Source organism: Cryptomeria japonica, chromosome 9 (assembly GCF_030272615.1).
Source record: "Cryptomeria japonica chromosome 9, Sugi_1.0, whole genome shotgun sequence".
NCBI lineage: Eukaryota > Viridiplantae > Streptophyta > Pinopsida > Cupressales > Cupressaceae > Cryptomeria > Cryptomeria japonica.
This window is the reverse complement of record NC_081413.1, coordinates 219,923,589-219,995,677: the sequence shown is the minus strand read 5'-3', so window position 1 is coordinate 219,995,677 and position 72,089 is coordinate 219,923,589. Positions and strand designations below refer to the sequence as shown.

Sequence of the window (72,089 nt, the reverse complement as noted above, 5' to 3'; positions counted from 1 at the left end):
ACACCATCGACGTGCATGCCTGGAATCACTCAGACGTGGGTATTAGATCACCTCCGCTATTCGCTAGCAATAGTAAAATGACCACATACCCAGGACCTAATTCGCCAATGGTAAATTAAATGTTCATTGCACACGTCGGCCAAATTCGCCAATATCAATTAAAACATTATAAGCATTCGACGACCCATTTCGCCCCACTTAAATTAAATGTTCATTGCATGCCCGCGCAATTCGCCAAAAATGCAATTAAATTAAATGTTTATTGGCAATTGCGACGCCCGGGCCCCATGCAATTTGACAAAAATGCAATCATAGATTGCTATAAATACACTATTTCTTACACTCTTTCTTACAATTTGTTCGTGTCTGATTAGTAAATTGGGAGCTCTCAGAGTCTCGAGTCTCGATTCGCATTCTACAAATTGAGTTGGAAAGTCAAATTTCATTGTAGGGCGAAGGGCCAGAGTTACAATCCTGCAACACAGGCCTAGGCATTCATTCCTAATTCTTGATTTAGAGAATTGAGAACGCATAAAGGTGAGTAATCATTTCTTCATACTTGATAGTATTAGTTTTAACTTTTAATTCGTAGTGAGAGGTCAAGACTCAAGATGTCACAGTCAGACATGGGTGAGACTCCTCAGGGTGGTGAAGGGATTGAGATGTCACACAAGGGTGAGACTGAGACTCCTCAGGGTGGTGAAGGGATTGGGATGTCAGACAAGGGTAAGACTCCTCAGGGCGGTGAAACTGAAGGGATTGAGAGGCCATCGAAATGTCCAAAACCTAAACTTAAAGATACTACCATAAAGTCTTTCTTTATAATTGGCAAAGTTTCTGGTCCATCAACTTCTGCAGTTGCAAAATCCATTCACAATAGCTCACAACCACCACAAGGTGGGATTGTCATTGAGTTAAATGCATCAAATGAGGATGGCAATACCAACATGGCAGAAGATGTTGTAAGGGATACACACAATGAGATAATTCACTCAGATGCAAATGCTAGTATTGAAGATGATGTTGGTAGGAAGAAAAGAAAAAGGAAAGTAAAACTGGGGCGAGAGTGGGAGATGACAAGGAGTTTTAATATTGATTGGGTAGAAAAGTACCCATTCATTGAACTGGTCCCAAACAATGATGAACAACCAATAGAATGAAGGTGTAAGATTTGTAGCTAGAAAACTAAAAGAGAGAAGAAGATGCAGCTAAATCTTGACACCATAGAAAAGCATATTGGTAAGGTTTATGAAAAACAGATCATAGACGGAAAGGAAACACGAGTAGTAAGATGGAAATCAAAGGAAGAATGTCTTCATGTTAAGTATGTCGCGAAATATGAAGAGCATAACCACAAAATGACATTGATTGGTAATAGTGGATTTGGAAATACAATCAAGGCTGGGCTTGAACATGCAGCGAAAGATGCAAACCTGGCAAAGACTATTCAGATGAGTGTTGTTTTTCATATTATGTCAAGAGGGTGTCCTATGAAAGATTTCCCAGAATTTAGTAATTTATTATCTTTTTTGAATGTTCCTCACTATCCTATGTCACATTGGTAAATAAATGCTGGATGGGAAATGGAAAACTGTCTTGCTGAGGTGGAAAAGTAAAATTTACAAGAGAGTGTAAAAGAGTCAAATTTCATTTCATTATCCATAGATGAAGTTACTGCGGTAGATAACACTGATGGGGTTCGTATGCATGTGTATACTGTAAAAGAACACATTTGCCAAGCTCATCTACTCTGTGTTTGTAAAATGAGGGACAATTCAACATCAGAAAATTTATACTTTGGAAGTTAAGAAAGCTTTGAATGAAATTGCTGGTATGGATGACTTGACAATTGCCAGGAAGTTGGTGTGTGTTGGAGTCGATGAAGCTACAGTAATGCAAGGTCAAAGGACCAGTCTTTGTGCAAGATTACAAACTAGTATTGCACCATACATGGTTGGCATTCACTGCATGGCCCATCAAATGAATTTAGCATATAGAATTGTAAGCAACTTCCCTACAGTGTCAAAAGTTGAAGATCTGGTCCATGAGCTCCAGTCATACTTCTGTCGAAGTCCTAAATGTTTTGTAGAATTTCAGATTTTTGCTGAGGGAGTAACAGGAGAAAACAAACTTCTCAGGGATGTTGAGACCAGATGGATCTCCTTGCATGGACCAGTGGAACGAGTTCTAACAGAATATCAATCCTTGATCAGTCTAATGTATGAGCAACACCTCACAGTAGACAAAGCTCCTGATCTCTTACATAAGCTAAGTGATATAGAGACTCTGTTAACTTTAGCTAGTCTTCTCCCCATGCTGGATTCAATAAACAAACTTGTTAAGAAAGCCCAAGATAGAACTATGTATATCAATGAGTATAGCACTCTATGTAAAATGACATGCTTAAGCCTGGATGGTCTATATTCAGATCTAACAGGGCAAAGCCCAAATTTTTTTAGGTGGCAGATAATTACATATTTGAATCATGCTGAAAATTTTTTAAATTTCAATACCAAAAATGAGCTATGTGCCATTGTAAAAGGATTTCAAATACCAATGCATCAATCTAAGATGGGCAAGCGAGGTAGAGCACTACCAGTTAAAAAGGAAGATTTTGACAGGATTGTTAAATCCGTTAGTGATAATTTGAAGTCTATTGCATATGAACTTTCAACTGAGATTCATGAAAGATTCCCTCAAGAAGAAATACTTGAAGCCATGGGTTGTGTGTATCCTCAATTTTGGCATTCAATTGGAGATAATCCAAATGACGCAAAGATGTATCATAAAAAACTAGAGGAATTGATATTAACATTTTCAAAAGATGCATATTGCAATGGATAGCCAATAGAAGGAATTTTAAATTCAGATCATCTTAGAAAACAATGTAAACAATTTGCATTGGTTATGAAACAGAAGTTGGTTAACTTGGAGAATCCATTTGAACCTGGATCAATCACAAGGCTTTGGAAAAGGATAGATCAAAGTGAAGCATTGTGTAATGCAATACCAAAATATTTGAAACTTGTTGATTTATGTCAAACAATGATATTGGGGTCGGTGGAAGATGAGAGAGTTTTCAGTGCATTAGGGCTTTTGAAATCAAAGATCAGAAACAAATTAGACAAGAATTTGGAAACTTGCTTGAGGTTGTTTGTAACCCAGTATAATGTTAGAGATTTTCCATATGATAGGGCACTGGCAATCTGGAATTCCATGCATGAAAGATGAGGGGTGTGCAACACTTTAAAAGCTGGTGGTGTTACTACTAGTGCTAATGCTGAGACAAATGAATATGATGGATCGCAGACTCAGAGTCAGCATGAAGATGAAGACATTTGTGAATACCTGACTCAGAATGAAGATGAACCTATTAGTACTAGTCAGTTTCTTGAGTCCATTTGGGATATAGAAGCCTCGAACAGTCGAACTGAGTCACTGAAGTGAATTAGCAGTTAGTTTATAGGTATTTATAATTATACTATAGTTCTTGAGTCATATTACAATTTCAATTTGCAAAATTGCAATACTATAGTTGTCATTGATGATTTTTGATATTGTATTCCTTGAATTTGTCAATTAGAAGTAGAATGGATACTTATTTCATATTTTTAATTGTGAATTTGAATTATTACTAAACAATTGAATTATTAGTAAATTGGTATTTGGTTCCACATTATGTTGAACATGAAATGCAACAATTTGTGTCACAAGATTCATAAAATTATTCATATTGCATAACTATTACTGCTAGAACCTTTCTACTGTTCTACATTAAATGCTTAAAATGATGTTCATGGCGATTAGGGTTTTGTGTTTGTTTTTTGTCTTAGTTGGCTAGTAAACCGAAGTTGTCGTGCATTGAAAATATAAGGTGTCCTTTATTTATTTGTCTATGTCATCATCAAGTGTGGTCAAACGGTTGATTAGACATGTTTCATGTTTCATCTCTAACTCGCAAATACATTTCATGTTTAACAATTTAAGTGGCGAGTTAGCGAGTGTTGGACCTATTAGTTTGGGTTTAATTCGCGAGGTCTCTAGTTTTTTGAGTGTTAGCATTTTATGTTAGTGAGGTGGAGATTGTTAATGAAATTTCTTTGGTCGCGAGGTCTCGAATTGGTTTGATGCCATGCATTACAGCCATTAGCCGCGAGAGTTAGCGAGTAAGTACTAAGTCATTAATGGTCTGTGTGCCACTGCTCGCGCCTGTTTATGATGGTAATTAACATAAGACATCGATAAACTATTTTAAGATTTTATGGTTATCACTAGCTCACAAGTCCTTTATCATCAAGTCAGTTTAAGTCACAAGCTTGCCAGTACTCGGAGATTTTAGTTGTCGCTACCTCGCAAGATGTTTTGCACTTGACCATTTTATGTTGTGAGGTTACGACTGGGTGTGATTTTATGTTGTCGCATGGTCGAGAGGTGTTCATGGTTAAGTCATTTTAATTTGCGATCATGCGATGTAGTTGGTATCGCAGCTTAGTTGGTTTCATCGCTTGCTTGCAAGTTTTGAAGTTGTTTAGCATTTTAAGTTGCGATCTCGCGACAGGTAAGTTTTGGTCTAATTTTGTGGTCATGGCATGCTCACGGGTTTGTAAGTCTTAAGTCAAAAAGTGTTGCGAGCATGCGATGGCGGTTAAGTGCCTTGTTGTCACGAGATCGCAAGGGTTTAAGTCAAGTTAAGTTTTGAGTTGAGAGCTTGCGATGAAATAAGTTATTTTGTTAGATTTGCAGTGGTCGCCAACTCGCAGGTAAAGAAAGAATATTACAAATTTTGTTGTGAGGTTGTGACTGAAGGGCTTGATGAAGATCAACGGCTGTCGCTCACTCGCGAGATTCTTTGAGGATTCATAAAAGGGGTTGCGAGCTTGCGATTAAGAGGATTTGGTAGCATTGTCGCTAACTTGCCGATTTCTTTCCTAATTGTTATAACCGGTTCAGAGTGTGCGATTAAAGATGGGGATTGACATGTGGACTTGTTTGTCGGGTTCTATAAAAGTTTTGAATGGAAATCACCAATCAAATGCCACAGTAGCTAGTTCATGCAAGTGTGGCAATTAATGAGACTTGGAGAAGTGACGGTGCCAAAATACCATAAATTGCATGATCTAGCCGAGATTTTGACATTTGTACAATTGCATTAATGCATTCTATTAGTTTAATTGAATTAATGCCACACTAGCTAGTTCATGCAAGTGTGGCAGTTAATGAGACTCGAGAGAAGTGACGGCGCCCAAATACCATTTTATGTTGCGAGGTTGTGACTTGGTGTGATGTTATGTTATCGCAAGGTCGCGAGGTGTTCACGGTTAAGTCATTTTAATTTGCGATCATGCAATGCGGTCAAGTTGCTTGCTCGTAGGTTTTGAAGTTGTTTAGCATTTTAAGTTGCGATCTGGTGACAGGTAAGTTTTGGTCTGATTTTGTGGTCATCGCATGCTCGCGGGTTTGTAAGTCTTAAGTCAAAAAGTTTTGCGAGCATGCGATGGTGGTTAAGTGTCTTGTTTTCGCGGGATCACAAGGGTTTAAGTCAAGTTAATTTTCTAGTTGTGAGCTTGTGATGAAATAAATTGTTTTGTTAGATCAACGGTTGTTGCTCACTCGCGAGATTCTTTGAGGATTCGTAAAAGGGGTTGCGAGCTTACGATTAAGAGGATTTGGTAGCATTGTTACTATCTCGCTAACACGTGGACTTGTTTGTCGGGTTCTGTAAAATTTTTGAATGCCAATTGCTAATCAAATAGAAGGGCATGAACTCAAATTTCACTCGAGTACTTCAGTTTGAAGTTTGAATTAATGCCACAGTAGCTAGTTCATGCAAGTGTGGCAATTAATGAGACTTGAGACTTGAGAGAACTAGAAGTGACGGTGCCCAAATAGTAAATACCATAAATTGCATGATCGAGCTGAAGTTTTATATAATTGTATTAATGCATTCTATCTTCAAGGTAATCTAGTGAATTGATCTTTGCAACAATGTTGGAGAATTCAGAGTGTTGGGTGTGAGAAAATTTTAGAAAATTGGTTAAGTTTTTCTCCTGCAGCTAAAATGAGCCAGGCGACGAGTGGTACTGGAGGTTCCAAGCCCAAGCCCAAGGCCACGACAAGTGGAGCAGGAGGACCTAGAGGTTCCAAGGCCAGTGCCACTAAGGAAACGATGGTTAAGAAATACAAAGAAGAATTTGTAGATATGATGCCAGGGATTTCTGTTGCTTTGAATACAAATCATTTGGCATGGAGAGATTTATGGAGCCAATGCAGAAACCCCACCACACCTAATATGACTGGTTCTGCTCTATTTAATTATTTATGGAATAATAGGGTTAAGGGTGTCCCGATGTCAAACCCTTGGGATTTTAATATGGCAAAGTTAATTGTGCCAGATGTGTATGTTGATGTGGATTTGATCAAAGAGCTGGCCAAACACTATTGCCCAGTATCTAGGTTAATCAGAAGAAAGAACCAGTCTACCCTAGTTTCAATTAACAGAGCTAGCTTTGTTGAAGCTTTTCAGATTACTAGTGCTGCATGTACAGATATAAATTTGGAGCGCATTGCAGAGGATTATGACAAATACAAAGGTGTTATCAAGAGGCATGCAATCCCCAGATACATGCCTAGGGTGAATAGAAAGCCGATTATAATTCCAGAGAGTATCGAACCACCATTTGACATCACACCTTTCCACCATTATATGCATTTTACAATCTATGGATTATGCAAAGTGTTGGGTTTTGATGGAGATTCAATAGTGTCAGCTAAATTACTGTTGATGGCTATGGACATTCAACACCCATATGTTAACAAATATTATGATTATGTGGGCTATGTGGTTGAACACATTCATAATGCTCTAGTTGAAATTGAGAGTGGTGCACCTAGCCCTACATTCAAGCATTATTCATTGCTAATGCATTTAATCTTGTTCTATAATGTTGAGTTCTTGGATAAAGAATTAGAGCTTTTCAAAGAAGAATTCAGTGTCTTAATACTAATAAAAAGATGGACCCAGGTTTGGGATAGTAGTTCTCCCCATTCTTCTTTCCTTTTCTTTGAAAATTGGATTGTTTCGCCAATTATGGAAATGCAAGGAATAATTAGGGAACGATTGTCAATTGATGTTAGGAGAGTTTTGAGATCTTACCAGTTTGTTCCAAACTGGTCTATTTCACATAACTGGGGGGAGTATATTTTTTTGATAACTTTTCTATGATTAGAGTTTATGGGTGTCCTCAGCCTCCCCATATTTTACCAAAATTTGTTCCAATTAGGATTGCTTTTATGGAGTTTATTTGGCAATTGACCCTAGTTGAAAAATAATACCTTGATAAACACAGGAAGGGTTCTCTTCTTCCTAGGCTTTGGGTTGCATCTGATTTTACCATTGGTAGTAGTTGCTTTGATCAAGTAAACAATTTCCTTAAATAGTATAGGTTGGTTAATGCTATGTGTAGATTATGTGATCTGGAACAATTTATTAAAATTGCAATGCCAAAAATGACACCTTGGGCCATAATAAAGGACCATGAACCATTGGATGATGAAGATTTGGTTAGAAATTTGCTAAGAAAAGATGAAGTACAAGAAAGGAGAAGAAAATGGAAAAATTTGATGAGAGCTAAAGCAGAATTGAAGGCTGCTGACCTTAGTTTCTCAGGTTTTTGCCCTGATAGCCTGTACCTGGAGAGGATTAACAAAATGCTAAGTTTATATGAAAATTTGATGGAACAAATGCCTCAAATTCTAGATTCAGAAGTGGCTGCTCAGCAGCAAGACCCCCAAGATGGACATTCTTCACATGGCAAGAGGCCACTTAGTGTGTCTGCTGATGATGTAGAGAGTGGGGATGAAGTTCAATCTACCCCAGCTACAAAGAAACAAAAAACCAATGAGGTCGGTACAATTGTGAGGAGAGACCCTTCTAGAGCAATTTTTAGAGAACAAGGACAATACTTTCATCAAATAAGGATGCATCTCAGAGAAGCAGGGCAGAATGAAGAACAGGGAAAAACAAATGAAGCCCTTGCTCAAGGCTTTGATGAGTGTGTGATGTTCTCAAATGAGTTCATGAAAGATGATGACTTTATTAAGTCAGATGAATTTAAAAGTTTTTTGTCAAGATTGAAACAAAAATAATTAAGACAAAATGTGATCATAGAGGAAGAAAATGAAGAAAAGAAACAGGAGATCATCAAGGCACTGTAGGAATATGATCCTAACAAGGAGCAAATATCTGTGGAATAGGCAAGACAATTGATTAAGAGTACTGGTATGATTATGATGCCTGACTGGGATATCCAGTCTACTTTTATTATTGATTAGATTAGGAAGCAAGAGGACCTAATGTTCAAAACTGAATTTGAAATTGGAGATGTAATAAGAGGATCAAGATTTAATCCTAAGTCAAAGACACTTGTTGCTTGGTCTTTGGCCCCTTCCACTCAAAAGCCCCACCTTCTAAATATCCAAGTAGAAAAGAAAGCTGACTGAATGATCTGGAACTTGCAAAACACAACTAACACGGAGATTGCCTCTTTTTTTACTCAAGTTTCTTTCATGAATTTATCAAAAATAGAGGATTTGTCAAGAAGATACAAAGAAACATATACCCAATTGATTGCATTGTCTAAAAAATATGAAGAGACACTGATGAAGAAGGGCACTCTGGAGGAAGAGTTAGTGGAATTAAAAGAAAAAATTGCAAATGAGCCCCCTCCAATAAATACCAAGTACAAGAAATACCAACCGATGTGACAACAAAAATGGAGGAATACACAAGGAAAATTGAAAAGCTTGAAAAGGAAGAAAATGTCAAGGCTATCTCTATTGTGTCAGGAATTCTGAAACATAGGATTAATGTATTGAAAGGAAAATTGATGGTAGTAAAACATCCTCTAAGGCTGTCACTTTTCTTGGACCTTTGTTCAATATTTGGTCAAGAAGAAGTAGATTAATGGATAAGCTAGATACTGCAATGATGTATAGTGACGAGTTCCCTCCCAAGATCAGTGACACCAAAGACATGGTGGAGGTAATGAATGTAGCTTATGCATTTTTCACAGGGAAGGATGTGCTTATAAATGAAAAATTGCAGACATTTGGGGAAGGTTATAGTAAATTGGTGCCTTCAATTTATGGTAGTAATGGACATTTGAAATCAATTTCTGATTGGACCAGTGAATTTGATTTGATTCTAGAGAAAGAAGAAATAATCAAGCATGTAAATGAATAGGTTGATACTGATTTCCTTAACGGTATGCTTGATTCACTATTCAAGGTTGAGGTTGACCATGCAAAATTTATTGTTGAGTCCAAGGCAGTTACAGATGCCAAATGGACAGATTCAGTTGCAAAGCTGGAAGAGGTAAAAGCATTTAGTTGGCCAACAGACAAAGAGCTAGACAAGTGGCAAGCCATGCTAAAGCCAAAGAAGAAATCTCAGGTTGAGGTTGCTACCCAAGATTCCTCAGAGTAATTCTAAGCTTGTTGAATCCTCATCTTATAAAAGGATTCCAAGATTAATTTGAGAGGGATGGCAACTTTTTCTTTTTGATCGGTAGAGAGGGATGGCCAGTTGGCCACTTTTATTGATGTTGGACTTGAAAACTCTTATATAGTTTTAAATTTATAATAGCTCAACTGTTCAAGAATTTGATAAGTGCATAGTTGAAAACTTGAATCGCATTGTGAATTTACTTTCTAATATCATTATGAATATAATATCAATATCATTTGCAGTTTGAGATCTTCACATAATTCTCTTTGTGTTGAATTTATGTTTTCACTGTGAATTGAATGGTCAAGGGTTTTTTCAGTTTACATATGAATCTGGGTTGTGTATGTAATGGCAATTATGGCATTATTCATAATTTCCTTCCTATTTATCAGAAATTGAATCTTATTGAAGTTTATTATCAGGTTGTCTTTGAATTGTAAGTGACTCTATGCCCTAGGATAAGGCATTGGTCTGTTGTCTTGATGTTTTACTAATTATGTTGTATTCCTATCTATTGTGGTGTTTAATACTTTCATTCGTAATACTCTTATGATTTTATATGCTATGGATGTTTATGTAATATATATGGAGGTGTTCTTACTTCTATGACTATGTCTATAATCCACCCATCAATTATAATGAGGTGAATCCTTAATATGATTCCAAACTAACAAAAATTTTGCATTCCTGGGCATAATAGGATTAGGAAGCATTAAATGAAAAATTACATACACCATAACAATGCAACAAATGAAAAAAGTTAAATCTCATTATTCTGATCATTTGAAAGAGATAGAATTATACACAAAATAAATTTATATATAACTCCTTCAAGAACCAGAAAAGGAACCCCAATGACTATACAACTTGCAAAACTGCTTGAGCCATGCCATTATCACCCTGATGCCTTCCGATGGAATGTGAGATTTTACGCTCTATCCAACAGATCATTTCCAAATAGAGGAGGAAGCCTTCATGCCTAGGAATAGAGACAACGGAAAGAGGAGCCCGAGCCTTCATGCCCATGATCAGGGAAAGTGGAAACAGGAGCTTTAGGGTAAATGTAATCTATTGGGGAGGGGTTGCAGCTTCCATGTCATCACAAAGATGACTGGCTGCCACTCCCCATCCAAACAAATCCTTCTTTCATTCCTCTACGAGCTCCTTCTTCAAACCCCTTGCCATCTTATGGAAGAGTAGAAGCAGAGGATGTGCCATGCTTGGCCCTTCTTGACAAGAAAAGGATTTCACACCCCCTCTGGAAATCCTTCTCACTTTCACAACCCCTCTGACAATAAGCAAACTCACACAGAAGAAAACAAAAAAACACCCATCCGGTATCACAGAGCACACAACAACTCCATGCATGATCCTGCTCAAACATCATCTTCCTTTCTGAGGAAAAAAACCACTCTCAGAATATGAAAAAGATTTATTTTCTCTTCTACCAATTAAGTCACCACTCCATTGTATTTATAACATTTTCACACTTCATTTGGTGATGCTCATACACGTGAAAAATCTTCATTTTAGTGGTTTTCAACATGACTGTAGACTCTAGAAGTCATCATCATGCCTATCAAATCCATTGTATCCTACTAAGGCTCATCTATTGTGAATGATTTTGTTCTGATTTTATTCCTCCTTGATTGGACAAATTCTGCTTCAGAATCCCTGACAACAAGCAACTTGAGCTCTTATTTCTTAGAGAAATCCATGATCTCCCATCTCTAACTCAGAAGCTATCCAATCCTTTTATGCCTCTGAAACCATCGTCCTCGCTTGTCTAATCAACCTCAACTCAAGAGAAACCTTCAAACTAGTTCCTCAGGAATGAGTCAGCATCCAAGCCTTAAAAATTTTAGGTTGCGAGCTAGCAACCAGATAGCTTGTGGTTAAGTTTTATGGTTATCACCAGCTTGTGAGGTAGAATGTCTGAAGATGTGATCAAGCCGCGAGCTGGCGACAAGTTGGTTTGGGTTTACATCGTGAGGTCTCTAGCTTTTTGGATGTTAGCATTTTATGTTACCAAGCTAGAGATTGTTAGTGAAATTGCTTTGGTCATGAGGTCTCGAGTTGGTCTGATGTCATACATTATAGCAGTGAGAGTTAGCGAGTAACTCATTTCATATAGTTGTCGCTAGCTCTCATGTTTGTTTAATGTTAGCATTTTGAGGTCACGAGCTAGCGACTAGATAGTTTGTGGTTAGGTTTAATGGTTATCACCAGCTCGTGAAGTTAAATGTCTGAAGACCTAATCAAGCCACGAGCTTGCGAGTGAAGTGCTAGCGGTTAAGAGATAAATAGTTTTATGTTGGCGAGTACGCGACAAGGGTTAAAGTTACCACTATCTCCAAGTCCTTGCAGTGATGAGGACTTAAGATTTTGTGGTCAAGAATTGGCGAGTGGCAGTTTAGTTTCCCTCAATCGCTAGATCTTGAGGTTATGAAGGCTTAGCATTTTTAGCTTGCGAGTTGGAGATAGAGAGAGTCGTAAGGGCTTGTCGCTAGGTCGCGAGATGCCCTAATGGGCAGTCTTCTAGGCAGAGGGATGACGACTGCGTGCCACATGTTTTAATGACTTAAAGTTAATATCTTGAAATCTCCAATATTTTTATTTTTATGGTTTGAAAATAGCTTGAAATCGCCAATATTTTTATTTTTATGGTTTGAAAATAGGTTGAAATCGCCAATATTTTTTTTTTAATGGTTTGAAAATAGGTTGAAATCGCCAATGCAAATATTTTTCTGGTTTTAAAAGCATTACAATTCGCCCATGCAAATATTTTTGGGGTTTTAAAAACATTACAATTCACCAGGATTTTTTCACAAACTTTGAGTGATCACGGCTAATTTGCCAATGGAAATTATTATTATTCTCCATAAACCACAAAAATTTGCTCGTAAAATTAAAATTTTCCTCAGGAATTATACAACTTTCGCCAGGTTTTTACACCTTGTCCAAGGGGGGGGGTTCTTAAAGTTTTCCCTGTTAAGATGTATCCTAAGAATAGATTTCACCACAATTAAATAAATCTTGCTAAATGCTAGGGTATTATTTGTTCAAAATCAATGTTTACATTATTCGTAGTTAGATAAAATTGTGAATAGTAGGAAAACTTGTTATAATATGAAAGGATGAGTCATTAGTTGTGATGTTAGTGGATAAGTTTATCTTGCATCCATTTCATGCTACTCAAAATTCCAATTAGACAAAATAATTATTTTTTAATAAATTTTTCAATAAATTCGTTATCACCACCACATTGGCATATCCATTCAAAATAACTTCTTTACTACATACTAAAAGCAGGTATATGTTGTAATATGTAGCCAAAATTTTCTTTCATGATTTTTATGATGTTCATCTGAGATAATTTTTCTTTGTAATTTATTGGGTAACCTTTATTTTCATTTTTCTTATGTTATGAAAAAATTATAATAATTTTTTTGATATTTGAATATATTAAAAAAAAAATTCTTAAAATACATTTATATTTAATTCACATACAGAATATTTAAATTGGTTTATAATATTCATAAACTGCCTATCTTACATAACTTAAATTATACTATAAATATATCTAAACTAAAATATAATTCTAAGCAAGAGCCACATACTCTCGATTACTTCCCTTTATAATATTATAGTAGAATAGATAGTAGATGAGTTATAGTATAGTAATTTGAAGAAAAGATAGATGATATTTTAAGAAGTTTCATGTATTACTTAATTATTGATTTTTAATAGGCACAAACATGATTATATTGATCAATTCATATAGAGTTAAACCATTATAATGTAGTTATAGTAATTAGTTGATGAGATCTAATTATCAATGTTGAGAGGCATTGTACAATGGCAGTAAGGGGTGGAATGAAATGGCATGTGTTAATGTCAACTTTTATCTTTTATCTTAAACTTGACAACCATTCACATGTCAAAATATTAATATTAATTATAAACCTTTTATTTTTAAAATAAATAACATATAAAATAAAAGATACCCGCATCAAAATTATAAGTTTTAGATAGATATTAAAATATAAAAATAAAAATTAAGATATTTAGAAAAACATCTACCATTTCATAATTAGAATACTCTTTTTTAAATATAGATTTTTTTTTTTGAAGAATGATAAGAAGTTTAAAATTTAAAGATAAAAAACTAGGTGTCAATTATAGAATACAAAATAAAATAATTTATAATAAATAAAATAATTTCAAGGTAAATAAAATAGTTCTAATTGATATCTCTTGGTATTTCTTTAGATATATGTATCTAAGATATCTATACTAGTTTTTTATTACTTTAGCAAGGAAGGAGACCTGAACCCTCACAAAATAGCAAAACCAAAAAGCAACCAAATAACCTTAGGCATCACACAACCAAGCACCCATAAACAACTCTCAAAAGTAATAAAAATCTAACCTACCAACATAGCTAAACAGAATCACCCTACCAAACTACCTTCTACCATAATAAAAACTACTATCAGTTAATAGTATAGAGTCCATAGTAATTATCAAAGTCCTTAACCATAAGTTAATTTTTACTTGGCTAAAAAATATTATGAATATTTGATATATTGTTTAAAAGTTAATTTTGTTGACATTAAAATTATTTACCACAAAGTGCAATTTGTTGCTTTTTTAAAATTAAAAGTATATAATTATAAATATTGTATATAAAACTAAAAACAAATCAAAAAAATAAAATAAATTTTATACAGGTATGTATTAATTTGTATGGGCAAGTACTAAGAAGGTATAACAAAATAAATTTAAAATAAAATATTAAAATGAAAAATATCAATTGAATTATTATTACTAGATATAATAGAATATTTAATAATTATATTAAAAAAATATGGAATTAATGTTTCTTATATCAAATTTGTGCACCACATTCTAATTATAAATGCATGCATAAATATAATTGAATTAGAAAACCATTACCTTACTACATGTCATATTTTGATCCTACAATATAAATTAACCGATCATGCACACGATAACTTTAAATATATTGCAGTCTAATAATTAAATATGGATAGGATAAAATATTTGACTACATAAATAAAATATAATTTTAATTATATTTAAAAATATAATGTAGACACCTAAAATTACCTTCTTTAATTATAAAAAAAAATTATTTATTTAATTATTTTATCCTAAGTCTTCTATTAATTAAATAAATAAATAAATTTAATTAATTCATTTAACCTTTTCTAACCCTTTTTTCATTTAAATAAATATGTTTATTTATTTAAATTATCCCTTTTCCCTAAATTAAATAAATATTTTATTTATTTAACGAATCCCACTTCTTCTATTAATTAAATAAATCTTTATTTATTTAATTAATTCATTATCTTTTTCCTCTATGACACGTCACTTATCTCTTAATCCTCCTCTACCTACCCCCTTCATTATTTTATTATTTCTTCTACCTACTCTTTAATCCTAACCGACCATTTATCTTTTCACCTCTTAATCGTATCCCCCTATTTTCTAAAGCATCTTCTATATAAGAGGATAGTTTCATCATTATCAGCCCTAGTCATCTAATGTGTCTACATTATGCAATCAAGCCTTCTTGTGATCAAGCGACTTCAACCACAATTCATTCTTTGTTGAGCTCTTGTGCACCTATAAAATCTAAGAGCAAATATATTGAACAAGATCAATAGAGATAGGAGACAATGAAGATTGAAACCCTACTTGGCATGTGAATGGTAATATTATTTCAATTGTTGATTTGCATATTCTTAGGTATCTTCATTGGTCTATGGTGAATGTTTGGTTGTAGAACTAGGGTTTGTTTGTGGTTGGATCTTTGTGGTTTTATAATATTTTATCATCATCATTTTTCACTGTATACATATAATAATATTAAAGAAAATAATAATAAATCTATTGCATATTTACCAACATAATATTTTAGTATCTTAATCTTGATGGACTATCTTTATAATTATATTTAATAATAACTTAAACTTTATATTATAATATTTAATAAATTATGTGATAATTGCTATTATTAAAACTCTTTAAATAAAAGAAAAAAGTAGATAAACTATAAAAATAAAAAATAATATTAATTTTAATCTTTCTCATATAATTAAAATCTTAGGACATATTTGACAAAAGATATGATTGTTATATTTTTACAAAACTTTAATTTTATACAATATGTGAAAATAAAAATATATATAAAAAAAATGGTGAAAGGTTAGTAATGAAACATTAAATTTTTTAATAAAAAGAAACTTAAAAAATTGCATAAAAAACTATAGTTGATCCATAAAATCAGGCAATAAGATGCAAAAAATTTGAGCCAAGTAGATTCAAGAAAAAAAAAACTATAATTTAAAATCTTAAAAATCATCCATCTTAACTTTTAAAAATTGAAAAAGAAAAGATCAAAAGAAAAATTCACAATTCTTATTAGTGGGAAACAATTGAATAATAATGATGAAGAAACACAGATTGCAATAGTACTAACCTAAGAAGAAATACTAATAACATCATTCTAATAATTATAAAAACATCTCTTTAATTTATTATACTATTTTAAGATGAAGAATCTGAAAAAGTAACCCACTATATATAACATAAAGAGATCGTAGCCAAATTTAGGATCTAAACTCTAATAGTAACCAATTATATGTATTACATGACCTTAATAATCACGATCAAAAGAGCATCCTATAAGCTGCATAGATACTTCTCCTTGTTTAAGCGTTGAATTGTTACCTTGTCATTCTAGCATTGAAAAGTGTTAATCTGGAAAGTAAGCGACCTCGTTCTCACTCTCGGATTGGGTACATGAAATCCTTTCCAGAAGCTCAAGTTTTATTTTAGCTCTTTCTCCTTCAGCTTGTCCCCACCACACGCCACTAACATTTCCACAACTTCTTTCATACAAGGCCGCCGTTTCGGCTGTCTGTGAGTGCAAATCAAACCCACACGTAAGACGCGCATCATTTGTTCTATGCAATTATCTTTCACCGCACGTTTATCCGGCACTTCTATCTCTTCCCTGCCCATCCGAATTGTGTTGCGGATCCAAGTTACGATGTGCTCCTCCTCTCCATACTCTGCCTCACCTGTAGCTTTCTTACCGCTCACAAGCTCTAAGACCACCACTCCGAAGCTGTACACGTCACTTTTCTCGTTCACCTTTAGCCTTTCCGCATACTCTAAACATAGATTTACAAACAAAAAAACAACCACTTATTGACATATATTATCAGGTAAAACTAATGTTTTCGAATCTGGAGGAGAGAAAGTGTTCGTACCTGGGGCTATATATCCATGCGACCCTACATAAAAAGACACCGTATACTCGTTGCCCAGCTTGTCAAGCTCTCTGGAAGTGCCGAAATCTGAAATTTTAGCTCCCAGATCGCCGTCTAGCAAAATGTTGCTGGATTTCACATCCCTGTGCAATATTGGAGGGAAGCAGTCATGGTGCATATAACAAAGCCCTCGAGCTGCGCCAAGAGCAATCCGATAACGCATCGGCCATTCCAGCACCATATGTGATCCCGGACCATCGTGCAGACGGTCGAACAAGCTGCCGTTTGGCATGAACTCGTATACCAACAGCTTAAAGTTAGACTCTTCACTTGAAATGCAAGACAGCAGCTTTATGATGTTGGTGTGCCGGATGAGTCCCATTGCATCTACCTCTACTTCCCCGACTTTATTCTCTTCTTGCTCAGCTTTTCTCATAATTTTTTTTTCCAATCCGCTCGTGTTCCAGATCTTCTTAACTGCCACCACTTGCCCGTTCTGCAGAAGGATCTTGTAAACTTTCCCAGCACCTCCGGATCCAATCACGTTACTCTCTTTCAAATTGCGGAGGATGTGTAACTCGTCCACTTCTGTCGAGGAGAATAGAGTTACTTTCCACAACGGTGTGCTTCTTGGCTTCCTGAAAGATGAACGATACAGACAAATGGAGCACAAGGCCACGACCGCTATAGATAACGGTGGCAACAGAATGGTAGCTAATCTCCATGATGACAACTTATGAGGAGACCAACACGGGGGTAGCATCACATACCGAGCCCCGCATAGCTTCGAATTGCCTAGATAGCTCTCCTTGAAAACTAGATTGTCTAGACCGTCAGGAATGCGTCCAGACAAGTTATTGTTGGACACATTGAAAACATTCAGTCTCAGGCGTCCTAACTCTAGAGGAATTCCGCCAGAGAGCAAATTGTTTGACAGATCAAGATTTGTCATGTGATTTAGAGGTCCAGGGATTTCGCCTGTAAGCCGATTGTGATCCAAATAGAGCTGATTCAGCATCTTCAGCGACATTATTTCTTTGGGAATTTCTCCTGACAGAAAATTATGGTCCAGCTTTAGAGTACTGACCGAACTTAAGCCCGCGAGCTCGTGAGGAATGGGGCCTGACAACCGATTCTTGCTGGCATCGAAATACATAAGTTCTTTCAGCTGTCCAACTTGTGCAGGAAGTCTTCCTTCAAACAAATTGTTGTTTGTTTTCAATCGTTTCAGATTCTTCGCTCCACCAATTTTAGCTGAAATCTTGCCTTCAAACTTATTGTTGCCAAGATATAAATAATTGAGATTGAGAGAATCCCAAAGCCCAGGAGGAAACTCACCGCTCAGCTGGTTGTTGTAGACAAGAAGAGCCGTTAGAGACGTGCAGTTTTGCAAGGAGGAAGGCACAGTACCGCTGAGATTGTTTGAAGAGACATCAACGCTAAAAAGCGCCCCTCCCATACACAAGTTCTTTGGCAGAGGGCCTTCCAAATTGTTTTCGAACACTTCAACGTCACGGAGATTGGAATATGTACCCAAACTCTGGGGCAACCATCCATTGAGCTGGTTCCCGTCCACCATAAACACTCTCAAGTGCCGGAGCTCGCCGAGCTGAGCTGGTATCTCTCCGGTAAGCCGATTGGAAGAAAAAATAAGAGTATCAAGATATGTCAGATTCCCAATTATCTGCGGAATTGTGCCGTGAAGCTGATTGTCGGTAAGATCCAAACTGGACAAGCTCCTCAGTTGGCCAATGGTGGCTGGAATTTGTCCAGACAAATTGTTTTCAGACAGAGTCAGTACTCTCAAATTCGACAGAGCCATTAAACTGCTCGGAATATCTCCTGACAGCCGATTCATTGACATATCCAACGACTCCAGCTCCGTTAAATTGCCCAAGACTTCTGGGATTCCGCCCTCAAGACTACAGTTATATAGCCATAACTGCTGCAGCTGCTTTAAATTGCCAAGCTCTTTGGGCGTCACACCAGGAAGCAGAGGATTATTGCTTATCGTGAAGTTCCTGAGAGAAACTAAATTCCCAACAAAAGTAGGGAATGCTCCACTCAAACTATTGCCGTGGAAGAAGAGACCTTCAAGCTTTTTCAGCATTCCGAAGGCTGGAGGAATGGAGCCTCTGAAAGCATTATCTCCCAAGTTCAACACTCTCAACTCGCTCAATTCGAAGATACGAATGGGCAGCGTTCCAGAGAACTGATTGCTCGACAAATCGAGCAACCGCAAACCCTCGCACTGTAGAAGGCCACGTGGAAAGGGCCCGCTGAAAGAATTGGTTTGGAATATCAAGGCCGTGAGATTAGGAAGGCCGCATATAGCAGAAGTCAAGTTGCCAGAAATGCAGGCACCCGTGATATTAACAGTCGTAACTGAGTGGAATGTATCACAAGAGACTCCTTTCCAACTGCATGGATTTTGGTGAGCCTCGTTCCAGCTGCTCAAAATATTACGCGGGTCCCTCCAATTCTCCTTTTTGATTTTAAGCAAAATCATCCCGTCTTGCGAAACGGAAGTGCAGTGGAGAATGAAAAGCAAAAGCGTGAGAATGAACGAAAAGAGAGCGAGAGCCGAGGGGAGCATAATTGCTGCCATAAGTTTCGCAAACTAATATTAGAAAACACTTGCTTTGCAGAAATCTTAGAGAAGCTCTTTCAGACTTAAGGCTTGTCCAGGAATATTCTAAGGCAGCTTCGTATTGCTCACGTCGAGAGAATTTTCAGTTGCACTCCATAAAATTTCCAAATTTCGTCAAACAATAATTGAGGATAGCTTCGTAGAGCTCACGTCGAGAGAATTTTCAGTTGCATACCATAATTGAAGGCAGCTTCGTAGTGCTGCGCTCCAAGACATGGGATTTTTGTTTCGATGGACACGGTTGAGGAACGATGAGATCTGCGGCCAGTACGAAGTGAACGTGAATGACCCGTTAATATAGTCGTGGTCTTCCGTCTCTTATGGTATATCAAACCAATCAAATCAATATAAGCAATATTTATTTATTTCCACGAGTACGAAGAGGTTTAGGAGATTTTCAAAAATAAGTTAAAAACACAAGGGAGATAGCTAATAAAAAAACAACTAATGCGATTCAACTGATTGATATAGAGCTTCAGCTCTTTTCATTATATAAAGATTGCTTGATGTAACACAAGAGAATATAAGACTGCTACTCTTAAAAAGGGAAGTGCAGTGGAGAAGCAAAAGCATAAGGGTGAGAATGAATGAAAAGAAAGCGAGAATTAATGTTTTGCAACCTAGGTAAATTCAAAGGATTGTCGTTAACTTGCCCGTCTTTCACACGCCAGTGATGATGGGAACATGGTAGAAATCAAAAACTATTTGGAGTTGGGTGGACCACAAAATTTCAAATTTTAGTCAACGAATGGTTGAAGCAATTTCTTTGTACGCACATTGAGATTGAGAGAGGACGAAACATGCAAAAACGTGAGAGACCCGCAATGCAGCCGGTCGTCTTGACTCACAAGTCTTTCGTCTTGTTAGGCGAAAGTCCTTGTACGTTCATTAGACATTGAGACAATTAATATTATCAATTCCCAATCAGGTGGTGTCTATCTACAAAACGTTTCTTTGTGCACTATGAAAAAGTTTTAATAATTAGCAATAGAGTAATTTTGCCCGATGCATAGTCAACACGTCCAAATCATATCTTCTACATTAGACATTGAGACAATTAATATCAATTCCAAATCATATCCATAGAACATGACCCTCACCTAAAATTATCATGAGTAATAAATTTTTAAACATTTAAACTTTTAATATTGTATTTAGATTGATATTTTAATGTATATTATTTTAGTATATAATTTAGTTACTTTGATCTATTTATTGATCAGCGATGTAATTTAAAATATATGTTAAATGATGTTTTATTTAATTTCAATTAATTTATTTAACTTGTGTTGTATTGTACATGTAATTTTGTTTCTTGGAGATTGTGAATAAGTTTATGTCTATTTTTGTCAAAAATTGTAATTGTTACCATTCCTTTGTTTGTAAGCATGGTGTGTACTCCTACCTCATCACCATGCCTATATAATAAAGGCCTATGTATATTTGTATTCATATTCAACCATTATCAATCTATCCATTGTTGTGAAAGTTATCTTGCCATTCTCTCTTGCGGAAGCTATTTTTTTCTTGCAAGGATTTTAGGGCTATTGGGGAGTCACATATCTACTCCTAAGCAGTATCGGAGCTCTAAGGTTGCAAACATGTTCCTAGATTAAATAGTGATCTTATGGATTGAAGATCTATTTGGTTGCATTTTAGGGTTTCATTAACATCATAGTTTTTGATAAGGATAAAAGGGTTTTACAAGGACCCGAAATCTAAATTTTTACAATAGCCGACCAACAGCCAATCCGGCAAGAAACAATGGCAAAACAGGGGAGCAACACTGAACCGAAATAAAAACAAAAGAAACACAGACAAACAAGCTGAAACAAAAAAGCTCTCAGTTAAGCGAGAGCTCCAGATCCTTGTTCTTTTGCATAGAAATCCTGTTGATTTCCTCAAACTCCTCCATGATGAATCTGGAGGTACCCTTGTTGCTGCTTCTGCTTCTAGTTCTAGAACTGGGTCCCGTGGTTTTGGTGTCTCCAACAGCTGCATCATCTCCACCAAGTTCTTTCACCAGGTCACTGTGGAAGGATCTATAATCAACAACCATCTCATTAATCTTTTCTAGCCCCTCAATGTTGTTGTTCATGGCTTCTTTACTAATGTCGACCAGATTCTTGAGATTTTTCTTAATCTCAGCCATGGATTGTTCCACCTTATCAATCCTTTGTTCATGGTTACATTTCATAACCTCAACATTCTGAGAGAGTTTTTGAGTCATGATCATGAGTTTCTCTGACTTATTGGGTTCTAGGGAAGCAATGAAAATGTCAATTATTTCTTTAACCCCCATCTTGAGGGTGTCGATTTCGCGCTCGACCCACTTCTAGTAGCGCTCCTGGCTTCTGGTGGCTTCCATGACAAGATTCATCAGACTACCATCTTTCCCCTGATTATCTTTCTGGACATTGATAGGGATGTCCAGTTTAATCCTTTGGTCTGTAATCTTCAGGTTGTGATCCTTTGCCATCAGCTTTTTCATTTTGGTGAGGGGTTCGACCTTGGAGATCAACTTGTTGGTGGTTTTGTATTTACTGGCTGCACATCTGGGGGGAGTTCTTGCTACCGAGTGTCTCAGGAGTGACCATCTTATATTTTTCCTCTACAGGTTCGTATTCAGGGTCATCAGCAGGAACCCCACTATCGTCCAAGTCCATCTTCGAATCAGAGACATCTTGGACCTCCATCTGCAGACTAATCTCAAAAGAGAGGGCACAATTTCAAGGTATTTGGCGTGTTCCATAATAAGGACAATAAGTCCCTCATGAAGAACAGGGTTGCTAGGGTTTTCCAGGCTATTCTCAAGGGAGGAGGAAAGATAGTAGGGAACAGAGATAATTTTGCCATGTCGAAAATGATTTAAAATAGTGCAATGGTAGGAGAAGCTACTTGCATACCTTCCATCAAGGGTGATATATCTCATTATAAACTCAGCCATATCAACACATGGGGCCATGAGGTCTTTTCTATTATAGCCTCCATCAACCATCTTGGTGACTCTGGAGTGCTCCTTGTCTTTGTCAAAGAAGCTCAACAAGTCCTCCTCCCTAGTTTTTCTATCCCTGTAAAACCTTCTTCCAGTCATAGCCAGACCGGTGACCATTGCCACCAAAGTTTCATCTATCTAATAATTGAAACCATAGGCCCTAAGACTCCCTTTTTTCCATCCGTTAACAAAGGCCTTCGTAATCAGAGGAGAGGGTCCATGAAGCCAATCCTGGTAGAGGAGGAGACCACCATTAACCACTTCCTGCCAAACATCTTTATTCTTTTTCCACTTCTCACAAGTAAAGGACTCTTGTCTATTCTTATCCCCTCCCATTATGCTCCTGGTCACCAGATAATAGGAGATCACTATCACCAACCAAACGCAGAAAATGAGCCACACCCAAAGGATATCAAAACAGTAGTAGAAAAGCCACGTAATGAGATAGAAAAACCAATCACCAAGGAGGTTTCTAGGATTGTGATTAGGGAAAATCAGAAAGAGTCGTTTCCCTATCAACTTAGTCATGTCATGATGAGTGATCATTGATTAACGCAGTAATCGTTACGTGCCAGATCATACAGATTTTGGGGAAAGAATCCCTGTTACTCCACCAGTTGGTTACCATGTATCCCACCACAAGATTGGCCAGTAGATCTGCCACCTTATTTCCTTCCCGATATATGTGTGAGATTTTTAAATCTGTCAAATTATTGATTATATTTTGGCAGTCGTTGATCAGGCTAGCAATCGTCTAGCTAGGATCCATGCGACCACTCAAGAAGTTGACAGTGTTTAGCGAGTTGGACTCCAGACACACTTTAGTAAGCCCCTCTCTTTTAGCCATGTGTAGCCCAATGTGGGCAGCACTAGCTTCCGCGTAATGGTTAGTCTAGGTATCCAGGGGGAGTGCCACCACGGAAACCAATAGACCAGAGTGATTCCTAGCCACTCCCTCGCACCCGGCTAGTCCAGGATTTCCTTTAGCCACCCCATCCACGTTGATTTTGATCCAGCCCATAGGGGGAGGATGCTAAACAACATTTTGTCTGCACTGATTTATTTTGAATACTAGGTTGGTAATGTTCCAATCAATTTGCCACCAATTCATAGTATCCCAATCCTCCTGGAGAGTAGGAATGGGGGAGTCATTCTTTTTGCTAGAATGGGCATGGAGAAAGTTCTCTTTAATAGCATTGTGTATTCTAACAACCACAACACAATGAGAAGTTTCCAAGTCCCTGAAAACTCTATTATTTTTTCTTTCCAGATGCCCCAGTCAATATGAGGAAGAGATAAATTCCAAAGAACACCTAAGGCCTGATTATTAGAAGGGCATTTCCATTCAAACCACATTCACTGAGTAGAAATAGGGAAGACCCAAGCAATATTCCTGATGTTAAGAAAGTGATTCCAGATATCTTTGGTATAGGCGCAATGCAGCAGGAGATGGCCAGCATTTTCCTTTGCCTCTTTACATAGAAAACATCTGTTAGAGAGAGGAATACCTCTTCTGCAAAGATTATCAATGGTAGAGATCTTGGCCTGCATAAACAACCAGAAAAAGATGTTATTTTTAGGAATTAGGAGATTGTTCCAAATACCAACCCAATAGGGGGGGGAGAAGGATCTAGAGATGAACTTGTAGGCATCGGGAACTTTGAACTTTCCAGAAGAGGAGAAGTTCCAGAACACTTCATCCTCCCCATGAGAGCAGGGGATGTGGATGTAATTCAAACAGGGTTTCATAGGTCTCAGATCATTATCAACAGAAGAGAGGTCCAACCATTCACCATTTTTAATTTAATCAACCACCCAAGCGCCAATTTTTTTGAGGCATAGTTATTTGTAGGGGGGAGCCCAAACAGAGTCTGATAGGGGGCCCTCATCGGTCCACCTGCCATCCCAAAACCTGATTCTAGTACCATTACCAAGCATCCATCTACAACCATGCAAGATAAATTTGGAGGAGCCAAAGAAATTGCTCCAGAAATCAAAAACCGCATTGGGGAGATCATAATTTTCCAGAGTGTTTTGGAAATCAGGGATGTGATTCTTAAGTTTGAATAGATCAATCCATTCATTAGTCTCCTTAAGACATCTCCATAGCTATTTGTACATCAGGACTTTATTGAAGTCTCTCAAATTTTGGATATCTAGGCCTCCCATGAGTTTGGGAAAGCAGACTTGATTCTAGGCCACAACATGTAATCTATTTTTGGATTTAGTTCCAACCCATAAATTTTTTTTTTTTAATTCTTTCCAATTTATCTGCAATTTTGGCTGGGATTTTGAAAAGACTCATAGCATAAACTGGAATGCTCTGAAGAGAGGCTTTGAGAAGTTGGAGCTTACTGGCTTGGCATAGCAAGGCACCTTTCCATCTAGCTAGTTTGTTCTAGATTTTTGCTATAAGATTCACCCAAAAAGAGTTAGCTGTCGGGCCTTGGCTGAGGGGAAGGCCCAGATAGGAATTAGGCAAGGTTCCAGTTTTGCAGCCAATAATTGAGGCAATTTTAACTTTCCTATGCTCAGGGGTGTTAAAGAAGAAGATGAAGCTTTTAGCCAGGCTAATTTTTTGCCCCGAACCATGTTCATATATATTCAGAGTCGATTTTAAATTCTTTTCTTCTTTGATTGAAACTTCCCACATCAACAGATAGTCATCCACAAATTTTTGGTGAGAGCAGGTGGGGGCTTGAGAGGAGGGCCAAAGGCCCATAATATTTCCATTTCTGACCTCCCTCTGAATTAATCTTCTCAGAGCCTCACTCATCAAAATGAAAAGGAAGGGGGGTAGAGGATCCCCTTGACGAATGCCCCTTGACCTAGAGAAAAAACCAGAGGCAGATCCATTAATCAACATAGAGAATTTTGGGGTGGAAACACCTTACTCAATAATCTGGATGAAGTTATCTCTGAATCCAAAGGCTCTGAGGATTCTAAGGAGGAAGCACCAATTAACTCTATTAAAAGCTTTCAGCAAGTCAACTTTTAGGAGGAAACCCGATTTTTTATTAATAGAAAGGGAGTGGATGTTCTCATGGACCACAATTGCAGAATCCAGGATCTACCTCTTGGGCACAAACCCATTTTGAAGTTTAGAGATTAAAGAGGGGATGCAAAGCTTAAGCCTAAGCACAATAAACTTTGTAAAAATTTATAAATAGAGTTGCAAAGGCTAATAGGCCTAAAATCCTGAAAAGAGAAGGTATCAGGTTTCTTAGGGATGAGAACTAGGAAGGTGGCGTTTGTTAGAGTAAAGTAATTAATTAACTTTGCTCTCCTCTTAAGATTTCTCTTTATGCATAAATTAGTCATTTAATAATTAATATTTAATTATTAAATGCTCACACCTTAGGGTTAGGTTTTCCTTTTGGTGTTGATCTCCTTTATAAGGATTGATCTCTTGTATTATTCATATTCTTGATTCATTTTTCTCTGATAATACATCTTTTCTCTTTGTCAGAGCCAAAACCCTTGTATTCGTTCTCTCTCTTTCTCTGTGACAGGTTTCTTGCATGCAGGTTTCTTTTGGGTTCTGTGGATTTGTATTTCTCAAATCCTACAAGGTATCAGAGCCAGATCTGCTACAGCTTGTTCAGACTTTTGAAAGATTTTGAGATCCAGGTTTTGGTTGCATCAGATCTGTGTTTGTCTTCTGTTTTTTATTTTGGAATAGGGGGTATATTTTTTTGGTGCACTTTGAGCCCAAACGGACCTCACCGTTGAGCTCGTAGCACCCAAAAACCCCTATTTCCATATTAAATTCATCTGATTTGGACATAGTTGCACCAGGAGGCAAATTTTTTTGGCCCCAAGGCCGTACGGCCCTAGGGCACGAATTTCGAGGCAGATTTTAAAAAAAAAATCAAAAAAAATATATTTAAAACACCATTTTTTGTTACACGGCCGGCGCAGCAAGTGTTAAGGTGTACAGGTTGTTTGATCCTGATTCCAGAGAGGTCTTGTTTCGGCGGGATGTCCAGTTTGATGAGTGCTATCCTCAGATGGATTCTCCATCACCAGCTTCTCCCTCATTGCCTACTCCTTCCTCTTCATCTCTTGACGATTACTTATCTCTTGAGGATGATGTAGATCATGATCCACCATCTCCACCACCACCAGTTGCTCCGTCTTTGCCGAAGTGGGCCCGTGATACTGTTGAAGCAGCTGGTTCTTTGGCAGGTGATCCTTCAGATACTCGTCACACTCATGCTCAGACATCTGGTTCTAGTCTTTTGAGTCATACCCTTTCAGATGATCCTCAAAAGTTTTCAGAGGCGACAGGACACCCAGAGTGGGATAGGGTCATGGATGAGGAGTATTCTTCTTTGATGAAGAATCATACTTGGGATCTTTGTCCTCTTCCTAAGGGAAGAAAGTTGGTTCGATGCAAGTGGGTGTATCGTACCAAGTATGATGCAGATGGTTCTATTGATAAGTATAAGGCCTGTCTTGTTGCGAAGGGGTTTTCTCAGGTAGAGGGTATTGACTACTCTGAGACCTTTGCTCCTATCGCCAAGATGAATTCTATACGCCTGGTACTTTCACTTGCAGCTTCATAGGGATGGACAGTGTTTCAGATGGATGTGAAGAGTACCTTCTTGCATGGAGACCTACATGAGGAGATCTATATGGAGCAGCCTCAGGGTTTTGTGCAGGACACTTCTTTGGTTTGCAGACTTCGACGTTCATTGTATGGTCTCAAACAAGCCCCCAGGGCTTGGTATGAGAAGATGGACTCCTTCTTGCTTTCCTCACACTTCACATGCTATCATTCCGATCACACAGTCTATATTCAGCATCAAGAGGGTGATCTTTTGATTCTAGTGCTATATGTAGATGATCTCATCATTACAAGTAGCTTATCCTCCATGATTCAGAGTGTTACCTGAGAAAGAGAAAAGCTCCAAGTTCATATCCCTAGAGATGATGGAGGGAATTTCCTGCAAGATTTCAATCTGACCTGAAGGATCCAGGGGATCGTCCACAGAAAGGAGATTGGAGAAAAAATTGATGGCTTCCTGACTAATCTCATCATGCTTATCAACCCATCTCTGCCCAAGCTGAATTTTGTTTATTTTGTTGGTAGCCCTATGCTTAAGAGTCGTCATATGAAAGAACTTTGTGTTTTTTTCACCCCTATTGAACCATAAGGCTCTAGATCTCTGCTTCCAAAATTCTTCTTCTTTGGAGATAATATCATGTAATTTGGTCAAAATATCATTTCTTTATTCGAAACATCAATATCAAACCCATAAGCTTGGATATGCTCTTGAACCTCCGCAAGTTCCAATTTGAGTTTTTCTTTATGTTTGAAGATGTTGCCAAAAGTGGATTTATTCTAGCATTGGATATTAGACTTAACATTGGAAAGCTTCTTGGTTATACAAAACATATTCGTTCCTTGGATATCATAATTCCACCACTCTAAAATTTTACCTTAGATTTTCAGAGCCATGAGCCATATTTTCTCAAATCTGAAGGGGTATACCTTTCTTCCAAACAATGGAGAGATAGTGAGGCAGATGGGAAAGTGATCTGATCCAACACAGGCTAAGGCATTGAGTCTGCAGGATGTCAACCGGATCCAATCTAACAAAATAAGACCCCTATCAAGCTTAACTTGAATAAGATCCTCCCCACTGCATCTATTTGACCAGGTGAATTTAGCCCCAATAAGATATAGATCTAAAAGGCTCAAAGAGTTGATCATGTCAGCCAAGTCTTGTCTGCTATCAATAGAAATTGGCAAGCCACCAAATTTTCCAACTTAGAAAGAGGGGTATTGAAATCACCCAGAAGGATCCATTTCTCATTAGGGAAGAGAGATCTAGCAAGGCAAATGGAGGACCATAGAGAATTCCTAGCTGATCTCCCATTAGGAGCATAGATGCTGGAAATGATCCAAGAGAATCCATCCTTAAGATTAAAGAATCTAGTAGCAATGTGATTAAGAGAAGAGAGGACCACCTTACCACATAGCCATCTTTGATTCCAAAGGGTGGAGATACCACCTGAAGTATCATTAGCATCCACGCAATGAACACCACAATCTCCAAAAATTGCCAGTTTGAGTTTTTCCACTTTACTACCAGGCATTTTCATTTCTTGGACAAGACAAATATCAGGCCTGTGATCTCTGACCAAGTTAGATAGCAAGTCATTCTTATGGGGGTGGTTTAATCCCCTTATATTCCATGAGATGACCTTCATTTAGCATGAGGGGGAATCTCATCCCCATTTCTGGTAAAGTTCTTTGGGCTCCATCTACAATGACAACCTGACTCTGTCTATCTCTGCTGACTACATTAGAAGGTCTCCCCACCCCCCCTTGAATCCAATCCACAATCCACTCTTTGTCTGTTTCTGGTTAGGACCCCCCAGGAGATGGGGTGATTTGGCCAATAGGGGAGTTCCTTTTTCTATTTTTGGGCTTGACCTCAATAAAAGGAGCGGGGTCCTCAAGAGGAGGATCTTGTAAGGAGATGGTATAGGGATTCAACTCAAATGAGTTATCCATATCAATAATCAACTGAATGGGAATATCCTAGGTAGATCCAAAAGAGGTTGTAGAAACCCCATCAGAATAGGTCATAGGGGAGGGAACCCCAACAATCTCCTCAGGGTCTGAGCTGGCCAAGTCAAGGTCAGTGGGAGTGACTAGTTCAGGACAAGAGACAACTAGAATAGAATCCAAAATAGATGAGGGGGGCACTGCAGCTAGGGCATCCACCTTTTCTAGGGGCGGCTCATTCTTTTTTCTCCATTCCTTCTTAGGCTTAGACGAGCACTATCTAGCCCAGTGACCAACTTTTTTGTAGTGAAAACACGCAAAGGGGATGGATTCATACTCTACTTTTTGGACCCATCTATCGAGCTTGGAGAAGAGATCTACCTCAGAAGGTAGGTTAGAGGACTATTTGACATTAACACAAAGTCTGGCATAGACTAGATGTCTTTTCGTTGCAATCATTGGGTCGACAAAGATCAGATCCCTGAAGCAGGAACCAATACCTACAAAAGTTTCTTCTCCCCAGAATTCCATGGGTAAAACTGGCAATCTGATCCAGATAGGGGCTTTGTTACATTCCCAGTCTTTGGGATTAAACCCTGGTTCCCATTTTTTAAGAGCTAATGAGGCTTTTCCTAGCATCCAAGGATCTCCTACTAGGATAGATCAAAAATATTCTTCACAAGAGAATGAAAAGGAGAAGAAGCCACCAACCATAGCCACAACGTCGATTTGACCTTTAGCTTTCCATTTCCTCACCACCCAAGAATGAACAACTTCAATGTTTAGATGTGGGCCAATAAATTTTCCAACCAGGACCAGATGCATATGAGCCATATTCTGATCAACATTATAGTCTAGAATGGAGATAGAGCAAGTGCCAAAGTCCTAGTCAACCGTATGCAGTACCAGCAAAATGGCCTTGTTTTTAAGCTTTGAGGAAAAAAGAGAGGCCTATTTCTTGTTGCATTCCATAGAGGGAATATTATTATTGGGGCCCTCAACCTCCCTAGTTTTGTCTCAAGTGACAGAAAAACCATTGGCAGTATTGATACCACTGTCACAAGTATCATGTGAGGCCCCATCCAAAGGGTTTGGTGGGGATCATCTGGACTCCTAGATCCTGTAGGAGACAAAATAAAACCTGAACCAGTTCCCGCACCAACTCTAGCTCCCGCTCCTACTCCTTCTCCTGCTCCTGACATTTTCACTTAGTTGATCATTAACATCATAGTTGGATCTAAAGCGATTGAGAATATAGGGATTGGCTTTTATCTCATCAAATTTTGTTATCATTTGTAAAAATGGAAAGGGTTTGAAGATAAGGGTTTTACTTGAAAAATTTAGAGGTAGCTAATATTCTGGGGTACTTTAGGTCAAATTTGACCTTGGCATTATGCTCAAAAGGCTCAAGAACCCTAAGATCAATTGTTAAATCATCAAAATCAGATACTTTGTCTCGAAGATGCTCCAATTTTTTTGGCATCATGATAATGGTTGTACATATCCATACCTAGTTGTAGAGTCTATACTATATAGACTAGTTGTGAGTGTCATAAAAAATGACTGCCCTAGGAACTTTTTCTGTAGTCAATTTGGCTTATTTTGATATTTTATAGAATATTATGTTTTTCATATTTATGATTGAGTACCTTCCTTGTGTACTTTTTATAAAAAACATCTTCATTTTCTAGAATGGTCTAGCAACACTATCCCTGGTCACATCCCATATGATTCACATATTGTTGTTAGCATCAATCAATCCTATCAGACAATTTTTTTTTATATTGAATCAATGCAAAAAAATTGCATCAAATTAAGCAACCATAAGGCTACCAAAAAATACAAATCATCAACACTCTTACAATCCAAACCCATTACATATTTCAACATTCTAGTTACAAAGAGCAGCTTGGATTCTAAACAAAACATACAAAGATACCCCACAAGGGAAACCTCAACAAGAAAGAGTCTAATGCCATTACAAAAGAACTGCCATATGGTGCTAACCAATTGCATACAAAGATGGAACAAAAGAAACATCACCCTAGAAGATTATACCGTCGTAAAGAGTGTCCAGGTTTTTTGTCAAGCTGAAACTTCAAAACTTGCTCCTTGATATGTCAAAGCTCATCCATAACTTTACAATTCCTCTTACATAGAACCTGAGACCAAGAAAAAAAATCCACCTGAAGGGATATGTTAGAGTAAATCCTTAGAATGCTAGTTGCCAGATGAAAATTGTTAGAAAACATAGTTGTACATCTATCTTTCCGTAAATTCTTTAAAATAACTTGTTTGATGGAATTAGCAATAACTTCATTTTGCATGCCATAACCAAAAAATAGCCTCCTTCCAATTAAGATTATGAGTGAAAATAGTAGCGAAATCCTTAAACACGAGAGTCCATTGTTTTTTAACATTTATGCAATCCCAAAATATGTGTTTCATATTCTCAGCACCTTTACAAAAGGGACAAACTACTAGTTGAACCATAATATATTCCAATCTAGCCTCAATAGGTAGCTTACAATGTAGTATTTTCCAAGGCAACACTTGGGAATCAAAGTCAGTTTTAGAGTTCCATATTTGACTTCTCAATTTGATCCACAACTTACAACTAAATCTGCATTCCCACTTCTGATTTGAACAAGGATTAAGAGGACAAATAGGAATGGTTTGAGTATATATTTTCTTAAGAGGAAAGTAGTTAAAATGGCTATAGGACAACCACTTCCAATATTTGAAGAAGCTCCAATCTGATTACCAAGTCAATACCAACTGACCAAAACATGCTCAAGGAACATGTAACACATAAAATAAAACATACTTCACTGATCCAAACATGTCAGAAGTGTCCAACAAATAGTCTCTTCTGTCGATAACACTAGATCCTTTATTGGTAACCAAAGCCTATATGTTGATAACCAACCGTAATAGCTAGTGTTGACATCAATGACAAAACATCCAATTCATCCATAATGCTAACATTTTGATCTTTGTGATATGAAACTTTATTGTTTTGTCCTCCTATTTCTTTAACCTCGTTACACTATAAAGTCTTTGTGATATCCTTCGGTCACTGATTTATCATGTATTTATTCATAAGGACTGCATCTGAAATGGTAATCGTTCCCCAAGCAATATGGCCTACAACCTCTATCTTTCTTGAGATGGCATTGTTCATTTCCATAGTCCTCTTTGGCCACTAATATTGTTAGACAACTCAAATAACCGGTGAACAACTAAGACGGGGGGGGTGAATCAGTTGTTAACAAATTATAGAAATTTAAGCATTAAAATCTTATTACCAAAATACATAAACCAAATACTAGAATAGAAGATATAACAGTTAAGAACAAATATAAACCATAGAACATTTACCAACCATCCACAAAAGATAACACCAAGATTTGTATGTGGAAAACCCGATAAAGGAAAAAACCATGGTGGGAAGCCTACCCAAACTCAGATAATACTTCTGCATTAAGTATGTGATTATATAAAGAGGGTTCTGCACATGGAGGAAGGCCAACAGCCTAGAGCACACTGCTCACCACAAAAGGAGCCTCACTGACTACAAAATAAATCAAGACTACAATCTAGAAAAAAGAGTGAACTGCATGAATAACATCTCCTATGCCTGAATACAGTTCCGATTAAGCTCAATATCAGAGGTCTTAAACCTCTTTCACCAACCCAATTCGATCATCTATGGTCAACCAAAACCTTTGCATAAGATTACATCATATTTATACCAACCCAGGACCTAAACAATTAGGTAAGACACCTAAAAGATAATACAATAAATTCATAACATAAACCCACAATCCAATGATCAACCAAGTTGGCATAAGACCAAAACAACATAATCGAATCAATAGATCCAACATGAAACGCATCAGGATCATCCACCAAAACATTACATAAACTAGTCCATAACCTAGCCATATAAGATAGCATTAGGTCTGGACCAAAATCTAACACCACCAATCAACAGGAACATGAACAAGATAACCACCAGCATCCTGAAAGCCATCTAGAAGTCATGCCAACACCACTTATCACGTGCATCAAAAGATCTTCAACAAAGCTCTGTCGATAGAACCCTTACCGGTGACCAAAAGGCTTACTAGAACAAATGATATCTCCCAAGTCATCAAATCTTGAACCAAATGGTTACGATACACATCTAAATAGCATGAATGATAGATCCAAACAAATTCCACAAATTGAAGCATACTAGAGCATACCAAATAAATATCATAATCCAACCACTCTACCGAAACCTACTGGAACAACCAAAATAGTCGGTGTTGCCATCAATGACAAAACATCAATGCAACACATAATCAATTTCTCCAATTTGCCAACAATCTCCCCCTTTGGCATTGATGGTAACACTAGATGTGAAAAACATCCAAGTGCCAAGAAATGCCAAACAAGTCTCCCCCAATGGAAGACAACCAGCAATCTCCCATGAGATGATATTACAATTAAGTTAACAAACTCCCCCTATGAATGATATCCCTATTAAGATCTATTTTTCACATATATCTATCCTCCTTTGACATCAATACCAAAAATCTTACATGAATATGAAAGAAAAATCATAAATCCACTGAACCACACAGCTAACTACTCCAATGAGTAGTAGCACCAACACATCAATATGAAATGAATAGTATCTTTATAAATGCATATCGGATTGATGCTAATCAACATCACTTAGGTCTCTATCAGTGGGGCAAAAAACCGCAATCTGTCTCCGAAGACTCAAATGATTCCTTAGGCAAATTTTTAGTGAAGATATCTACAATTTTCTCTTTAGTGTTCACATAAACCAGTCTGACTTCATTTGCTTCCACCTTCTCCTTCAAAAATTTGTACTTTATAGATATGTGCTTTGTCTTAGAATGAAATACTAGATTTTTTGATATGTCAATAGCAGCAAAGTTATCACAGTGAATAACTATCGGTTCATTACAATCCACCCTTATATCCTTCAACATTTTCTTCATCCATAGAACTTGTGTACAGTCAATAGCAACAGCAACTTACTCAGCTTTAGCAGTAGATAAAGAGGAACATGACTGCTTCTTTCTGATCCATGAAACAAGTTTCTTTCCAAGAAAGAAAGCTCCACCGTATGTGCTCTTCTAGTCATCAACATCTCCAACCCAATCTGCATTTGTATATGCACAGAGTGTAAAATCATCATTTTTAGGATACCATAAACCATATTCAGTTGTTCCTTGCAAATACTTGAAAACCATTTTCATCGCACTCTCATGATTCTCTCTAGGATCACACTGATATATTAATACAATACAAACTACATTCATTATATCTAGTCTAGTCTGAGTCAGATATAACAAACCTCCAATCATAGACTTTTACCTTGTAGGATTTACCGCTATTGATGCATCTATCTTAGTCAATTTCGCACGTGTAACCATAGGAGTACCAAACCAGTTTAGAATTTTCCATACCAAATTTCTTCAACAACTCCCTAGCATACTTAGTTTGATGGATGAAAATACCTTTATGAGTCTGAGTAATCTGCAAACCTAAGAAAATTTCATCTCCCCAATCATAGATATCTCAAATTCATTCTTCATATTATCAGAGAATTCCATGCATAACTTATCCTCACCTCCAAAAATGATATCATCAACAAAGACTTCAACAATCAATATGTCATCATCAGTAATCTTATAATATAAATTATTGTCAGCATTACCTTTAGTGAAACCAATCTTCAAAAGATATTTATCCAATCTTGCATACCAAGCTCTAAGGGCTTGTTTCAATCCATATAAAGCTTTCCTTAACCTGCAAACCATGTTTTTGTCATCTAAAAGTGAAAATCCATCAGGTTGCTTAGTGTAAAATTCCTCTTCAAGATCTCCATTCAAAAATGCACATTAGCATCCATCTGATAAACCTTGTAGTTCTTATGGGCAGCATAAAGAAGAAATAATCTCACAACTTCAATCCTAGCTACCAGAGCAAAAGTCTCATCATAATCAATTCCTTCCTTCTAAGAATGTCCTTTACAAACCAATCTAGCCTTATTCCTCACAACTTGTCCATCTTCATTCAATTTATTCCCAAAAACCCAATTATTCTCAATAATATTCTTATTTTTAGGTTTGGGAACTAAAGTCCATGTATTATTCTTTTCTACCTAATCTAACTCCTCTTACATAGCTTTTATCCAACATTCATCTTTCCATGCTTCAATTATCGATGCCGATTCAATTTGAGAAATTAAACACACCTCATCAGCTTCCAACCTTGTTCTTATCATCACTCCTTTATTCTTGTCTCCAATGATCTGATCTTCCGAATGATTTAACCTAACATAATTAGGAGTCTTCTGATTTTTTGTTCCTATGCTCTGATCTTCATTTGATGTCAACATTTGTTCCGATGTAGGTGCTACCAGTTCAGTTATGATCATTTCCACTATAGGTTCTCTCTCATAAGTTCTGATTGACTTATGTTCAGCTCATCCACCTTGACATTAGTGTTCTCCATAATTCTCTGCAATCTTTTGTTATAAAATCTATAAGCTTTTCTTTCATTAGAATAACAAAGAAATATCCCTTCATCACATCTAGGATCAAACTTTCCAATGGAATCATCTCTTTTGATATAGCATTTACTACCAAAGATTCTAAAATACGTAATTGTAGGTGTATGACCAAACCATAACTGATAAGGTGTCTTACTGGTATCTCCTTTGATATGAACTCTATTGAACGTGTATACCATTGTGCTCATAGCTTCTCTCTAGTAGATATGAGGTAGATTAGCTTCCATAATCATAGTTATAGCTACATCTAAGATAGTTATGTTCTTCCTTTTCACAACTCTATTCTGTTGAGGTCTCTAGAGTGCAAATAATTGTCTCCTTGTCCCATTTTTTTCACAATAACTATTAAATTCACTGGATGTTAATTCTCCACCCTGATTAGATCTTAAGAATTTAATCTTCAATCATGTCTTTGTCTCAACTTTAGCTTTAAAGATTTCAAACTTTTCGAATGCTTCATATTTCTCCCTTAGGAAAGTAGCCCACATCATTATAGAATAGTTATCAATGATTAGCATAAAATATCTATCACCCTAAAAACTCTTGATTCTAGCAGGACCACACAAATCAATATGAATAGGATCAAGAACATCATTATATTTGTCTTGTATACTCTTAAAAGAAGTTATGACTTGCTTTCCCAATTGACATTCATTACATACCAGATTATAGGGCTTCACAATCTTAGGTATATCTCTAACTGCCTTAGTAGAACTAATCTTTACAATGCAATCAAAATTCACATGACACAACCTCTTATTCCATATCCAACTCTAATCAATTTGTGCAATCAAACATGTCTTCTCACCAGACTTCAAATAAAAGATGTTACATTTAGTCTGAGTATCGGTTGCAATCTCCAATCCAGATATGTTGATAATCTTGCATTTTCCATCCTTGAACTGTAACTAAAATCCCTTATCCACCAACTATCCTACACTCAAAAGATTATGTCTTAAACCTTCAACATAATAAATATTATTACTATCATTCTTACCATCCAATGATGATGTTCCTCTTCCCTTGATCATGCATGCTTTGTCATCTCCAAATCTAACCAGACCGCCATCAAATTCTTACAAAGATAGAAACTTCCTTTTATCTCCAGTTATATGATGTGAACATCCACTGTCTATCACCAATTCATCCTTATCTTCCTTGATATCCAAGAATACCCATTCCTTTCCATTGCCAGATCTACTAGTTGAATCTTGTGTCAGTTCATCATCAAAATCAGTCACACCTTCCTCATCCGCATAGTAGCATGATTTGTCTTTGTTCCTCTTATACTTATGCTTGTTCTGATAATCATGGTTAGGCCTAAAATATATTCTATCTCTTTCCTCAAATCTTGAATTCCTTTCAAAACATATAGATGCAAAATGACCTATCTTATTATGTGCAAAACATTTAAAAGGTAATTTTCCTTCATACTTACTTCCTGTTAGACCTTTAGGTACTCTTCTAGCAAATAGGGCTTCAAGTTGCTCAAACTCTTCATCTTCTTTCTTCATTTCCTCCAATTCCTTAACATATAAGGATTTCCAATCACTCTTACTGGTAGATTATGTAGATGCATGAAAAGTAGGTTCAGATTTTGTGACTCCAGAAGGACTAAATTCCTCAAGCTCAAAAGTAGATAACTTCCCAACCAAGGTATCCCTATTAACAAAAGTGTTTGCCATTGTTCTCAACTCATTAATTGTAGTAGCCTTCATCTTATAAGTCAGTGGAAAAGCTCTCAATACTTTAGAAACTATTTCATCTTCACTAAGAGATCCACCATAGTACTGAATTCCCAGAACAATTTCATTAACTCTCTCCATAAAAGAAGTAATCCTTTCATCTTCTTCCATCTTAAGGTTCTCATATCTCACCTGATAACCATCAAGTTTAGCAATTTTAACTAAAGGGTTACCTTCATTCAGAGTCTCCAATTTATCCTATATAGCCTTTGCAGATGATTTGTCGGTTAGTCCCATCACTTATTGATCAGAGAGTGCACACAAAAGGCCTTCTCTAGCTCTACAATCATTTTCAATGTCCTTATCCAAGCCTATCAGAGGAGGATTTCTAGATATTGAATTATGAGGTATATATCCTTTCTCAGTGATCTCCCAAATCTCCTTACCAAGACATCTCAGATGAGTCTCCATTTGAATCTTCCATACTCTGTAATTTGTTCCATCAAGCCTAGGAATTTCTCTCTGAAAAATAGCTGCAAATGAACTTGATGAACTTGAAATATTAGATGCAATAGGATCTTCCTCAAGTAGTTAAGCTTCTACAGAGAGGACCAGGCTCTAATACCAATTGTTAGACAACTCAGATTACTAGTGACCAACTAAGAGGGGGAGGGTGAATTAGTTGTTAACAAATTATAGAACTTTCAGCATTAAAACCTTATTACCGGAATACATAAACCAAATAATGGAATAGAAGATATAACAGTTAAGCACAAATATAAACCACATAACCTTTACCAACCATCCACAAAAGGTAACACCAAGATTTGTACGTGGAAAACCCGATAAAGGGAAAAACTACGGTGGGAAGCCTACCAATAGTTAGATAATACTTCTGCAGTAAGTATGTGATTACATAAAGAGGGGCTTACACACATAGGGAGGCCAATAGCCTAGAGTGCACTACTCATCACAAAAGGATCCTCATTGACTACAAAATAAATCAAGACTATAATCCAAAAAAAGAGTGAACTGCAAGAATAGAATCTCCTATGCCTGAATATAGTTCCAATTAAGCTCAGTATCGGAGGTATTAAACCTCTTTCACCCACCCAATTCCATCACCTATAATCTACCAAAACCTATACATATGATTACAACCTTATTCTCAAATAGATAATCCCATAACCTTAATCCCATGAATATGCCCATGATCTACAAAGAGATCATACATCATATTTATACCAACTCGGGACCTAAACAATTAGGTTAGACACTTAAAAGATAATACAATAAATCCATAACATAAACTCACAATCCAATGCTCAACCAAGTCATCATAAGACCGAAACAACATAATCCAATCAATAGATCCAACTGACAATGCATTGGGATCATCTACCAACAAGTTACATAAACTGGTCCATAACCTAGCCAAATAAGATAGCATTAGGTCCAGACCCGAATCCAACACCACCGATCAATGAGAACACGAACAAGATAATCACCAGCATCCCGAAATCCATCCAGAAGTTGTGCCAACACCACTTATCATGTGCATCAAAAGATCTTCAACAAAGCTCTAGTAGTAAAATCCTTACCGGTGACCATAAGACTTACTAGAACAAATGATAGCTCATGAGTCATCAAATATCGAACCAACTGATCATGATACACATCTGAATAGCATGAATGATAGATCCAAATCAATTCCACAAACCAAAGCATACCAGAGCATACCGAACTAATATCATAATCCAACCACACTACCAGAACCTACCACAAACTGGTAAACAACTGAAACAGTTGGTGTTGCCATCAATGACAAAACATCAATGCAACACATAATCAATTCCTCCAATTTTCCAAACAATATTTGGTCTCTTAACCCTTCATGATTATAAACTAAAGTTTCCCATTATGTCTTTGACTATAGATGGTCTTTATGGGCATAAAAAATACCTTCAGTTATCTCTTTCTAGAGTCTTCCCGAACAGTGAAGTCACATCGAAAAGATCTTCATCAACAAGATTTATGCCTTCAACTAGCTTCTTGAATTGTCTCACCAAACTCAAAACTCACAGTGACAACTATCGCTTGTTGCCATAACAACACAATAGTCTCACTGAAATCAGAGAGATCGTTGAGACTATTAGAATCCAGTTAGCTACTTAGAAGGTCTTGTCCATCTAAAGTTTCACACTGATATTACTAACTTTGATAAGACTCAATAGAGTCTTAGCGATACCAATCCTAATTCATCTCTGCATTTGATGGCTCTTGGTGATTCTTCCCTTTCAGGAAAGTGCATATTTCTCATTTAAACTTTTGTTAAAAGCCTATCTAAGTCTTGGCAGCCATGAATAAAATTCATGCTACTCTTTTCACGTGAGAAAACCCTGAGATCCTCTCCACAAACTTCTCCTGGATGGCTCCTTGGCGATGAAATAAGCATGTTAAAGCCTTGCATGTATTGCCTGCAGTCCATTTGCTAAGAAAAATCCATTTGTTTGGTGAATGTGTGAGACTAGGAAAACTCAATAAAATTTTCAAGGAAGCCCCCTAAAATCTCGTGAGAATTTGAATTAGTAAATATTTAAACAACCTCTTGCTTGCTAAGAGGTCTTTACTTTCCATGCAATATGTAGAATTAAAGTTAAATATAGAACTAATTCCCTCCAATATATTTGATTAAATAATATTTCCTCTTCTTTCAAACATCTTCATGTTGATCTTTTTCACCTTTCTATGTGGAGTAACCTTTGAGAGACAATTTTATAAAAATAAAACTTATCAATGTTTTATATTATTTGACATCTTCTTTCTCTTTTTATAAAAATAATCCTTTGATTATTACTTTGTCTCTCTCATCCTTCTAAAATTCTATTAACAATACCTAGGGCTCATTACATGTCTATTTTTTCCCTAGAGAAAAAAAATGGTTAACACAACCTTCTAAAAATAACTTGTTATGTCTTCACCTTCTTCCATCCTCAAGATCTCATATCTTCCTTTGCCAGTCTGCATCTTAGCTAGCTTAACTCTATCATTTCCTTTATAGATTCTTTTCAATCTTTCCTAGACTTGATAAGTAGTATCTGTAGTCACATAAATATGTCCATTTTAATTAAATGAATATTTCATATTTATTTGATTAAAAATCCACTAAGCCATCAGTTAATTAAATTAACATTTAATTAATTCATCTTCAAACACTCTCCTATTAATTAAATAAATTATTCAATTTATTTTAATTCATTCATTATACCAAATTCACAATCAATTAAATGAATAAATCATATTTATTTCATTTAATCCCCTTTTCCTCTTTTAAATAAATTAAATCAAACATTTATTTAAATCATTTATCCCCCCCACTTGCATTTTCCTACAAATGCAACTTGCACACATTTATTGAAATAAATTAATTTATTTTAAATAAAAATCCTATTTTCCCTCACCCACCAAATCCACTTGCATTCCTAAACCCCCTTCTAGATTCTTCTAACCCCTTCCTAATTAGCCTAATCCATCCCCTAATTATTGTCACATTCCTAAGCAACTTGGAGTCACTTCTCAAAGACTTCAAAGTCTTTGAAAAGCATTTAATGCTTTGTGTGTTCAACAATTTAACCTTGAAAGTCTTCCAAGACCACTAATGGCTCTTACATGACCATTTATGGCTCTTACATAACCATTTATGGTTATTTCAACTTGCACTCATGTGTCTCCTCAAGCATTTATTGCTTTGACCATGGTTATCTCTTTTGCCTTTGCACAAGAGTTATCCATTGCATAAAAGCTTTATTCTTTGAATAAAGAATTTATTCATTCAACCTAACCTTGACCTTGACTCCCAAGTTAACCCTCAGGTCATGTCAAGCATTTAATGCCTCTTCCCTCTCCTCTCAACCTCTTTCATGTTGACACTTGTCATCCTGGGATTGGGTTGAAATCCCTCACATGGATCATGAACCATTCAATCCTGACCCTTGTTGAGATTATTCAATCTCAACCATCCATTACTCCATTTTTCCTATAAATAGAGCTCACATTCCTCATTTTCAAATCCTCAAGCATTTTACATTCATAGTCATAATCCTAAAAACTTGTATGCATCTAAGTTATAGAGAATTTAAGAGAGTATTTAGCATAAATCATTTTAGCATCATAGCATCTAGCATTAGCTTTTTATTCACATTTAGAGAAAATACTTCAATCTCAAACCTCCATAAGAATCCATAGTGCAAAAAGTTGTTGAGAGCTACACTAGTTTGGAACTTGGAGAGGAGAGGAACAAAGGCGAAGGAGCTAAGAGCATGTTAGGAGGCATTTGGAGATGCCTCATCATATTTACTTTCCTACTTAAATATTCTCTCATGCTTTAAGTATCTCCTTTGATATGCCTATTTAGAATAATCTTTTGTTGCTAACACTGACATTTTTTCTCTTGTGTGTGTGTTGTCTTCGAGCAGATATTCTAACCCTCTTTTACAGAGCATCATTTGGTGAACCCGACGTGAATCCAAGCACCCAAAACAATTTTTTCAAAACTAACAAACATGTTTGAATGTTGAACTTGACACACAAGTCACGCTTTAGCGCTTTTGATCACATTGTAGCACTATTGCAACTTGACATTCTAGTGCTATTGTTTTTACTATAGCGCTTTTGTCTCAAGTTTGGTGCTATTGACCTTTATTTAGGGCTTATGTGCTTGTTTTAGCGCTCTTGTGCTTGTTTTGGTGCTTTTGCATTTGCTGTCAATTTTTTTCTTCTAGCACTGTTGTCTTCTTATTAGCGCATTTGTGTTAAATAGCGCTTTTGTTTACACACAGACTAGCGCTATTGTAACAGAACGTTGTAAAAAAGACCTTGTAACCGAAAAAGTGATTTTTTTCTTAGGCTTGTGGAAGCCCCCCAAGATTTGGATTTTACTAACTATTTTTTTCTTGTGCAGGTCTAAATTAACTTCTTCAAAAAGGTAAAAATTTATTTTTGGTGCTATAAAATTGGACAAAAACAAACTTTCATTTCCTTGCAAGTTAGGATCACTTCCTTTTGGTGCTATAAAATTGAACAAAAACAACTTTGTTTTCTTGCAAGTTACGCTGAATTTTTCTTTGGTGCTTAAAATCAACAAAGAAAATTTATTTATTGCATCAAACTAAAGATTCACAATCAACACTTCCATTTTGGTGCAAATAAAAATTCACAATCCACTTGTCTCATTTTGCAAGCGATTTTACTTCAAGCAAAAATGTGTTTTTCAATTTAGTTGACCAGGATTTCAAGTTCCTAGTTTACAACACATTTTGCCTTTAAAAGTTAAAAAGAACACCATGATTGTTGGAGCAACATCTCCAAATAGTTAGATCACATTGCAATGAAAATCAGTTAAAAAGAACAAGTGCTTTTCGTGATTGGCACACTTGTGCAAAAGTTTTTCGAGAGGTCCTACTTCTAACACACACTATCCTCTCCCTTGGCTTTCATGGTCCTAGGTGCAAAAGAAAAGTGTTAGTAACACTCAAATTTTTATCTTTTTAAGAGAGGTCTGCCAAGAGACACATCACTCTTGGGAATGACCTTGTGCGGTAAATCCTTCGAGCCGCTATAGAAATCAGGTGAGAGCGAAAGCTGTAGCCTTGGGTATAGCTATTCCTATAGTATAACTTGCCGAAAGGACAAATGGGCCCCACCACAAGTTACAAGGCTCTTAAGTGAGTCACTATAGAATCAACTTATGTCCAAAGACATCAAAAATTACTAAACACCTTTAAGTAGTAGCCCACTTGTTCTATTGATTGAGGATATTTGTGATATAATTCAGTGCAACAGCATAGATGGTTTTGCTCCCAAGATACTCAACATACATATTTCCTTGAGTAGAAACATAGCTTTTTGAAAAGTCACTTGTGGCTTGATGAAAGTGGTGACTCCCCCATCATAGGGATCATCTATTTGTTATGCTCGTGCAAGACTTAGTATATCACATCCTTACCTACCACGGTGGGATTCATAAGGTATGTAGTACCAAAGTCGAAGAAATATCAAGATGTGGGCTGAATTTATTGCAACTGGCCATTTGACCTTAGGGATACAAAGTGTTTGAAGTGTTTTCATTTTAGTCAAGACCAAGTACAAATTGAGCTGACCTCGCGCTTTGGAAAGAAAACACCTAAAATACACTTAAAGGAAAGGGTCATAAGAAGTCCAAGGATTGGGTTGATCTAGACCCATACTCATTTGTGCCTTTAAGGAAACATTCTTGTGTTTGTGTGCTTACTTTGTTTTCTTGTCAAAGAAACATCATAAAATTCAAAAAAAATCCAAAACAAGTATTCATCCAACACAAACATTTTTCAAAAAAACAAAAGATCAAGAACAAAGAGCAAAAGAAGAGTATTGAACTATATGACCATTCTTCACATCTTGAGAAAGAAGAATCTTCATCAAAACATCAACTTGAAAAGAAGACCATTGAGCTCAAAGGCTTTGATCAAAAGAAGGAGATTCTTCTATCTCAATAGATAAATCTTTGTCTCTCATAGAGCTTTTCTACGTCACATGCATCTATACCTTCAAGGCAAATCAAACGAATTTGATCCAGAGTCATTGAACTGTAGAGATTTTATGCAATATAGAGCTTTGAGTTATCACAAAAACCAAGGAGGCAAGATCAATCCCAACTTCCTCCAAGACATTTGTATCACATACAACGTAGCTCGAGAAATGCCACCAACACCCGAAAAAGAAGAGGTATAATTTGTTCCATTTGTGACACAAAGCTTTTATTGAAGTTAAACATTTCATCCATTTCTCACCTTCACATCATCACTTCATTTCAACTCTCAAAACATTAAGAGGTTCTTGTCCTAAATTCTCTTTTGGATATTGCTTGAAATCAAACACAACAAATCACTTTTAGATTATTTCTACATCTAGGATAAGCTCATCCTAAGAGACATATCTACGCAAGATAAAACTAGTTTATGAGTGAATCCTCTCATTACTAGGTAGTTAAGTCTGTAACACATCTCAGATTTCTCTAAACCTTATCACATCAAACCTTATCAAAACACAACAAGAAATTCAAAGAAAGAATTTTGGTCACATCTACCTTTGAGTGCTAGAGATCCACATATAAAACACCACACCAAACACCAATCTTTCATTTCATCAACAACTCATCGTCATTTTCACCCAACTTCAACAAAAACTTATAAACAAAATGGCTCATACCCGATCACAGTCAAGGCAACGAGAAATAGAAATTGAAGAAGAGGAGGAAAATGTCAATAAATTTCAAGAAGCACTTGGAGGAAATGTGAATGATGAAAACCCAAGTACTCCTACTCCTGCAACAATAGAAAGGGCTCAACACAACCCTCTCTTTAACAGGGTTTTTGACGAAATACTCAAGAGCAATGCGGATGCTCACTTTTTAAGGCTAGCTCAAGAAGGAGCCAAACTCCCCTCTAACTTTGATCTTGCACAACTAAGACAAGCATTAGAATGACAAAGTTGCAATGAGGAAGAAAGAGGTAGAGATCACATCAGATATAACATTCCTCAAGGTAACCCACCACCTCCTCCTCCTCCAAATAACATAGAGATGTTGCGGCAACAAGTTGAAAATCTGGCCCAACAACTTTGTAGTGGCGTAAAGACTAGTCAATTTTCACTCAATGACATTTGTCCCTGTCCCTTTGATAGGAATCTTTATATGCCACCTTTTCCATGAGGGTTTGAAACACCCAAGTTTGAAACGTATAGAGGAAAAGGAGATCCTTGCAATCATGTCAGATAATTCCATTCCACTTGCCTCAAAGTGGCATATGAAGCTATGTACCTCATGTGCCCTTTTCCCAAAAGCTTGGGAGGAACAACCACATCAAGGTTTTACTAACTACCAGGTGGCATTAGGACATTTGAAGAGCTAGTTCAGAAGTTCTTGGCACATTACTCACATAACATTGAACGTGATATCACCATGGCTTATCTATGTAACACTAAACAAAAATTAGGTGAACTATTCTCAGTCTTCCTACAACGATGGTGTCAAATGTCTAGTAGACATTCTCTTCAGTTACCTGAACAAGAACTAGTAGAAATATTCATTTCCAACTTAAACGAAGAAATTGAGTTTCACCTGGATGTCAAAGCCATAGACTCTTCCAATGACATGATCACCAAAGGTTTAAAATGTGAGCAGGCTCTCATCAAGAAAGGACTTATCAAAATCTATAATGAGCCAAAGGATGATCCTTACCCACACTTCAATAGTGACAAACCAAGCTTTTGGAACAAACAAAAAAAATGTTGTCAATGATGGGGTTGTGGATGAAAGAACTATCAAAAGTGCACAACCTGTAGTTCAATTTGCAGGACAGAATCCCCAACCTCAGACTAACACAATTGCTCCTCCAAATCAAGGCCGCATCACATCTCATGATGAACCCAAACTGCATCAACAAAAACCAAAGCGAACATACACTCCCTTAGGGGAACCCATCAAAATAGTATTATGACAACTGGTTTCTCAAAATCTAGTAACCCTACCCAAAACATCAAACTATGAACCTCAATTCAAACCTTCATGGTGGAGGGATACTAAACATTGTGATTTCCATCAGGGAAGAGGACATAAGACAAGCAATTGTCACAGATTGAAAGATCTTATTCAGGATCTTATTGAACGAGGTGAAATCAAAATCGAAGGACATGACCCAAAGACAACAAACAATGATCATCTTATGTTTAAAAATCCACTTCCATCACAAGATCAAAGGGGTCCTTCTACTTCAGGGAGAAACGCAGATACCACCAATTATATGCAAGCCACATATAATTATACTGTGAATCACCTATATGATGCCAGTGAAAAAATCGCAACTATAACCATCAAAAATCCTAGCTCCACTTGCAATGTTGTTACACGTCGCAGCAAGATTACCATAAAATTAGCTCCACAAGGCACTTCATCTATCCCAAAGCAATACAATCTTGTGGAACAGTTACACAAAATGTCTGCACTGATATCTATCTTAGAGCTATTGCGCCTATCTCCATCCCATAAAGCAATCTTGGATCAAGCTCTCCAAGAGGCGTCAGTCCCTGCAAACCTAAATACAGATCAGTTCCAAGCCATGGTTGGAACTCTAAAGTCATCACCTTGTCTCACTTTTTCTAAAAGTGACAACTCTTCCTTCTAGCAACCTCATAACACCTCACTACACATTGAAGGATTTATCAACCAGCATAGGATCAAGTGAGTCTTGATCGATAATGGAGCCGGACTGAATATTTGTACACTGCAGTTGGTCACAGCTTTGAGATATGCAATAGAATCAGTGGATCCCCGCAAGAAGATCACAATCAAAGACTATGATGATGTCAAACGTTCGTCCAAAGGAGCTGTGGTACTACCAATCCGAGTGGGCCCTGTGGTGAAGCACATCATCTGTCAAGTTTTGGACCTTCCTCTACCATACAATCTATTGTTAGGAAGACCTTGGATACACACCATGCAAGTCATTCCATCCACCTACCATTAGTGTATCAAGTTCCCACATAATGGTGTAGAGATCACAATCCTGGGTAATGCAAATCCCTTTGCATATTGTCATAATATTAGTCATCAACCAGAGATTACCATTCCTAACAATAGAGAAGCCATCTCCTCCACATCATACGTAAGTCCAGCCTCTCTTGTGAGTTCAAACACCACTATACCCAAGCAAGAAAAGCTTAAGATGAAAATAGCAGAGGAAGGTCCTGGGGAATACAATTTAAGTCAACTCTTTTGTGTGGGACAAATGCCCACTTCTCCTAGAACACATGGTAAACCTCAGCGGTTACTTCAACAACCATTGATCGAGCCAGCATGTCCTTTGACACCGTTCATCCTTGGAAAAAGTCAAGAAGAAGAAGCCAGAGATGAGGACTTAGCGGAATGAATCTATAAAGATCCCATCACCACCGATATGTCGCAAGCTAAGCTTCCCATAGATCAGTATGGCAAAGGCCTCCTCATTATGCAAAGAATGGGTTACGATGGCCAGAGTGCTTTGGGACCTTGCAAACAAGGAAGACATGAACCACTACAGCCGGAATTAAAGCCTACGGATAATACAGGCCTAGGCTTTCAAAAGGAGATCCTTCCTAAGCTCATATTCAAAGGAAAATCTAGCCAACCACTACATCAGTCTATTACAAAGAGGTCACCTTTGATTATAAAAGCAGCATCAAATGCCATAGCAACTGCCCCACTGAGGCTAAAAATCCTAGCACAACCATCTACAATACCCATCATCCCACTAATCGAACCAACAACACCATCAGCAGCAGTAATAACATCAATAGCACCATTAGCAGTAGCAACTATATCAAAACCCATAACAGTATCTATGATATGAGTAGTTCCAGTAGAAGCGGCAGAGTCAACACTACCAATACTCCCCGTATCGGATTCATTGATCCCCATAATCCTTCCTATAGCACCGATCATTTCATCTACAATGGTATATCAACCGGTCACACCCATAGTGTTTAACTCAAAGGACATCCCAGTATGGCATAGCAATCGGATATTGGAAAGTGACTTAGAGACTGACTCACATGAATGGGAATTTGATTCCATCTAGCTTAATACTTCAGATGAGGAAGACACATCACTACCTCCACCTTGCAAAGACATCCCTTTTTACGGAGAAGCACAGATAAAGACCTCTTGGGTTTCTGAGCTGGAAACTTCTTCCACAGACCCTACGTCACATCCTATGCTTGATTCTAATAGGGAGAGTACCATCAACGACCATCACCACAATGTCTTAACCCTCACTAACACATCTAATGAACTTAACCTAATCGATGAAGTAATTCCCATTATCCATCCTGAACTCATCTAATGGAACCAACCTAATCCCCCATGTCTTGACCTTTTCCAAAATGATGAGGCACTCATTGACTTTTTGGAACTATGGGATAACATACCAAGCGGGGATCACAAAGCCGAATTCACCATTGAACTTAATAGCACAGCATACTTCAAGGCGGATGTCAAACCTTTCAGCTACAAAAATATAACAATAAAACATGGATCTTCCAGTGAAAACCACACTGTGGCACTGTTTGATCCAACAAAAGTAAAAAGAAAGAGTGTATCCAATGGTGAAAACCTCTCTGAGGCACCAGTGGATGAAAGGTTTGACATTCTCCCTCCTAGTACACAACGGGAATGATCAACAATTCTCATCAAGGAAACAAAAGAATACAACATGGGGACTCCTGAAACTCCTTACCACATACATATAGCATCTCTTCTAACTCCAGAGGAACAACCTAAATTTGTAGAGTTCTTCCAGAAGTGTCAGATCAACTTTGCATGGTCATATGCAGACATGTCTGGTCTTGATCTGGATTTAGTCATGCATCACCTCATCATAGCAGAAGGAGCCAAACCTATCAAGCAGAAGCTTCGCAAGATGCATCCTCAGATTGCAGTCCTAGTCAAAGCAGAACTCAAGAATCTCCTAGATGTTGGTTTCATTAGACCAATTGATTATGCAGATTGGATATCCAATATTGTACCTATCAGCAAACCAAATGGGGGCATCCTTATTTGTACCGACTTTAGAGATCTGAATAAGGCATGTCCTAAGGATGATTTCCCCCTACCAAACATTGACATCATAGTGGACCTAACAGCAGGACATGCCATGCTTTCACTCATGGATGGCTTTTCAGGATACAATCAGATAAAGATTGCACCAAAGGATCAACATAAGACAACCTTCACATGTCCATGGGGCACATACTACTGGAATGTAATGCCTTAGTGACCTATCAACGAGTAATGACCACCATCTTCCATGACATGATGCATACCATAATGGAAGATTATGTTGATGACTTATTGGCAAAATCACTCACAAGAGGACATCTACACATATAGGCGAAAATCTTTGATAGAATGGAACAATATCATGTTCGACTCAACCCAAAGAAATGTGTGTTTGGAGTAACCTCAGGGAAGCTTCTAGGATACATTGTCTCAAGTAAAGGCATTGAGGCTGATCTAGCAAAGGTCAAAGTAATCATGGACATGCCAACTCCAAAGAACATCAGTCAGCTAAGGACATTACAAGGATAGCTACAATCCATCCAAAGATTCATTGCACAACTGGCAGATAAGTGTCACCCCTTTACACATCTGCTACACAAAAACATCCGCTTTCAGTGGGATACCAGATGCCAGCAAGCATTCCAGATGTTTAAAAACTATCTCATGAATACACCATTGCTGATCCCACCAAATCCAAGTAGACCTCTGTTACTCTATATATCAGCAACAAGTACAGCATTGGGTGTACTATTAGCACAACACAATGCAGAAGGGAAAGAGTGTGTTGTTTACTACATCTCTCGCACACTGGTTGGCTATGAACTCAACTACACCCCTATTGAGCAAGCTTGCCTAGTAGTAATCTTGGCAGCCACTAAACTGAGGCACTATCTATTAACACACAAGGTATAGCTCATTGCAAAGATTGATCCACTCAAGTACTTACTCAGTAAAGCAACATAGACAGGCCGCTTGGCCAAATGGATGATGATTCTCAGTGAATTTGACATCGAGTATGTGGAGTGTAAGGCTATCAAAGGACAAGTCATTGTAGATTAGTTGGCTAAGGCACCACTCATAGGCAATCATCCCCTCATTTCCAATTTTCCAGATGAAGAGATATTCATGATCACAACAGCACAACCATGGAAGCTATACTTTGGGCATTCTGTTTATCACACCTCAAGGTGACAACATCTTGAAGTCTTATAGACTCACATTTCCATGCACCAACAACATAGCAGAGTATGAGACCTTGATCACAGGACTCAGACTAGTCATACAATGGAAATTACAAGAACTACAAGTATATGGTAACTCCCAACTGGTCATTCGACAAGCAACTGATGAATATCAGACTAAAGATGACAAACTCATGCTGTACAAACAAATGGTGGACATTTTAAAGGCATCATTTACTATTATCTCCTTTGAGCAGATACCAAGAGATCAGAATCAAGCTGCTGACGCTATGGCTACTATCGCATCTCTCCTAGATCTTCCACATAATTCAACACACTACGAGTTCTTGGTAGAATAGATTTGGATCCCTGCTTATGATATCCCTGAATCCGAGATGATATGTCGCCTTACCGGTTCTGAATCCCCATGGTATGGTGATTTCTATACTTATCTCCACGATCACACCCTTCCTCCTAACCAATCGAATAACCAACGTAAAACCTTCATTTGCCAAACTACTCGATATACCATTATTGCTGAAACCCTATACTGACGCAGTCTTGATGGTACTCTCCTTTGATGTCTGGAACAGGATGAGATAACAAAGGCCTTGGAAGAGGTACATGAAGGAATTTGTGGAACTCATGCAAGTGGTCTGTCACTAGCCAAGAAACTCCTACGCACTGGATACTATTGGTCATCTATGGAAAAAGACTCCTACTACTTTGTCAGAAAGTGCAAGAAATGCCAAGTTCATGGAGACCTGATACATGCACCAACACAAGAATTGCAACCAATCACAACACCATGGCCTTTTTGTCAATGGGGTCTTGACCTTGTGGGTAAAATCCATCCATCTTCATCCAACAGCCACAAATTCATTATTACCGCGATCAAATATTTCACAATGGATCAAAGCCATTCCACTTACCCAAGTTACCGGCAAGCAAATCGCCTCATTCATCCTCAATTACATCATCTACCGATATGGTGTACCCATGTCCATCATCATAGATAACAGTCTTCCTTTCAAAAATCAGGATGTATGTGAACTCTATGAGAAGTTTCACATCCAACACCACTTTTCCACTCCCTATTACCCACAAGGCAATGGTCAGGCCGAAGCATCAAACAAGAACATATTGAGGATCCTAACGAAGACAGTCAATGATGCCGATCATGATTGGCATGTTCAATTGAATCCAGCACTATGGGCATATCAAACCAGCATTTGAACCCCTACAGGCGCAACTCTCTACTCATTGGTCTATGGTGCAGAAGCTATTTTACCTATTGAGGTCAAGATACCATCACTACGGGTTTCCTTACACAATCTCATAGATGACGAAGCATACAGAGTATCCTATCTCCAAGACTTAGAGCTACTTGATGAGAAGCGACAAGCTGCATACAATCACCTCAAGGCCTATCAGTAGCACATGAGCAGAATCTATAAACATTGAGTTAGACCTCGTACATTCAAGGTAGGTGATCTTGTTCTTCGAGAAAATCCTCGCAACCAACCCAACTGAGAACATTAGGGAAAGTTTGAATCAAATTGGCTAGGTCCATATGTTATCACTATTGTATTTGGGTCCGGGGCATATCAATTGGCTACTTTAGAAGGAGAACCGCTAGTAAATCCAATCAACAGCATGCATCTCAAATGGTTTTATACATAAGCTGCACAGAGCATTAGGCTCCCCTACATACTGGCAAAACACCAAAAACATTCAGATAAATGTCTTGAGGAAAAATACAAAAACATCAAAATAGTAAAGAAAAATCATGCATAGAAACAGTGAACAACCACTTCAGTGGCATCTTGGGTAAGTGCGATGGTGAAAACCTGGCAAACAGGCACCACTCGTAAAGGCTATGGCTCCATTATCTTTCAGACTTGTTGCGATCACATTCACTACATTCACTCATCCATCCATCCAAACCATGGATTTTTATTAATCTCTAATCAATAAAGTACTTCATGCGTCTTGCATCCCGCTTTTTCATAGGCATGTCTAAACTGGGGGCAATGCCCTTAACCTAGTAATGGAAGTGGATTCTACCTTGTTTTGTGATTCATTGAGTTCTTCATTCAAAAATATCTTGTAAAATACCGAAAACATTCAAAATGTCTAACAAAATCCAAAAACATCAGAAAACATCAAAAATCAAATAGAAAAACATGGCAACACATTGTACATACTCATCCAAGCAGATACCAAACAAACATTAAAAAATACTCGCATGATGATCACTTCTCCAAATTGACCAAACAATCAACATCAACACTCAAACTGTCTTCAACAAGGATGAATCCTTCCTTACCAAAACAAAGACAAAATGACGTTTTCTTTGACAAGAAAATTTTGTTTAAAGCTATCAAATACTTGATTGATTTGTGAGTAATTCATTCGTTTATATATATCAAGTTCCTACAGCATTGTTTGTGTATCTTCTGTGAATTATTCCGATGAAGTTTTGGGGCATGTACTAATGGTATCTACATGGGAAGTTCACTAAGCTACATGATCTTATGCAAAATGCAGTCATAGATCACTACGGCTTGCTGACTATAGCGTATACCTCGACCATATGAGCATGAACCATTACCAAGCATCCATATTCATTATTCTTTATGTACATACTGTTTGCTTATAGGTACAATGCTCCTTCTTTAGTTCCTCCTCATCCAATTTGGATAACGGTTTTTGTCTCTTATTAAGTAATGAACTTGTCTCAGGATATTATCAGCCCAAGATCAAGGAGGATGATCCAAGTCATGCATGAATGGAGATGACCCTTGTCTATTCCGCAAGCAATACTCTGGTCAACTTGACCCATAATATCAAGTTGTTTGTATTAACTTGCTATATCAAATCAATGTAAGAAATACTCTGGTCATCTTGAATCATTGTGTCAAGTTGCTTGTATTTTCTTACAACATTTTAAAGCTCAATGATGAAAAATAAAGCACTATGGATCGTCATTTCATCTCATCTATTTATATTGCATTCCATTGCATACCGTCCATCCATTTACTCATTTATTTTCATAATTTTGCATGAAAGTGTGGACAAAGTTAAAATGAGCAGTTCTGCGACAATTGAGCTGGTTTTTGGATACAATCATGACCAAGTAATTTGATACATCATCAATGCATCATGCAAAGTATAAAAAGCCTTGCATTCATCTATCATGATCATATCATCATCATTACATTTAGTTACATTTGCATCAAGTACATTTCATATCATTTTAGTTGTTTAAAAGGCATATAGTTCATCTTTTTAGCATTAGTCTTCCTATATCATTTCATCATTGCATAATCATGATGTTTAGATTCATTCATATAATCCAATTATCCTTGATTGTATTAGCCATTTACTATGCATTCATTTAGTGTCAGTTATCAATTATCATATTATCATCCTTTATTATCCTTTATCATTTATCATTGCATCCATTCATTTATCTATTCATTATTTAAAAAGTGCACTCATTCATCCATTATTAGTGTCTTATTATACTCATATTAGGATTAATTTACATTGCATTCATTATCCCTTTTTAATTGCATTAAGGTGCAGTTATTAACCATAAGTTACATTATCATCACATTATCATTTTACTTCATCATATTTAGGCATTTAGAATCATAAAACCATTTGTCTCAAACATTGGTTCATACCATTTTATACATACATTATAACATATACATTCATTTAGAAATCATCATATAAATATTTGTACTTCACATTTGTTTATCCATATTACATTCATCTAAAAACCATCTAGATGCATTTACATAAATAAATCATTCATTCATTACATTAACATCATTGCATATCATTATCCCATCATTATATCGACATGAAGCACAAGATCCTATCTATATCATCATAAGCATACATCATCATCATGGCATTACATACATAAAGCATTACATCAAACAAATCATGCACACATATATAAACTTGCATTCATGTGTTAGTATCCAACATCATAAATCATCATAAAACATTCATATAGGAATCATCTCATAAATGCATACATATACACATATCCATCTAAAGCATAAACTCATAAACTCATCATCTTGCATAACATCCATACATATCAAAATGCATATCATCAAAACATGGGATCTCCTCATATATATATCATCTCATGTATCAAAGTACAATGAAGTCTACAAAATCGGCTACCAAGAGCCATCCAAGACACAATCCAAAATGACAATATAAAAATACATGCATGCAAAAATGCTCTCTCAGATGCCACTCTAACCAGATGCTGCACCACCATCACCACCTACTCCCCCACTAGTCCCTGCACCATCCAATCTATCTCTCGGTGGAGGCCCCATCAAACCCCCACTAACTCCTGCACCACCTGACACCTCTCTTCGTCGTGGACCCATCACACCCCCATTGCTCTGCATCCTCTGAGACCGCTCTGACCTGGTCTACCGCATATGGGAATAGCTTAGTGCTCACTGACTAGCTGGCACCACCTGCTCATATAATCCCTGCCAATACTCTATCTCAGCTTGTGCCCGCCCAAACTATCTCATCACCTCCCCAGTAGGACCCTATGCTCCTACTCCAACCCAAACTCTCTCCAGCAGCTCCACTAATCTCTCCACCGCATTATCCCTCTCCCGTAGTACTACAATCAACTCTAACTCTCATGCAAATAGCTGCACATCTCTCGCTGCAACCTCTGCCTCCAGATCCTCCACCCATGTCTCGGCTACTATCAATCGAGTCTGTAAATGTGCTAGCATATGATCCCAAAGATCACCACCCCCTGTTGCTCCCTCCCTTGTATCCATAGGTGCCTCTCCAGTGGCTCCCTCCCCTCTGTCCATTGGTATCTCCCTCTCCATACCTCGGCCACCTAATTTGACTCCTCCCAGCACCAATGGTCCTTGTGATATCCGCAGTGGCAATCTGCCTCTCCCTCTTTGCTGGACCCGACCACCTAAGCCACCTCCTCTGCCACCTCCACCACCTCCACCATCCCCCCCTCCACCTCCACCATCCCCCCCTCCACCTCCACCATCCCCTCTACCTCCTCTTCCTATCATCGATCCTCAACCTCCTCCCCTCCTCTGTCTTCGTCCCCTCTCCTCCTCAAAATCAGGAATTGGCTCTGCTGGATCTGATATCCATAGAATTGGATGAGCCGCCATATACTGCATATACTCCTTCGATTCCCCTGCACCTACCACCCTCGGCCGTATATCCCATGGCCTTGCCTAAAGCATCCAGAACTCTGCCAATGCCTAATCATAAGGAAGTACTGGCCCCCATGCATATCTCTCTCGGACCACTCTGGCGTACTCTCCTGATCCCCTTGACAATCCCTGCTACCACCCAAACTGTCTCATCACCTTGCCCGACACCTGTCTCTCTACATCATAGCATGTCTGCCCAATGAGGAATCAGGTCATGAATACATATGGCAACACCTCTGCATCATCCTCCCAGGGCTTGCACTTAATGTAGGGTCTCCAAATAACTGCATCCATGTCATCTAACGCCTACCGCCACCACTCTAACTTCCCTAGGTGGGGCTAACTCATCATACCACTGTACATGAACATATAGGGCTGGTCAACTGCCCAAAATCTTAGACTCACTAGTCGAGTCATCGATAAGTGCTCCCATGCCCAAATGTGTAGTAGCATCACTCCCACTGCCAAGGAGCCTCTCCTGTGATACACTACCTCATGCAGCTACTGATACATGTGCACTAACACACATGATCCATAGGTAAATCGGGTCCCTTCTATCATCATCTGCTCTATAACCTGTCCCCACCCAATGGCCAAACCATGTGATCATTTATCCGGACACAGTAGCCCTCCCACAATCCCAGACAAAATTGGTGGTAATGGCTTGTATAATGTCACGATATCCTCCCAAGCTATCAAACCGTCATCAATGTACACATCCTCCTCGAAGAATCATTGTACCACTAGAGTCCCCCAGGATCTATCATATGTGACCAGCTCACCATGAATAGGAATATGCAGGATGCGCCACACATCCTCCAATGTCACCGTCATCTCCTCGTGCACTAAGTGAAACATGCAGGTCTCATTGTGTCAGTGCTCTGCCAAGGCTGTAATCAACCTGTGATTCATCTGAATCATGGGCATATGCATCACATCATATAGCCCAGTCACTGCAATACAATCAATCTTGATCTCTATCAACCGATCCCGTAGCCCCTGTGTAGCTGGATGTCTCTCGCGCAACTGTAAGATGTGTAGATCCTCCTACACATGAGCATCAATCAATCATCATCAGTTGTTTTGTTTTCAAACTTTCTTAAGTTTAAACCTAAACTATCAACTAATACTTTGATCAAGTATCTTCGGGTCTTAACAGGTAAGCAATCATGGCACACCTATACTTCAACAGGCATTTATCCTAATGACCTGAGTCTCATCAGGGCTGTTATGGTTCAAAACAACTCTCACTTCACATCCCTATCCAGCCATCATTGGCATCGGGAGATTTTTGTTCACACAAACTGGGGCATCTATTTTCCTAAACAAAAGCGCTATCTTGCAAACAATAGTGTTAAACCCCTAACAAAAGCACTTAATCAACTCTACAAAAGTGCTCAAATTGCAAAAGTGCTACAAAAGCTACACAATAGCACTACTTAACATCAAAAGCATTCAATTGACCCCTCAATAGCGCTACAAAAACAATAGCGCTCAAATATGAATACAATAGCACTCATCTTTTCAAAAGCGCTCAACCAACAGCACAATAGTGCCATTGCGGCACAAAAGTGCTAATTTATTGGACAACAGTGCCAAAACATAGTTTCAGCGCTATTGTCCTGACTCAACTTGGACTCAGCAAAAAAATAACAAAAATGCATAAAATTCAAAATTTCAAATTTGCGTACCGCTGGTCCATAGTCCTCTGGCCGCTGGACTTGACGGACTCGCTCAAATCGGTGCTCTGCTACTAGTACCAATATCCTGACTACTGCTCACTCCTCCACAATGACACTAGCAGAGCTCTGAATTCACTATGGTCGCGGATTCAAATGACCCTATTTTCACCCCTGTCTCCCCATATAAACTCTTCGCCATACCCCAAATTTTCCCCCGCTCATCGTCGTGGTCCCCGTGAACTTCCCAAACCTCCCATTTCTCCATTTTATATCCAATTTCTTATAATTTTCACCCGTATTGCTAAATTCTTCTCTTCTATCACCCTGCTAATTTTCATTCTTTTTCGAGAAATCACCCGATTTTTCAAAAAAAATTGGCCCATCTCTCAAGGGGGCATACCACCCATTAAAATTAACATTTTATGGGGCATTTCTTCACACCTATTTTTCTTTTTTTGAAACGACACGATAAACCGCACCATCTCAAAGAGGGGCAAATGTAGTCACATAAATCTGTCCATTTTAATTAAATGAATATTTCGTATTTATTTGATTAAAAATCCACTAAGCCATTAGTTAATTAAATTGACATTTAATTAATTCATCTTCAAACATTCTCCTATTAATTAAATAAATTATTCAATTTATTTTAATTCATTCATTATACCAAATTCACAATCAATTAAATGAATAAATCATATTTATTTCATTTAATCCCCTTTTCCTCTTTTAAATAAATTAAATCAAACATTTATTTAAATCATTTATCCCCCCCACTTGCATTTTCCTACAAATGCAACTTGCACACATTTATTGAAATAAATTAATTTATTTTAAATAAAAATCCTATTTTCCCTCACCCACCAAATCCACTTGCATTCCTAAATCCCTTCTAGATTCTTCTAACCCCTTCCTAATTAGCCTAATCCATCCCCTAATTATTGTCACATTCCTAAACAACTTAGAGTCACTTCTCAAAGACTTCAAAGTCTTTGAAAAGCATTTAATGCTTTGTGTGTTCAACAATTTAACCTCCAAAGTCTTCCAAGACCACTAATGGCTCTTACATGACCAATTATGGCTCTTACATAACCATTTATGGTTATTTCAACTTGCACTCATGTGTCTCCTCAAGCATTTATTGCTTTGACCATGGTTATCCCTTTTGTCTTTGCAAAAGAGTTATCCATTGGATAAAAGCTTTATTCTTTGAATAAAGAATTTATTCATTCAACCTAACCTTGACCTCAACTCCCAAGTTAACCCTCAGGGCATGTCAAGCATTTAATGTTTCTTCCCTCTCCTCTCAACCTCTCTCATGTTGACACTTGTCATCCTAGGATTGGGTTGAAATCCCTCACATGGATCATGAACCATTCAATCCTGACCCTTGTTGAGATTACTCAATCTCAACCATCCATTGCTCCATTTTTCCTATAAATAGAGCTCACATTCCTCATTTTCAAATCCTCAAGCATTTTACATTCATAGTCATAATCCTGAAAACTTGTATGTATCTAAGTTATAGAGAATTTTAGAGAGCATTTAGCATAAATCACTAATATCTTGTCACTTTGGTTTAAAATAAATCATTTTAGCATCATAGCATCTAGTATTAGCTTTTTATTCACATTTAGAGCAAATACTTCAATCTCAAACCTCCATAAGCATCCATATTGCAAAAAGTTGTTGAGAGCTACACTAGTTTGGAACTTGGAGAGGAGAGGAACAAAGGAGAAGGAGCTAAGAGCATGTTAGGAGGCATTTGGAGATGCCTCATCATATTTACTTTTCTAGTTAAATATTTTCTCATGCTTTTAGTATCTCTTTTGATATGCTTGTTTAGAATAATCTTTTGTTGCTAACACTGACATTTTTTCTTTTGTGTGTGTGTTGTCTTTGAACAGATATTCTAACCCTCTTTTGCAGAGCATCAGTATCTATTGCAACAACCTTCACCAATTTAGTTTTAGTTTGGGCACTAAAGATAACATACCTTGCTCATTCATTTTCTTCATAGGCTTCAATATCGTCCAAGGTAGTAGAACCATTTGTTGGCATCACATATTTAGTCTCCATAGCTTACAAGTCTTGTAACTTAGAGAATTCAAATATCCTCTCATCTTCACTCTCTAGAAACTATAGTTGGATCCTTCGAAGGTAGGAATAGTCAATTTATGTGCCATCAGATCTTCCTCAAGTGGTTAGTATCACTTTCTAGGAGCCAAAGCTCTGATAGCAATTGTTGAATATCTTAGACAACTAAGAGGGGGGTGAATTAATTGTCAGTTGAAATCTTTTACTTTTTCCACAAAAACAAATCTGGTAAACTAATACTTCATTATTCAACTGTAAACTGATATAAGCATGAGAACACACACATGAAACACTGGATTTTACGTGGAAAACCCAAGAAGGGAAAAATAACGGAGAATGTTAATTTTCAAGTATAAAATACCTATTAGGGTGATGTCGGTTAAGGTGATTTTTACAAAGGGTGGCTCACTTCCAGAATGCTCACTACACGTGGGCTCACTGCTTGGCTAAAGCCACTAGAAAAGGGCTCACTGCCCTGAAGAAGAAGGAAATAGAAGTAACCCATCACTGTAGGACAACTTTCACTACACTACAATGTCGGAAGAAACCTTTGGCTCACTGCCTCTAGTACCAAACAATAACAACAAACTACCACACTGCTCAACCACAACTTCACATAACCTCACACAAAATCGTACCAACAAGAAATAGATTTTTTTTTCAATCCACTTACTTCTATATATTTCTCATTACAATCATCCTTTATTTATACTAATCTCTTGAATAAGAAGTCTCCCAAATAGTTGGCCAAATAATTTACTAGAACACAATTTGAAATAGATCTACACTAAAAATTCTCATGATAGAAAGGAATGAGAAGTGGACCACACCACAATGTACTTCATCGACCAAAACAACACATTATCCATACACCACAATCACCAGAGAAAAAATAGAACACTCAAGGTTGACAGGACCCAAAATGAACATATCTACAACCATGGCTCTAGAGTATATCATCATATCCCGAATCAGAATAACAAAGATAAAGATGAAAATAGCATAACTAAAAAAAATTATCATCAGAACTAGAAATGTGGAGAAATGTGGAGCACTGCAAACACTGTCGAACACCATGATCACTGAATACATTTCTGGAGTACAACTTCTAGAGAACCAAATCATAAGAATGACATCCTAAAGCAACATCCAACAACATATCAAAACTTCATGACTAAAACTACAAATATAAAAAGTGTGGAGCACAAACTAATCATTGAAACACAGAATTAGTATGTTGACATTAATAACAACCATAAAATTACACACTATCAACTTCACATATATAACATCTAGTGGTGAACATTAAGGATTTCATCATGTGACTTAAAAATTATATATCTTCCTCCTAATGTTCATGGCTTTGGATTGCTTTCAATCCATAAAAAATATATATTCTTATGTTCTAAATAAATTTTCAAGGCCCTTCATGAAAATGAAGCCTATAAAATTGGCATGAATCATTATATTAGTTCAAGTGTGTCATTTAAGTAATCAACTTGAAGAGGCATAGATCCTTTTACTCTCCTCATGAGATAGAATCTTCAAGTTTAAAAGAACTTACCATTAAAAGTGATTGGAAAACCTACGAGGCTCCTATTCCTTAGCTTTTAAGGATGGGAAAAAAATTTCATAGTGTCCTTTCAATCAATAAATAGCATATTTGGTTGTCTCCTAGTCTATCTTGTCGAAACCACCTTATAGATAAAGTGCCATGAATCCACACCTTAAAATTCTTCTAATGAAACATTAAAATGTCAATTCTCATCAAAAAAGGTGCTAGGACTCTAATTTACTGGCCAAAAATCAAAGGAAATTCAGCTTATCTAATCAAGAATATGAAACTTTCACACTATTATTGATGCAATATATCCCAAGATGATTTAGAGAGTTGAGGCTAAATATTTCAAGCCTTGGTGAGGGATGGAAATTATATTCTATTATACAGTCATTTCATAATTATAATCCTTCTAAAGGATATTTATGCCCTTCTTCTCATCTTCCAATGGTTTTTTAGCCAAACCAACTTTTGGAACTTCAATCTTCTCTTTGTAGTTGTCTTCATTGATTCTAGTTTATTTTCCAAGCTATTCTTCAACCTAAATTGGCTCATTTTTCTAGTGCATTCTTTATTAAGTCCTTCTACTTGGTTATCACTCAAATTAATCAAGAGTGCATAGTCCCCATTTTTTTATTTTGTGGATTTCTTAAGACTCTCAAGCATCTCTTCTAGCTTTGCACTAGATCCAAGGAAGCTTGTAATTGAATTCATAATTCATTTAGGCCTTCTAGGCATGCTCCTTTTTCATGGAATATAGTCTTGTTAAGAGAGTAGATTTGTCTTCCTTTAAATTATACTAAAATTTGTCATGCTTTCAAGATTGAAATTCTCTTTATCATATAAAAAATTAGAAATACAACATTGTTTAGGATGTAAAACTTATATTCATTTTTTTTTATATACAAAATTTATGATTTTCTCTCATTTAATTATACAAATTCGAGTGTAAGTTAGCAAAGTTACACATTTACAAAGGGATTTTAAATAATTGGGTTGATGTTCCATGCATTATTCCTAGAGGCCTCCCTCCCCCATCTTCTCCTTCTCCAAGTGAAAATGCAAATTTGAAGCTGGCATAATAGAGAAGATCATGGATCCCTCCCTAATTGCTCTCAACCTAGAAAAAATAGATATGATGCTTCCCATGATTGGTCTCAAGTATTGCGACCACTTTCTGCCTCCTCTCATGGATGTGGTGCCTCTCATTGACTAGGATTCAATATATTTCCTTGGGTGGAGCTGACCATCTCTCAAATACATGCTAAACAATCTCGTGCTCTCAAAGAAGAGAATTCTTTCATCATTTAGAAGTCGATTGTTGATAATCCCATATAAGATGATTTTTTTCATAAAAGCTAATAGTAAAAACTCTCTCATAATGTTGCAATAACTGATTAGCTTTGTATGTTACATTTTAACTTAACCTTTTGAACTTTTATCTTTGTTATGTACATATTGTCTTACATAGACTGTGAAAATATACCTTTCTACCATCATTAAAATATACCTTGTACTCAGCAAGATTTGATCCCTGGAAGGCTCATTTGGAGCCATTCAACTTCACCAGTAGAGCAAAGGCCCATTGACCCATCATTAATTTTTAAACGTTATACTAATTATCTTTTCAATTAATTTTTAAAAATTAAATAAGACTTCTTTATCCAAAAGACAATTAACAAATTTACAGAAATGAAAGGTGTCGGGAGATCAATAGTAGTAACAGTTTTGAATGTATGACAAGAGATTTCTTCTCAATCCACATAAAATTTTGACCACTCATATCAGTTGCTCAAAGCATTATGCCTGTCCTTCTGATCTTCCTTTTTTATTTTAAGCAAAATTACGTCGTCTTGCGAGAATGCATGAAAATAATGAGAGAGGGGCGGAGAAATCTCGCAAAAGCTCTTTCGGATTTAAGAGCTTGTCAATAAGTCATCACGATGATGGTATCGTGGCAGAAATCACGAGATTTTCAGTTGTGCGTAGCACAAAATTACAACAAATAAAAAACCCAAATTTTATCGAAAAATATTTGAAGGCAACTTCGTAGGTCGCAATTTGAGACATGGATTTTCTTTTGATGTTGCGGATGAGTGCAAGTAGTTGCCTGGAACAAGTGACCCGTGAACCAGACCTAGTAGAGGAAAAATCAATGAAAATTCAATGAACGTGCATTACACGGTGAAAGAACGAACAAATCACTACTGTCCAGCTATTATACAATCAATATCAATTTCAAATCAATGGACATTTAGTATAAGGACAAAGAACAGATAATCAAGCATCTATATTTTCATCTTTAGCTATTAGATAACTATTAAAATCTCAAATCAATCTATGTTTCAAATATTTTGTATAGCTATTAGACAATTTATATCAATGTATGTCATTATAAGTGAAAAGAGAATAGAATCTACCATCTATGTTTTTATCTAATAATTTTTTAATTATATGGCAATTAATATCAATTCTAAATCAATATATGTCTTTTATCTTATAAAAGAACAAAGAACCTATTTTGTATATTTTCTATCTAATAATTGTTTAGCTAGTAGACAATTAATATCAATTCAAAACCATGACACACCCATTAGAAGGGGAAGGAACAAAGAACCTGGCATCTTTGTTTTTTATCTAACAATTATTGAGCTCTTACACAAATGAATGTCAATTCCAAACCATTGTATATCTTTTTCAAGTGGGGGGGGGTGCAAAGAAACTAGCATCTATATTTTCATTCTAACAATTATTTAGGTATTAGAAAACCATTATCAATTTCGAAGTAATGTATATATTTTACAATGAGAAAGGTTAGAGAACCTAACATCTATACTTCCAATCTAAAAATTGTTCAACTACTAAAAAATTATTATCAATTTCAAATCAATGTGTCTCTTGTCCAAGGAGAAAGAACAAAGAACCTAGCGTCTACATTTCCAATCTACAAATTATTGAGATATTAGACAACGAATATCAATTTTTAAAATGGAAAAAATAAATAAACTAGTATATATGTTGTCAATCTAACAATTTTTCAGCTATTACATAACTAATGTCAGTTCTAAATCACTGCATATATTATACAAGGGGAATAGCATATAACCTAGAATCAATATTTTCAATCTAACAATTTTTAAGCTATTAGACTACCAATATCAAATTTAACTCAATGTTTGCTATTTCAAGTGGAAATAGAAAAGAAACTAGCATCTTTGATTTTTATCTAATAATTGTTCAACTATAATAAAAAATAGTATTTCCAAATCAATGTATGTCTTCTACAAGGGGAAAGAATAGAGAAGCTAGCACCTATGTTTTTAAATTCACAATAATTTTCACCATAAATAACCAGCATAAATTTCAAATTAATGTATGTCTTTCACAAGGGGAAAGAGTAAAAAACCTGCCATCTATATTTTCAATCAAGTAAGTGCTTAGCTACTAGAAAACCAATGTTCATTTCAGAATGATGTATGTCTCTTACAAGTGTAAAGGACAAATAACCCAGCATCTACATTTTCAATCTAATAATTATTGAAAATTTTAAGACAAGTAATAGAACATTTGAATAAGTGTATTTCTTCTACAAGATTAAAGAATATAGAACATATCATCTATATTTTCATTCTAAGTAATATTTGACCAGTAGGCAACCAATATCAATTTTAAGTCGATATATATTCTAGAAGGAAGAAGAATAAATAACCTTGCATCCAAGGATTTATTCTAACTATTGTTTATTGGTTAGATAACTAGAAAAAAATTCAAATTAATGGATATGGATATTAAAGGAAAAGAAAGGACAATATAGCATCAATGTGTTTTATCTAATAGAAAGTCAATATCAATTTTAAATAAATGTGCATGCACTATGATGGAAGAGAATAAAGAACCTAGAACCTATGTTTTAGATTTGGAATTTGTTGAGTTAATACATAAAATATATCAAATCCAAATTGTATATCATATAGAGGGAAAACCCCTGAATAGTTTTTTATAGGATAAAATAGGTTTTGAAGGGGCCTCAAAACCCTTACAATCCAATAACTATCATCAATTAATGGACTAGACTACCCCACAATGAACAACAAGTTTTAGAAAGGACCTGAAACCTTCTGGACTTATGGGCATCCAAAACCCAAAACCTAAAGACTACACAAAGCATAAAAAGTAATACAAAGGAGCCACAACTAGTCAAACACCAGCCAAACTTCAAGAGTGAAACATTACAAAATAGGTTGGCCCAAGCAGAGGGTCTAAGCCAACAAATAATAAACCACAACAAACTAAGAACGAGGATTTTTTCAGGCACCTTCAGCCAACAAGAAGAGTTTTCCTAGGCTCCCATAACTTGTAACAAAAACTCCAGGCTACAAAAAGCCACGAAGTCTAAACCTAACTAAAAAAAACCACTAACCAAATGGGCCCTTCAAAACTGGTAGCATCCACCCAAACCCTGAAAGAAACAAAAAACAAAGGGTTTTTCTAGGCTCCCTCAACCTCAAGAGTGGGTATTGCAAGGCTCCCACAATGTGTCAGGGCCAAGACAACAACATCTCTTCTTGAAAGCACAATCTGGGACACAAGGACACGGGGTTTTAACAAGGCTCCCTTAACCTTAAACTTGAGGAAGAATAGCACTAAGAAAATCATACCCTTCATCCTCTCCACCTTAATAGGAGAATAAGGAAAGAAAACAACATGAAGATCGTTCTTCACTCCCAAACAGTCAAGAGACAACACATCATCAGCTTCCCAGCAACATTTCCCAGTCTCAACTACAACATCCACCTTCACCTCAATAGAAGATAGGTCATCTCCAACACCATCCATCTTCACCTCTAAAGAAGATAGAGCCATCTTCATAGGAAAAGCCAAAGAAAACCAAAGATGTTGAGGAAAAAAAAAAGAAAAAAGGAGAAGACAACCCAAGGGCCAATAGGGATAGAAATATTCAAATACGCACATAGAAAGGATGCACCAAATAGCATCCAGGGGACCACAATGAAGGGATCCAAAAAAAAAGATAAGAAGGATAACCCATATCAGAGAAAAGCTTACCATCCCCCACAAAGCACATCAGGCCCAAAATCCTCAAAAAATAGAGACCTCCTTCCAAAAAAGCAGGGCCACACAATCAGGTCAGTAGCATCTCCCAAAATGATGGCAAAAGTAGCAAAAGAAACCCCAAACGCAGCCCACCCGCTCTGCCCATGAACCAAACCAGTTGTATGGAATAAAAATTAGGTTGAATAAGGGTGTCTCTGCAAAATGAAAGCCTCCAAAAGAATCCCCAATTGAGGAAATAATGGTCACCTTGAACACAGAAGGGAGATAGGAAAGAGAGCCCCTGCCAGTGATGGAAAAAATAGAATAGAGATAGGGAAAGGGGAAGACCTCAGAACATCCCCCACAACCATCAACCTCATCTGAAACTCCATTAAACCCTTCACCAATAGCATCCTCCTAAGTCCTATCCCAACGCTCCCCCATCCAAACACTCCAACCGCAAAGCAGCCAGACCGTAGAACACAGCCCAACATCCAAGTGCAACCCGAGTGAAATGATCCAACCATCATCATCATCATTCGCTTCATCATCTCCACCATCAGAATCTCTTGAAAACCTTGCTCCCACCTCACCTCCCGCTCTCCTCATTTCAAAATTCTATTAGGCAAGGAAAACCCTTGAATAGTGAAAAATATGAAATTAATTAATTTGAGCATAGCTTAAAAATTAATTTGGTTATTATTTAGGAGAGAAGTTTATTCATTATTTATTTATTTTATTCAACTTCATATCTTTTATTTATGATTTTAACATATTTTTTAGTTATTTTGGAATAAACATTAATTCAAGATTCTATTTTACTACATCTCTTTTTTAAAACCCTCCCAATTTTTATTGATTTGTTGAACATATACTAGATTTAGGAACATTGACCTAGATAGGATTGTGGGAAATTTTTTATAGTTTTTCAAAATTATAACTCTTTTAATTTGAGGTTGATACACTCAATATTCAATCAGTACTTCTTCGTCTATTGGCACCAATAGTTTCAAATATATTTCTATGGCTATAACCTGTGGGAATTTGAGATCCTCTCATAAAGATGTAAACTAAGATCTGAAATCTCCATGGCATATCATTGGAATCGTAAATGAGTTCAACCGAATTACTAACATGAGAGTTGAACATAAATGATTATGATTCTTTTTTTATAATGGGATTGATATTATCAAGTGTGTGTGGGTGAATTAGGTTAAATGATAGATCAATGATGAATTTTAATAATAGTAGTGAAATAAAAAACATAAAACCAATTCTAGTGTCATAAATCGTAACCCTATACAATTTACACCACTTTTTGTTCCCCTTCCTTAGTGTGACAAATTTTAGCTCGTTTCTAACGTTTTTACCTGAAAATTGATGTCATTTATCTAGATGATGATTTGATTCCCTGCCTCAAGCTAATTGTACCCTTTCCTTTTCTTTTTCACCATGTTTTGGGTGGACAAATGCATTTGGGGCACCCTTTTCTCCCTAATAAAGTGCCAAATTTGAACTTTTTGGTGCCTACTTCTCACTAGTTGGTTCTAGATCACTATGTCTTAATTTAACCTTTAGAGGTCATCCTGATTCGGGAAATATCTAGAGAGTCCTATATAAGAGAATTATTCTCATTCATTTTGATATAAAAACACACCCATATCTTTCATCATCAAGCACTCTAATCCACAAACATTCATTCAACATCAAGGTGGCATTTCATCCCCCCATATCCTTTACACAATCTTCAAGATCTATACATCATGGAGCATCAAATTACATCAATAATTATGGAAGAATGTGTTTATCATTAGGTCATTTATATCATTTCATGTCATGTTATTGTATCAACACTTGTGATCACATTCAAAGAGCATTACAACATCAACTTTCAATCATCTACAATAGATATGAGGTATAATATTCATTACTTTACTTAACTATTTAAATTCAATTTCAAGTTAATTCCAAACCCAAGGTTTGACCTAGGCAAACCCATGTTCACAATATCTTTCTCTCTTTTGTTGATGAGGGTTTCAAGTTCAAAAGATACAATTATAGAATCGGGAAGAGTAGACGAAGACAATTAGATCTATCTTTTGTAGAAACCAAGCCCCACACACCTATGTCTTAAAATTTCTAGCAAAACTTGCAGTATAAATTTTGTGCATCATTCTAGTTCTTAAAAAGTTACTTTCATTTGCATCTGACATTCTAAGGATAATGTCGCTCAAATCATCATTGTCCCATGTTTTTAGGCTCTTGATTCCAAGCATAGGTTCTAATCATCTTCCTCATTACAAATCTATGTTTATGTCTGCATATCAAATCTGAAACTACATGTTAATGTTAATTTATTTCAATTTTCCATATTTATCCCTAGATCTAGCATTTACTTTACCCCTTTGTAGTATCTATTTCAACTCTCACAAAAGGACCACCTAAAATTAATCAACAGTCATCCCTAGGGAGTGAATCTATATATTTCATCTCCCTTTAATGTAATTGAGTAGTGAAAATAGGTTGATTCCTTGTTTACAGAGATAGACGAGTGAATACCCTATTTTTACACCATTACATTTTGGTGACCCCAATACTTCTATCATTTTGCATATATCTAATTGGTTGTTTTTAGATCTAATTTTTCATAATTGAAATGATGAAATATGATTGGTTTTTTATTTCACATGTGATTACATTACTCATTAGTTACTTTTATCAAAATTATGTGTTGGATAATAGCTTCTTTCACTTCACATTGCTTCATTCATTCATACAACTTTAATGTATTTCATTATGAGGGCTTCAAACATTGTTACTACATTCAAGTCATTTCTCAAAACTTACATTCATATTTCATTGAACTACTATATGATGATATTCTTAAAGAATTTAATGAAATATATAGATTTCATAAAAACTTTGGTATATGTTTCAAATGGAAACCTAGCTAATATTAGAGATGATATTGAAATAAATCATGCATGTACCTCTCCTAGGTTATCTTTTATTCATGAGGAAAGAACCAATGGTCCTGCCAATGATCTCTCCAATCGAGATTCGACATTGAAGAGTAACATTGAACCATCCTCCTCTCACAAAAATACTTTAGTGCAAGAGGGACGAGGAAAACATGTTAATCTTAGTCCATTTATCCTTCTAGATCCTCCTTATTCTCTTAGAGCCCATCTTAATCACAAACATATTTTTAGGAAAGATTATGTTATGCATTTTATTCAAGACCTATCTCCTAACATAACATTGAGGAAAGATGAAGCTTTGGATGTTGAGAATAGTTCTTCCAAACCTAACAAAGTGGATATGATTAGTGGTGATAGCAAGGAGAATATTCTTACAAAGGATATTTCTTCCTCATATATTCATCCATTTGGAATTTCAACATGTGCTTACACAACAAATTTTAATAAAGATCATAACGAAAATCCCTCTCCTTTATCAACTCTTCTACTAAAACATTTCCCTTCTCTCCCTCAAGGTACAAGAGCTATCCATGTTGGAAATCAAGAAAATTTAGAAAAAATAATCTTATGGAAACTAAAATATGATAAAAAAATTTACCTTTCCTTTTGTAGGATATATGAAAAATTATAAGAACTAAAATGGTAGTGTGTATTACCTCTTTCATCACAGCTATTTTTATTTTATTGAAAATTATTTAAAGATTTTAAAAAAAAATTCCAAGACTTATCTAATAGAGCTTGTATCCATATTACACCAAATTTCATGCTTTTTCTCAATCCGAATTTGAAATTAATGCATTAGCACTCCCCTTTGCCTATTATATTTTTGCTCGCTATGTGACATTTGTAGCTTACCTTTTGAGGGATCTTTTTCATTCCTGGGGGTACAATTACATGTGAAATCATACTTCATTAGTAACATAATAGTATTTCTTATTATTGTCTCCATGCTTTGTGGGCAAGAATTATGTTTCAATCTTCTCTCTTTTCAAGGATTTTCTTTTCCTTTTTTAAGTTTCATCTTTCATAACTTGTTATTCTTTCTTGCATATAATTATCCTCCATACAAGTACATGTGTGTCCCTTGGTTTGGACTTATTCCTTGCTTGAAATGGTTCATCTTTTATGAATAATCTCTCCTTAGTGATTACAGGTAATCCTTCACTAAGAATCCACTTTTGGTATCAATAGGGAAGGTGTGTATTCTTAGCTTCCTTCCCTTTTTAAATATGACATATTTATTTAGTATCTCGTCAATTTGGGGAGTAGAAATATTTAGGTAAGGATCTCTTCCCCATTTCACTAAGCATATCTCAAAAGAATCCCTTTACACTTGTTGCAGGATACTTCTTTTAAAACTATCTCTTCCTTGATTCAAAAGAGAACTTATGCCTCTTTAGCTTGGACTTATGTACATTGTTTCTTAATAGATATCTTAACAATGTTGAAGGTGTTTATCCTTGTATCTCATGTCTACTTTAAGATGTAAATATTAAGCTATGTTGACATCTTAAGGGGAGGGCATATATGCAGACTCCTTGTTGCTTATGTTCAATTCATATTGTGGATTCTTTGCATACTATACTTTGTTCGGTTATCCTTGTTTAAATGTTGTGGATTTACTTGCATATTATGATTTTCTTGGTTATCCTTCCTTAATTTTTATGGGTTTTCTAGAATACTATGCTTCACTTGGTTATCCTTTTTCAATTTATGTTGAAGATTTCCTTGCATACAATGTTATTCTTGGTTATCCTTTTTTTATTTATGTTGTGTATTTCCTTTCATACAATGTTTTTCTTGGTTATCCTTATTCATGGTTTCCTTACATACTATTATTTGTTTGGTTATCCTTGTTGTAGTCTCCCAATAACACCTTTGTAGCTTCTTACCTTCTGATAAGAAACATTCTCTTGGGAAAATATTTGATTTCAATTTACACTCATAAACTGCCTTGCAAAAAGAAAACGTTTCTTGGCACCCCTTTTGCAAGATGAGTGGAACTAGCATAACATAGCTTGCTAGACTATTTTGACTATTCCTTTCTCTTTCCAAATGGATCACACAACATAACTTGTTGTCATATGAGAATATGTGCTCCCATGGATTGCCTAGAATAACATAACTCACTAGCCAATGGAATCCATGTTTCCATTCTCCTTCCCCATGAACCCATAGCATAACACACCTTACTAGTCATTGGATCATGGTTCATCACTTGATACATTCTCTTACTCTTTCCATGTGACCACTTATTCTCTTATAATAACATCCCAGGAATGATATTAGTGGCTGAAACATTTTGATTATTAAGGTCTCCTCAACTAGTTGACTTGGAGCCTTTTTATTTAGTACTAACCCCTTTTTGTTTGTCTTTTGTCTTTATTTGTCTTTTTTCTTTTTGATTATTTTTGTCTTTTTTTATGTGTACTTGTATGTGATTGTGTGAGTTAAGATCTTAATCTTGAGGCCTTATTCCCTCAAATTTAGTAATGTATTATCTCTTGTAATATGGTGAAAAATGACGAGGGAAGATCAAGTGGAAAGTTTTAATCCCCTAAAAAGAGGAATGAAAGTTTCACATAGGATTCCCTTCAATTTTTCACACATTACATTCAAAAGCGGGTTGATTCACTAGATCCAATCCCCAATGGTAAGAGATCGAATACTAAATAAATTGTAGTAAATTTGGAAAGTATTAGGAAAGTAAATTGACCCTCTTTTGTAGTAGACTAGTTGAATTAAGCAAATTGAGACTAAGTGCAGAAATGTCAAAGAAACAATTATATCTTGAGATAGAGATACCGGATAAAGTTATGCACCTGGAATTAGCAGTAGAGTGTCAAGATGAATCTTCCCTGTAAATCTAACCAAAAGTTGTAGAGACCGTGCGTAAGTTATGCATGGTCCTCTGAAAAATCCGTGCACCGAAAAGGGTTTTTCCGTCTCTAAAAATGAAGCCTAAACCTACAATTATAGTCATGCACATGCAACCTACACACAGAAAAGAGAGGAAAATGTTATTGGGATTGGGGTTTTTCCTTCAAGTCAAACCCCATTTTGGAATTAACCAAGTGGTTGTAAAATTCTGCAAGTAAATGAAAGGAAATGTTTGAAGTAAAATCCATCTCATGAAGGAGATGTAACTGAAATGTTGATACCTTTGTAGATGAATTTATTTGAATGGGTATGCAAAATAGAATATCTTGAATGTTGATAGAAATATCCTCTCCAATGTTTGAATCCTTGTCTTGAATGAAACACCTAGCCTTGAAAGGGGACTTGAAATTCTCAATGCTTGAATGAATGCTTGAATGCTTGATGCTTGCTGATAATTTTGCCTTGTAATTTCTACTTATGATCTGCTTATGCAAGGAGGGCAAGTGATCCATATATAATTGCCAAT

The 72,089-nt window shown here is 36.6% G+C and overlaps 1 protein-coding gene across 1 annotated transcript; it reads right to left on the bottom strand.

The window, feature by feature from the left end:
- Nucleotides 1-16,115: 16,115 nt before the first annotated feature.
- Nucleotides 16,116-19,720, bottom strand: LOC131044482 (receptor-like protein kinase HSL1). Its single transcript, XM_057977810.2, has 2 exons — nucleotides 16,813-19,720; nucleotides 16,116-16,713 (listed from the first exon to the last, which is right to left on the bottom strand). The coding sequence occupies exons 1-2, from the start codon at nucleotides 19,418-19,420 to the stop codon at nucleotides 16,367-16,369; spliced, it is 2,955 nt and encodes a 984-aa protein (XP_057833793.2). The 5' UTR covers nucleotides 19,421-19,720; the 3' UTR covers nucleotides 16,116-16,366.
- Nucleotides 19,721-72,089: the final 52,369 nt, after the last annotated feature.

Excerpts from the sequence above, each read along its gene's own strand:
- LOC131044482 (XM_057977810.2), bottom strand. The coding sequence starts at position 19,420 with ATGGCAGCAATTATGCTCCCCTCGGCTCTCGCTCTCTTTTCGTTCATT. Across the intron at positions 16,714-16,812 it reads GCATGGATATATAGCCCCAG|AGTATGCGGAAAGGCTAAAG; the intron begins GTACGAACACTT and ends ATCTATGTTTAG.